This window comes from Eucalyptus grandis, chromosome 5, assembly GCF_016545825.1.
Source record: "Eucalyptus grandis isolate ANBG69807.140 chromosome 5, ASM1654582v1, whole genome shotgun sequence".
In the NCBI taxonomy this organism is placed as follows: Eukaryota; Viridiplantae; Streptophyta; class Magnoliopsida; order Myrtales; family Myrtaceae; genus Eucalyptus; species Eucalyptus grandis.
The window spans coordinates 13,464,866-13,536,954 of NC_052616.1; the positions used below are offsets into that span (position 1 = coordinate 13,464,866).

The following is a 72,089-nucleotide window of genomic DNA, read 5'->3' on the forward strand; positions in this document are numbered from 1 at the left end:
ATATAAAACTGTAAAAGAAACAAAAAAAGAAAAAAATGGAGGGCTTGCTAGTGGGAGTTTCCACCGTTGCCCATCACCGGAGGGATTGGCGACTATCGCCCGCCCTAGGTAAGGGTGGCCAGCCTAGCCTGACAACCCTCCTCGAGCTCAAGCTCGGGCGCCGAGATCTAGAGGATGTCGAAAACCATTACTCCCTGGGGGCGAGGGCTAGGGTTGGTGAGACCCACCCAAATATGGGCGAAGGGGTGACGCCTCGCCCAAATTTGGCGAGCCTCACTAGCCTTGAGCAAGCACTAGCGTCACCTTGGCCCTCGCTTGGGGCTAGCAAGGCCTTACCCTAGCCAGGCAATGGTCGAAAGCCTCAAGTGAGGACCAATGTTGTCTAGATTTGGGCACTTGAGCTCGAGCCTGGCAAGGTCATCCGCCCTTGCTTAGGGTCGAGCGAGAGCCAACCACCCTCTCCCAAGGCCGACAACAATCATTAGCACCTTCGTCGATGGGCAGCGGCAACGCGGAAGTGGACAACATTGTTTTATGGTTATTAATTTGGGGAAACATGGAGGATGACGTCTTTTTAGACAATGATTACTAAGTGGACATCCCGACAAGTCATGTAGATCAGTTTTACTAATAAAATACTGCTACATCAGATTTTCAGCAAATCACGTCGGATATGGCAATTAAGTGTCTATTTAAATAAATAAAAAAAGTGGCATTTAAATGTACATTTTAGAAGTTTTGGCACTTATGTGTCCCCACATGCCAACTTGTGGTATTTTTGGTGTTCTTCTCCCCATGGCTAAGCCTTGTGGCATTTTGGTTTTCTTTCTCCCCATGGTTGCACCTCCTTGTGGCTAGCAGCAGTGCATATCTCCTGATTTAAACTTAGAAGATAGATGAGGCATTCAACTCGGCCACAGCATGGAATTTGGTCAAATGTAGAGGACTTAAAATCAATCGACATCGTCTCATTTGGTTGAATTCACATGTGCCTGTCAGTGAAAAGAATTTGGTGGAACATCTCTGGATCCTGATGGAATATTTGCTGAGTTATTTATGTAATTGTATAAGGCTTAACCCTAAGCCTGTATATACTTCTTTCAATCTCAATAAATTTATAAAAAAAAAAAGTACTCTCTTTACTCTCTTTAACCAACAACAGTGCCTAAGATTGCTCACATGGACTGGCCAGTCCTAGCGAGTTGCAAGCTTTTGTTCTTCCATTGCGCATTTTGAAAGCAAATCTGGAAGAATTTTCTACAGTACATGTGTTGTGACCTAATTTTCGGGTGCACCACTTAAAATTAGGTTAATGGACTGTTAAGTTTTTACACTTAGCTCGGGCTCTCCCAAGCCTATACCAATTCACGACTTAAGGTTTAATTTTTTTTAACATGCAAAAGATGATTATCTAGGAGTCGCGACTAATCAGTTTATGGTAGGTCGATTAGACACCTAAGTAAAATAAATGGAAATTTATTTTACTCCTACGAACCAGAGATTAAGGGTACGGGGACTTGGTTACATTAGAATTTTCTAATGCCCTTTCGGTACCGTTTCTTTTTAATTTTTCAAAATGTTTTTGCAAGCAGCTGATTTATTTTAATCTAAATTACTATCATGCAAATGTAGTGACCACACGAGTGCTCATCCATTATTTAAAAAATTCAAATAAATAAATTGCATCACACAAAGCAAGCAATCATTTTTTTTTTTTTTTGGATTTTCTTAACAATTGGAGTTCTTTTATAAAAATACATTTTAAAACTAAATGACTTAATCCTATTAATATGCAAATTCTAATTAAATGGATCTATTATACAAATTAATTAACATGCACCTCATGACCTAATTAACAAATTCTGATTAAATGCCTCTATTATGTGAACTAGTTAACATGCGCCTAGTATTTTCGCAATTATTTTATTGGAATTCAGAATTTATGAAAACCCTAATTAATCTATCTAAAAGGGATAATTTTCTAATTTATTCTAGGGATTAATTTGACTTAAACCCTATCTTATCTTAGAAAACTATTTTTCATTAAAAAAAAAAAAAAAAAAGAGGATGAGAATATGAAAATGTGCCAATTATATCTAAAACCCTAAAACGGCCATTTAGGTCTAATCCTAACTTTTTTTTTTTAAATCTAAAAATGCAGTCCTAAAAATATTATCTAAAAATGCAATACTAGAAATATAATCCTAAAAATTTGATTAATTAAACCTACGTGTCTATTATATTAAACCCTAATGTCCTATATGCTCATGCAATTTTTTGAATATTTTGATTTTTTTGATTTTTTAGTTTCTTTTTAGTTTTTTTTAAGCTGAATAATTGTTAAATTATGGTGAAATCTAAACAATTAATATAATCATTAAATGAATGATCAAAATAATTGAAAAAAATAACATGTCATCTCAAAGTTAAATTAACAATTATTCTAACCCTAACCATCACAACAACTCAAAATAATTAAAAAACCTAGTCCGAAGTCTTATGGACCAAATTAAATAATTATTATGATTTAACAATTGAGATTCTATCAAAAAGCCCAAAAATTAAAAATAATTAGAAAAATGATCTAATGTCTCTCGGATTAAATTAATAATTATATTAATTTTGGACAAAATCCCTACGGATAATGCATACTAAATTCACAAATATTAACATCAAATATTACAACTTAAATAGATAAACTAAAATGAGATAAAATAGAACAAAATAAATAAAAGAAAAAGCTAAACCACCTGAAGAAAGAGGGGTTTGCTGCAGCGTTGATGGGCGCCGGACGGACGGTGGCCGGCGTCGGGACTCCGGCGGGAGCTGGCGGACGGCGACAGTGAGGGGCTCGAGCTTGGAGCAGCGGCGGAGGCGGAGCTGGACCGCGGGTCGCTGGGTGGCGACGTCGGCAGCGGTGCGGGGCTCGGCTGGCGTCGGGGCGTCGCGGACTGCTGGGCGGCGACGGCGTCGAGCTCCGGCGCAGGGGTGCGTCGAATCGGGCGGCACTCTGGCGCGGTGACAAGCGAGCAGGAGGCAACGGCGTTGGGTCGTCTGGCGGAGGACAGCAGCAGCGGGCTTCGGCGATGAGGCTGCACGTCGCGGGCGAGATCGGCGGAGCGGCGGTGGCGGAGGTGCGCGGAGCTCGGGCGGTCGCGGGTCACCGATGCGGGGCGTCGGGCGAGACCGGCGGAGCGGCGGTGGCGGAGGCGCGGTAGTGCTCGCGGGGATGTGCAAGCGGCGACGGACAGGAGTTGCAGAAAGCTGGAGCGCCGGTCGAAGGACTGTTGAAGAAGAAGACCTACCCTTTTTCCCTTTTTTTTTTTAACTTTCTCTCTCTCTCTATTGACTTTTCCTCTTTGCGGCAATCTTCTTCCTTTTCCTTCTGCAGCATGTCAGAAGGATCAGAGAAAGATTACCTCTTGAAGATGGACGGAAAAGGCTCGTCTCCTTTTTTTCTTTCATTCTTTCTCACGCTTTTTCTTTCTGCACCTGCTCTTTTTTTCTTGCACGAATTTTTCTCTCGATTTTTTTTGAATTTGCCCTCTTTTCTCTGCACCTTTTTGCACGAATTCTTTTCACGATTTCTTTTCAATTCTCTCTCAATATTTCGCACCCCAATTACGAAAAATGAAGCTCTCTTTTATACTAATTCCGAAACCATTTCTTTACCAAAAAAAAAAAAAAAATTCGAACGGTATTTTTGAATTTTCATCTTCTCGTCGCATTAAATCAAAATCGTAAATCAGAGCATGATTTCACAATCAGCTCAATCATGCTCAGATTTCTTTCATTTTGCAAAATTATTGCCTCTTATTCACTTGATTTTTAAATTGTTTCTGCATTTAACGAAATCCGAATGCTATTCAGAATTTCAAACTTCCATACATAATCAATCAAATCAATCTTCCCCATTTTTATTTTTTCTTTTCAAAATGCAATTTTATTTTTCAAAAATTAGGTGTCAACAACATGGCTTCATTAGATCTACTAGTGGCTGCCCTACTTAGCTTGCTTGCATCTTGGAAGCTGCACTTCCCAAAGAGTTGTTGCCAAAGTCCCGTTCTCTATCGAAATGGAGTGTTTAAATCTCTATTGCAGGATGGCAGAGAACACTTGCTGATCTAAGTCAAAAGCTTTTGCAGACCTTGGAAGATCAGATTTTGATTGATAGAGTATTACTTTTTGCCTTTTGCCCAAGTGCTTATGTCCTTGCTGTTTACTTGTGTTGATGGCACATACTAGTGGGCTAGTCCTGCCACCTTAATTGGTTATGCAGTGATAGATATTGACTATTCGAACAGAAAAATCATTTGACAACATTAAGCATCACTAGGTTTGGCAATTTGGTTTGGTTATATCATGTTATACTCAGCTTGCCAGGTTTGCCTGGGCCGCTGTAAAGCTTGTGTGTATGTATTTTATTTGTCTGTTTGAAATTAGTCTTTATTTTCGCTTTTTTACTTCAAACTACGGCCGCATTTGACTCATTTAATCTAAAGCACCGGAAACCTTTCAAAAACACAACTATCAACACAAAAATTCACAGGTAATTGCTCACAAAATTTGGAAATTTAAACGATCTTTAAATTTTAGCTGAAAAGCTGAAATGTAATTTTCTAGCTAAAATATAAAAGAGACAAACGACCACAAATCCTTAACCTTATTGTGTTTGGCCTAATTCCACAGCTTACTACCATAGAGAAGGAAAAAAGGAACCGCTAATTTTATGTGACATAACAAAGTGAATTTTTTTTTAAAATTTTAAAAGTATTATTTTTTAAAATTTTAACTAAATTTAATTTAAAATTATTATTATTTTCATATTTTAACTAAATTTAATTTTAAATTTAATTTAATTAAATTTTATATTATTTTTTTTTACCATGTCGCCCACAAAACGGCGTCGTTTTGCACTTGCTTTGCCGGAAAAATGCCACGTCAGCATTTTGGCCAGATTGGCACTCAAGTGATTTATTTTGCTTCAATTTTGGCACTTAAGTGTACCTTTCGTAAGTTATAGCACTTAAGTGTCATTTTCTGCCAAGTTATAGCACTCTAGGAGTCCGCATGTCGATAAAGCTTACAACAAAAAAACCACAATGCAATGCAAAAGTTCTCCATTGGACTGATTAGCATGGCCTAGCTTGGCCTGTTCCAGCCAACACACATCACTATACTGATGCTTTAACCAGCAGAAAATATAGAAGAGAGCTTACAACCGACAAGACCAATTGCATCAAACAAGCATGGTTAGCGTACTGCATTGTTGGAGTAGAGATTACAATCATTTCAGACTCATGTACCTACAAGTTCAACTACTTGCGCAATCTATTCACTGACATACTTGGATGACTAACCACAAAAGGCCTAACACAATGTACCCACAGAAACACTACCTTCAACGGTGGCAGGCGACCAACCATTTGCACCCAAATAGAGACCACCACTAGACAATGTGATCACAAATAAAAACATCCTAAGCTCCAAACTGCCACTTACAGGTCCCTTGCCGATCTAGGTAAACCCATGCTCTTCAATTGAGGTAACACCAGCATTGGAAATCGGAGGCAGTGAACTACAAAGCCATTAAAATAATCAGGCCTCCGAGCAAAAGCTTCCCTCTCTCGATCCGCTTGCCAAAATTTAGCTTTCACTGACTTCGACCTTTGCAAAAGCCCATGTGCGATGCGCCGGGAGTGCTCATACATAATGGGACCATCAACCCCTCTAGAGAAGCCACAGTAACAGCACTAAAGCACAAAAATGCATACTGTTTACTTGCAGCCCAAGATTGCAAATAGGCTTAAGCCCTAAATCTCCAAAAATGGGCACGGGATCGTCAGGAGGCGCTTTTTGAAGGGAATCTAGGGATGAAGGGAATCTAAAGCTCCTTTGAGAAAATAAGTTAAATTTGGGGAATTTCTTTTTTAAAGATGTTTTCAATTAAAACTCATAGAATATTTTCATTCTTAAAGAAAGGATAAGACAAGATAATGCTCGGTAAAATGACCAGGTCAAATGGTACTGACCATGAAGAGATAATTGGAGAAGAGGAAAAATTTCAACAAGCTATCAGCTATTTACTATCTTCCAAATGCCTACACGTCACCAGAATTGTGAGTAGCAATCATTGGCATCTTCTTAACATACGCTCAAAATCAGGTTCATGGATATCCTGGCGGGAAATATTTCGGTGAAATAGTAAATGAGAATCATTCTCATAAAGGAAAACATGCTCGAAGTCATGGATAAGATAGTTTGGACTCTGTAGCCCAGACATAGAGCAAGATAGGCTCTTGTCACGAGTTGTGACGAGCACGCTCGAACGAGTTTTATTTAATTTATGATGGAGGAAAATGAACACATCCTCTTTGCCTGCATCATCCAAGACAAGAACCTAGCTGAAGCTTTCGAGCGGCCTTCGATGGAAAGCGTCTTTGAGTTTAACCAAGTCTTCTTGTTTGTTCACCCCCTCCATGGTCTGTTGGAGGTTTGTTTGTAAACAACAAACTAAGTGCATTTTCCTTATCCCACGTAGGAAAAATGGGAGGAAGTGGGCCTTATTAATAAGTGTGGGGTTTTCTTTGTGTACTAAAGGAATAATTTGGTGGGGCTAGACCCCACTATACCCACGTGCAGGTGCGTGAATAATTGCGCGATTATCATGCATAGTTTTTACAATGATCCCAAGTGTCCTAATGCTTATGGGACCTTCACACCAAGCTTTGGGTTACTACCTCTATCCAGACTTCTGTCACCTGTATACTAACATATGGAGTAGTTGTTTTAGCTTCAAAATATCTTTTGGTAGCTCATGCACGAGGGTATCTTTGAGATCCAAGGTCTCCAGTTGTTCAAGATCTTTTATGTCCGACGGAAGTTTCCTTATGTTGATACCTTTTAAACTTAGGTACATAAGATTTTTCGATCTGAGAATCTTTTCAGGAAAAGAATTCAAAGAAGCTTGATTTTCTTCTTTCTCGATCAAACATCTTTGAATATGTAGCAACTTAACCCTCTCAACCTTCTCCAACAGTTCTTTCAAGGATTTTGGGTACACTTCTTCGAATAAATGTAGGGAGCGAAGTCGTTTGACTGATGTGTTCTTATCTATTTCACGTATAGGTTTGTGAAAGGACAGCTACCGTACATTCTCAGGCAATCCTTATTTCGGGCGGGTAACAATCATCGTGATCTCTACATCTTTTGAATGGGAAGTAATAAGTTCATGTTGAAGGTTGTGAACGCCGCAAGTTTTGACCCTCCCATAACTTATTTTCTTTCCCCAAATTACATTATGTTTTAATAGCTTTTGCAGAGTTTTCCCCGGATTTTCCCAGACTAAATGTCACGCCCCGAACCCCGAGCGCGCGCACATCCCACTACGGTCGATCAAAAATGTGACATCCCAGGATACGTCGTCGACCCATTCATTTTATTACGCATGCGGAAGCGAAACAAATCCCCTGACAACATTTAACTTGGGATAGAAAAGCAGGCAATCAATCACAATACCAAACACTCATTTACAAACACAAAGGGTTTGAATACAACACTGGACTTTCTACAAAATAGACCAGCTCAACAAAAGGGGAACTATCCTACAACCAACGAGCATGACACATTCTCCAACCCTTATGACTTCACCTCTGCAACTCCTCAAGGCCAACCAAAGCTATCTGGCCACTCCGTCCACCGGGGACCTGAAATTTTAATCCCTGTAGGGATGAGACGATGTCTCGGCAAGTTCAACCCCTAAACCCCTATTAGAAAGAAAATACACCCCGGGTGGCCTAGCCACATCACACATAAGACTTACATCGCCTCAGCCTTCATCTGCAGGTTAGCGCAATTTATATAATTCAACCACGTACAATTATGATAACCAAACAACCATGGCTCAATCACATTATCAAAACAATTCAACCACTTGGATCGTCTCGCCGATCAATTGACTCGGCCCGATTACATGTCATTCCAACAAATCAATCATTGCTCACAATCACGGCCCTACTCGGCAAAATTAGAATCGGTGGCATCACGGCCCCACTCGGCGCGACCTTTATCGGGTGGCATATCACGGCCCCAGGTGGGCGCGACCTCTAATAGGTGGGCGCGACCTCAATAAGTGGCATATAACGGCCCACCTGGCGCGACTCTAATAGGTGGCATATCACGGCCCCGGCCAGGCGCGCGACCTCTAATAGGTGGCATATAACTTTGACCATTGGGCGCGACCTCTAATAGGTGGCATATAACGCCAATCGCCCATCAATTTCCACACTTAGAATTTTATAAAGAATCCATATTTATCACAATCAACACTCAATTCGCCACATCCATTCATCAAATTCAAATTCTAAATGCACAAAGTGATCGGCACGAAATTACGAGCAAATAAGGTCCAATGAAAATTTTCGGAATTTAATAGATAATTAAATTTATTCCGAAAATTAATTAAATAATAATATCCATAGTTTTGAAATCCACACTCAATTTATAATATCTAATCATCAATTTCAAAATCCGAATGTACCGTAGAACCGCACGAAATTACGAAAGAACCTGAGGGTCAAAAATAATTTTTCTGATTTTTTTTATAAATAATAATATTTTAATAATTTCGGATTATAATATAATATAATATTTTCCAGAATTTCGAAGCACTTAAATAATTCAAAACTAAAATCATTTTGTGTCACATCAAGGCTTAACTTTAAATAAACTCTCTTAGCCTTTAATTAAACATAATTTAGATTAAACAAACATCTTAATCTAAATCACAATTAAATAAACTAAATTAATCACCTAAGATTGCTTAACTTAGACTAAGCACACTTAGAGCATCATTAACCGTCTAATCAAGGTTTAGTGAGTTAAACTCACCGGATTAGCGAGCCCAGCAGACCAAAACGACGGGGACGCCGAGGAGAACAACTTTCCTCAAAGCGGGCCGAGCATCCGAGCTCGGGAAGGCGGCCAAAACGGCCCACGAAGGGGCTGCCATACCCATTTTCTTCTTCTCTGCTTGCTGCTGGTTGGGGGCGAAGGAGGGCAGATCCGGGGCTGGTTCGGGCGGAGGAACGGCGGAGGAGCTGCGGCGGTGCCGTGCGGCCAACGGCGGGGTCTCACGGTGGCCGGAGGGAGCTCCGGCAGCTCCTGAAATACGCGAGCAGGGGCAGACGGAGGCGGCGGTCCAGGCGAGGCGCGTGCGGGGCGACGCACGGGCGCGCGGGTGCGGGACGACACGGGTGGCGGCGAGCTCCGGCGACGGGCGGCGGCGTCGAGCTCGGCTGGACCCGGTCAGCTGCTGCAAGAGATCTCAGATCTGCTGGGGAAATGGGCTGAGGCGGAGCGGCGAGCTAGACGGCGAGCGAGCGGACGGCGGCACAAACGGCGGCGACGAGCGGCGGAGGGGCGTGCGACGGCGGTGAACGGCGGAGGCGTGCGGCTTCTCCAACTTGCTGGTTGCTGGGTTTTCAAAGAAGAAGGAGATGAAGAAGATGGAGATGGAGGAGTCGCACGGTAGAGAGGAAGAAGAGAGGGAGGAGAGAGAAGGAGGAGGGGCCCCTTTTTCTTTTCTTTTTCTCTTTCTTTTATCCAACAAAATGGCCCATGACCTAAGATGACATCATACTCCACTATCTCCCACAACCTCTTCCATGGCTCACTTGCAATTTCCACCCGGTCTTTGAGCAACAACAACTTCTTCAATTTCACTCGATTCTCTTCCATTGAATTAAATGAAACCCATAAAATTAATCCAACATCACCACACTTCAATTCACATCTTCACATTCATTAATCAACTTAAGTCTCAAAAGCACGAAAAAGCGGACCTACTAATTTCTCGAGCCAAATTAGCCATTTTCCGATTTAATTCTTTGAAAAACTCGAACTTTGCATGAAAAATCTTCCGAAGATAAATCAATGATCCTAAAATGATTTGTGACACACTGAGACTTCCAATTTCGAATTCGATCTCAATTCCAGTTAATTTCACTTTGCAAGACGATACTCAAGACCGCCCAACCCTAGGGTAGCCTTTAGAAATTTTCATGCATTTGACCGTGTGGTTGATCATCTCAAGCCACAATGTACATCTTTGAAACATTGGCGACTTTCGGTTGTCGAGGAAATCTCAAGGTTTCAAATACGAACACAGGGTACCTAATCAACAGAAAAGTCGGTCCAGTGTCGATCGACAAGAATTGTGCAATCTGATGGAATCACCCACGCTTGATCACATGCCTCTGTCGAGTCGACCTATCTCCGATCTCTAATCGATTTTAATCGTGCCGTAATGACCCTTGCAGTAGATTAGCTCGGTCGAAAGGTCGCTTCCTAGTCAAATTCTCGAGTCACGATGCATTAGAAACTCTTACGAGCCTTCACCCGATAGACTAGTTTTCATATGAGTGGCCGACTCAAGGAAAAGAACTATATGCGTGCCAACGAAATGCCCGTCTCAATTTATTGCAAATAGAATTGGAAAAATCGGGATGTCACACTAGATTATGCTTAGTAAACTCTTATGCCATCTATATTTGCATCATTGTGGAGCACCTTATGGGATTATCTAACGGGAAGATGCTCAAATAAAAAATATAAGCACCGACATCGAGAAGGTGGTCCATGCGCAGAGTAATCGGTTTTCCATTTGGGCTAACTTTGTGCCCTCTGGATAGTAGTTCTTCCTCAAGCTTGTCAGTCAATTTTTTCAATCGAACAGCATCAGAGTCACCTACAACATCATCATCTTTATTATCTTCCAAATGTCTACACATCGCTAGAATTATGAGTGGCAATCCTTGGCATCTTCTTAACATACACTCAAAATCAGGTTCACAGATATCCTGGCCAAAAATATTTCGGTGAAATAGTAAACGAGAATCATTCTCAGAAAGGAAAACATGCTCGAAGTTGTGGATAAGATGGTTTGGACTCTGTAGCCCAGACATGGAGCGAGATAGGCCCTTGTCAAGAGTTGTGACGAGCATGCTCGGACAAGTTTCATTTAATTTATTCTAGAGGAAAATGAACACATCATCTTTGCCTACATCATCCAAGACGAGAAACTAGCTGAAGCTTTCGGGCGGCCTTCGTTGGAAAGTGTCGTCGAGTTTAACTGAGTCTTCTTGTTTGTTCACCCCCTCCATGGTATGTTGGAGGTTTGTTTGTAAAAGACAAACTAAGTGCATTTTCCTTATCCCATATAGAAAAAGTGAGAGGAAATGAGCCAATTAATAAGTGTGGGGTTTTCTTTGTATACTTAAAGGAATGATCAGGTGGGGCTAAACCCCATCATACCCGCGTGCGGGTGCGCGAATAATTGCGCGATTATTTGGCACACTTATCATGCATAGTTTTTGCAATGATCTTAAGTGTCCTAATGCTGATGGGACCTTCACACCAAGCTTTGGGTTACTACATGCATCCGAACTTCTGTCGAACCTGTATACTAACATATGGAGTAGTCTTTTTAGCTTCAAAATATCTTTTGGTAGCTCATGCACGAGGGTATCTTTGAGATCCAGGGTCTTCAGTTGTGCACGATCTTTATGCCCAACGGAATTTTCCTTATGTGGGTATCCCTTAAACTTAGGAGTTTAAAATCAGGTTCACAAATATCCGACAAAATTTTATGCCTTAACTTATGCTCGATGGAATTTTCCTTAGTAGTTTTTTTAGCTTCAAATGATGAGTTTCATTTAATTTATTTTGAGGAAAATGAACACATCCTCTTTGCTTGCATCATCCAAGACGAGAACCCAGCTGAAGCTTTCAGGCGGCCTTCATTGGAAAGCGTCATCGAGTTTAACCGAGTCTTCTTGTTTGTTCACCCCTCCATGGTATGTTGGAGGTTTGTTTGTAAAAGACAAACTAAGTGTATTTTTCTTGTCCCGCATAGGAAAAGTGGGAGGAAGTGGGCAAATTAATAAGTGTGGATTTTTTTTTTTTTGTATTTAAAGGAATGATTGGGTGAGGCTAGACCCCACCATACCTGAGTGTGGATGCACGAATAATTGCGCGATCATTTGGCACGCTTATCATGCATAGTTTTTGCAATGACCTCAAGTGTCCTAATGCTGATGGGACCTGCATCCGGACTTCTGTCAGACCTATATACTAACATATGGAGTAGTTTTTATAGCTTCAAAATATCTTTTGGTAGCTCATATACGAGGGTATCTTTGAGATCCAAGGTCTCCAATTGTGCAAGATCTTTTATGCCCAACAGAATTTTCCTTATGTTGGTATCCCTTAAACTTAGGTACCTAAGGTTTTTTGACCGGAGAATCTTTTCAGGAAAAGTATTCAAAGAAGCTTGATTTTCTTCCCTCTTGGTCAAACATCTTTGAATTTGTAGTACCTTAATTCTCTCAACCTTCTCCAACAGTTCTTTCAAGGATTTTGGGTACACCTCATCGAAGAAATGTAGGGAATGAAGTCGTTTGACCGATGTGTTCTTATTTATTTCACGTATAGGTTTGTGAAAGGACAACTACCATATATTCTCAGGCAATCCTTCTTCCGAGTGGGTAACAATCATCGCGATCTCTACATCTTTTGAATGGGAAGTAATGAGTTGTTGTTGAAGGTTGTGAACGCTGCAAGTTTTGACCCTCCCATAACTTATTTCCTTTCCTCAAATTACATTATGTTTTAATTGCTTTTGCAGAGTTTTCCTTGGATTTTACCAAATCAGATCATGCTTAGTAAACTCTTCTGCCATCCATAGTCGCATCATTGTGGAGCACCTTATGGGCCGATCTAATGGGAAGATGCTCAAGTAAAAAATGTAAGCACTGACATCGAGAAGGTGGTCCATGCACAAAGTAATTGTTTTTCCATTTGGGCTAACTTTGCGCCCTCTGGATAGTAGTTCTTCCTCATGCCTGTCAGTTAATTTTTTTTTCCATCGAACAACTTCAGAGTCACCTGCAACATCATTATCTTTATTATCTTCCAAATGCCTACACGTGACCAGAATTGTGAGTGGCAATACTTGGCATCTTCTTAACATACACTCAAAATCAAGTTCACGGATATCCTGGCCAGAAATATCTTAGTGAAATAGTAAACGAGAATCATTCTCAGAAAGGAAAACATGCTCGAAGTCATGGATAAGATGGTTTGGACTTTATAGCCTAGACATGGAGCAAGATAGGCTCTTGTCACGAGTTGTGATGAGCACACTCAGACGAGTTTCATTTAATTTATTATGGAGGAAAATGAACACATCCTCTTTGCCTACATCATCCAAGACGAGAACCCATTTGAAGCTTTCGGGTGGCCTTCGTTGGATAGCATCTTCAAGTTTAACAGAGTTTTTTTATTTATTCACCCCCTCCATGGTCTGTTGGGTGTTTGTTTGTAAAAGACAAACTAAGTGTATTTTCCTTGTCCCACATAGGAAAAGTGGGAGGAAGTGGGCCAATTAATAAGTGTGAGGTTTTTTTTGCATACTTAAATGAATGATTAGGTGGGGCTAGACCCCACCATACCCGCGTGCGGGTGGGCGAATAATTGCGCGATTTTGGCACGATCATTTGGCGCATTTATCATGCATTGTTTTTGCAATGATCTCCAGTGTTCTAATGCTTATGGGACCTTCACCAAGCTTTGGGTTACTACCTGCATCCGGACTTCTGTCAAACCTATATACTAACATATGGAATAGTTTTTTTAGCTTCAAAATATCTTTTGGTAGCTCATGCACGAGGGTATCTTTAAGATCCAGGGTTTCCAGTTGTGCAAGATCTTTTATGCCCGATAGAATTTTCCTTATGTTGGTATGCCTTAAACTTAGGTGCATAAGATTTTTTGACTGGAGAATCCTTTTAGGAAAAGAATTCAAAGAATCTTGATTTTCTTCCTTCTCGATCAAACATCTTTGAATATGTAGCACCTTAATTCTCTCAACCTTCTCCAACAGTTCTTTCATGGATTTTGGGTACACCTCATCGAAGAAATGTAGGGAGCGAAGTCGTTCGACGGATGTGTTCTTATCTATTTCACGTATAGGTTTGTGAAAGGATAGCTATAGTACATTCTCAAGCAATGCTTCTTCTGGGCGGGTAACAATCATCGCAATCTCTACATCTTTTGAATGGGAAGTAATGAGCTGTTGTTGAAGGTTGTGATCGCTACAAGTTTTGACCCTCCCATAACTTGTTTCCTTTCCCCAAATTACATTATGTTTTAATTGCTTTTGCAGAATTTTCCCTAGATTTTACCAAACCAGATCATGCTTAGTAAACTCTTCTGCCATCTATAGTCGCATCATTGTGGAGCACCTTATGGGCCGATCTAATGGGAAGATGCTCAAGTAAAAAATGTAAGCACGAACATCGAGAAGGTGGTCCATGCACAGAGTAATCGTTTTTTCCATTTGGGCCAACTTTGTGCCCTCTGGATAGTAGTTATTCCTCAAGTCTGTCAATCAATTTTTTCCATTGAATAGCATCACAACCACCTGCAACATCATCATCTTTATTATCTTCCAAATGCCTACATGTCGCCAGAATTGTGAATGGCAATCATTAGCATCTTCTTAACATACACTTAAAATCAGGTTCACGGATATCCTAATGGGAAACATTTTGGTGAAATAGTAAACGAGAATCATTCTCAGAAAGGAAAACATGCTCGAAGTTATGGATAAGATGGTTTGGACTCCGTAGCCCAGACATTGAGCAAGATAGGCTCTTGTCACGAGTTCTGACAAGCATGCTCGGACGAGTTTCATTTAATTTATTCTCAAGGAAAATGAACACATCCTCTTTGCCTGCATCTAGGGGTGTCAGGAACCGAATCAAAACTGAACTGAAACGAAAACCGAACCGAAAAAATCGGTTTTTTTTTTCGGTTCGGTTTTTTGATTCAGTTCTCATTAAAAACTGAAATTTTTGTTATCAATTCGGTTTTTATTGGTTAACTGAACTGAACTGAACCACAAATCGATAAAATAAACCATTAACCAAATGGTTTGGTTATTCTCTCCCATCTCCTCCGAGAGAACAATGATTCAATTCTATTTGACTCCGACTCTTACATCATCCATCGATTGATCGATTCACTTCGAGTGGGTCTAGATTCCATGGCGGATCGGGGCTCACAGGAGGTGGAGAGAGCTCGGATGCTGATGTTGGTGGTGTTCGTGGTGCTGGTGATGGTGGTGGGAGTTGCGAGCGAGATCTAATGGTCCTGAGCAATTTCTGGTAGCCACTACAGCAACACCCGGGAGAGAGAGCGCCTCAAATCTTATCTACACCCTAACCCCAAGTGTCTCCGTACCCTTCTTCTTCTTCAAGTCTTTTCTTTTGAACCAGAGTTAAACAGAACAGCCCAAATGGAAGAGGTCTTCTTCTTTGCTTTCAAAGCTCTGCCTTCGCTTTGCTTTGTGGGTTTAGTGCACCGATTCCTTTTTGGTCTGCATGGATTTGTGAATAATGGAGCTTCTCTCCCCTTTTCTGAAGCCACATGCTCCAGAAGAGAAGAAGCCTAAGGAGAAAGAAGCCCCCAAAAGAAGAAAGAAGAGATCCGTCTTAAAAAAAACCGAATAGAAAAACGAAACCAAAAAACGAAAAAAAAAAATCGAAAACCAAAACCCAAAAAACCGAACCGAACCAAACCAAAATTTCAATTCGGTTCATATTCGGTTCGGGACTCATTCGGTTCGGTTCGGAAATTTTTTCTAATAGTTTGATTCGTTTCAGTTTAAAAAAAAAAAACCCTACCTGCATCATCCAAGACGAGAACCCAGCTGAAGCTTTCGGGTGGTCTTCGTTGGAAAGCATCTTCGAATTTAAACGAGTCTTCTTGTTTGTTCACTCCCTCCGTGAGGTTTGTTTATAAAATACGAACTAAGTGCATTTTCCTTGTCCTACATAGGAAAAATGGGAGGAAGTTGATTAATTAATAAGTGTGGGGTTTTCTTTGTGTACATAAAGGAATGATTGGGTGGGGCTAGACCCAACCATACTTGCATGCGGGTGCGCGAACAATTGCGTGATTATTTGGCGCACTCATCAAGCATAGTTTTTGCAATGATCTCAAGTGTCCTAATGCTAATGGGACCTTCAGACTAAACTTTGGTTTACTACCTCCATCTGGACTTCTATCAGACTTGTATACTAGTTTTTTTAGCTTCAAAATATCTTTTGGTAAGCTCATGCGAGTAAGCTTTGGGTTACTACCTCCATCCGGACTTCTATCAAACTTGTATACTAACATATGGAGTAGTTTTTTTAGCTTCAAAATATCTTTTGGTAAGCTCATGCACGAGGGTATCTTTGAGATCCAGGGTCTCCAGTTTTGCAAGATCTTTTATGCCTGATGGAATTTTCGTTATGTTGGTACCCCTTAAACTTAGGTACCTAAGATTTTTTGACGGGAGAATCTTTTCAAGAAAAGAATTCAAAGAAGCTTGATTTTCTTCCTTCTCGGTCAAACATCTTTAAATATGTAACACCTTAAGCCTCTCAACCTTCTCCAACAATTCTTTCAAGGATTTTGGGTACACCTCTTCGAAGAAATGAAGGGATCGAAGTTGTTTGACCGATGTGTTCTTATCTATTTCACGTATAGGTTTGTGAAATGACAACTATCATACATTCTCAGTCAATCATTTTTCCGTGCGGGTAACAATCATCGCGATCTCTTCATCTTTTGAATGGGAAGTGATGAGTTGATGTTGAAGGTTGTGAACGCCGCAGGTTTTGACCCTTCCATAACTTGTTTCCTTTCCCCAAATTACATTATGTTTTAATAGCTTTTGCAAAGCTTTCCATGGATTTTCCCAGATCGGATCATGCTTAGTAAACTCTTCTGTCATCCATAGTCGCATCATTGTGGAGCACCTTATGGGACGATCTAACAAGAAGATGCTCAAGTAAAAAATATAAGCACGGACATCAAGAAGGTAGTCCATGCGTAGAGTAATCGTTTTTCCATTTGGGCCAACTTTGTGTCCTCTAGATAGTAGTTATTCCTCAAACCTGTCAGTCAATTTTTTCCATCGAACAACATCAGAGCCATTCCTTAAAAAGAGTTCAGTTCAATGGCAAGCATGCCATGTGGATTGGAGTTTTTAAAAAATTGCCGAGTCATATTATAATTTTACTTATAAATGTTACGTAATCAACTTAGTCAGATTTTCTTGCCGTTGGCATTTAAGTGAGCCATCGAATACTTTTAATACTAAAGTGAGCTTCGTTTGTAACTTTTGACACTTTTAATGTACTTATCCTGGTGGCCACCCTTCCAATATGGAAGGGGGAGGTGAGGGGTTCAAATCCCCACATTCTCAGGGGGGATGGGATGGGGACGAGTAAGTTTCAGGAGTGGGTTTCAACTCCCACGCCTTGCAAGAGGCAGGACAAAAGTCTAAGAGTGAGTGTAGAGTAGGCATAGAGTAGGACTGACAAAAAAAAATGTACTTATCCTGAGTCTAGATGATCTTGAGTTCTCACTCAAAGATACTGGCTTCTCTTCATGACAATAATAAAGACTAGCGAGTCAATACTCTTTGTAACAATAATAAAGACAAGTGAGTCAATACTTCCAACACCATTTAAGGTTCTCGAGACGCGACTTCAACTATGGGACAAAAGGATTATCATGATCGATGTCCTGACTTGTAGGAAGCAAGGATGAGCTCCACCACCAAGTGGTGATCGGTTTCAGATCCGGTCCGGTTCCATCTAGGAATTGGGAACTAGACTGGTAGGGCTGATTCCCCCTTTCTAGAATTCGAAATTGAAACAAACAGTCACAAAATCGGGAACCGGATCGAATAGTACCGTCGGTCCAGGTGGTTCCTGGTCCAAGCAGTTCCATCTGCTCATCCCTACCACCTACCTATCATTGGAACTGATTTAGACAGAGTTTATAGATTGTTGATTGATTTGCATCATCAAGTGAAGGAATTAAATAGAAGTGGAGTCGCTGACTCCTAGAATGACAGACAATATACTTTAGACCAATTTAGAGGCGCATCCATAAGAAGGAATCATAAAATTGGCTTTGCCAACAACCACCTAGAAGGTGAAGCTAAGTGCCGATGGGAGGGAGCTCGACCAGCTTTTGGGTTGAACATGCAACTTTTTCGTGGGAAAATTTACTGAGGCTTTTCACACTCAGTTTTTCCCTTGCTCTTTTCTAGCGAAAATGAGGAGCAACTTCGTGTGCGTTCGTATATATCTCAGGGTAACTCTACTATTATATAGAGTACACTGGCCGCTTCAACCAAATGGGTAGATTTGCAAAGAACTTTGCGGCTAACGATAAAGATAAAGCCGTACACTTCAAGAGAGCGCTCAAGTCAGATATCAGTTCTAAGCTTTGTTCTCATGTGCTGACCACCAACAAAAATGTCTTAGAGAGGCTAATAAAGATAAAATGTGGCATCTTAAATTATGATCCGCGGAGCACATAGCAATTAATAGAAATATCAACACTCAATTTACATTCAAGATGCTCAGATAATACATTAAATTCTTAGCAAATTGAGCAGAAATAAGTGCATAAATAATGGCAAGATCAAATAACAGGAGGCAATAGAAATGTGAATGTGAGGGGATATTTCGAATTTAAAAGCAAATTCGGTTTCTCTTTCTCTCTCCAGCGTTTCTGCACTTCGGAACCAGCTCAGGAGTAAGTGACATGGGTTTTTAGACCATTTAGTGGGCTGATAGCTACATGGGCTTAAAAATAGGGTTTGGATGATTGGGCTTAAGCTTATGCTTCTTTTGCCCCACTTGTTTCAATATCGAAATTGCCACTTTCTGTACAAGAAAATAGATTAAGAATTTCCCTCTCCTCGTCCACTTTTCTTGAAAATAACTTTGTTAAAAGCAAATTGAATGAATATAATACTCAAGATGTGTCCACCTTGGGTGCGTCATTGCGCAGACAGCAAATTTGTGTGATATATTATTGTGAAGTCTGCGATTGAATGAGCAAATGACGACGGATGTGTGCTTTGACAAAGACCAAGAAGTATGTAGTTTTGGAAGTGTTCATCAGAAAGAACTTATAGCAATTTGAATTATCTTAAAAATTGCTTAGTCGCCATTTATTTCGTAGAAAATGAGTTATTTAAAAAATATTTTTTAAAAAATAATCATTCATATCTCTTACAAAAATAAATGAATAAAAAATATTTTTTTCATCCATAAAATGACTAGACAAAACATTTTCTATATACTAATTATTTTGTATGATACAAGTGATTTTGGGAAAATATTTTTTAAAATTTTTATTTTTTTCAAAACAAACAGAGCTTAAACATGATCCACCAATTATAATTTATTTATTTATTTTTATCGAAACCAACTATAATTGTTTGCCAGCTACTTTATGTCCTTTTTCTTTCTTTTTGTGCCAAAGCTGTGGATTTGTCATGATATCGGTTTGCTTCAAAAATGTGCTCACACAAAATTATTGACTTAATTTAATTTTTCTATGGATTAAATATGTATATAACAACTTAATAAACCTTTCATCTCTATTATCTACACCATTATATAAAAAATGAGGGCCTCTTACTTTAAGAAATCTTAATCATTTATTTTCTTCCTCCAAATATCCTTAATTATATGTTTTACAAAAGTAAGGCGCTTTTTACATTCAAACAGGTGCAATATTTTAGAGCCATTGATATGGTACTGTGTCGATACAAATTGACTAAATTATTACTATTATTTTTAATGTTGTCATTATTGTTATTGTCCTTATCACAACTACTAGTATCATGTCCATGCGATGTATGGATTCTTGTAACTACAGGTGATAAGCCATTGAGCACGCAGTCCAATAGTAAGGGACTGGACAAACTAGCTTTGTAGATGATTTTTTACCAAATGCAATTTGCATTTCCTCAATGGTTTATAGGTTAAAGGTATTTGCATTTCCCCAAGGCTTATTTGCAAAGCTGAACCAAACACACCCTTGGATGAGGTAAGGACGTTTAATTTTGCGTGTGGGGTTCAATCCCCACACTTTGCAAAGAGGCAAAGTGAAAGTCTAAGACTATCCTTGGTGCCCATAAGTGTAGATCATTAGTTATTTCCGTCGTCACTCCCGTTTTAATTTGTCAAGATAGAAGTAAGTTTAAACCTGCAAAATTGCCTAAGATTCTCACGACTTCTCACGAAAAGTAATATCATAAATGAGAACAGTTTGCAATGGCCGGCTGCCTTGTCCATGGAATTTTCTTTTTAGGGTTTAGATGTATGGATCTCAAGAAGAGGATGAATCAAGATTCTGACGAGTTCTCATGAAATGTTCAATTATAAATGAGATTGGTTTGCAATGGCCAACTGCCTCATCCACGAAATTTTGTTTTAAGGTTTAGATGTAGGGATCTCAAGAAGAGGATGTGCCAAGATTCTCACAAGTTCTCACAAAAATTCAATCATAAATGAGATCGGTTTGCAATGCCAACTACCTCGTCCATGGAATTTTTGTTTTAGATTAGATGTAGGGATCTCGAGAAGAAGTTGAACCAAGATTCTCATGAGTTCTCATGCGAAGTTCAATCATAAATGAGATCAGTTTGCAATGGCCAACTGCCTTTATCCATGGAATTTTTGTTTTGGGGTCTAGATTTAGGGATCTCAAGAAGAGGACAAACCAAGATTCCCAAAAGTTCTCACACAAAGTTCAATCATAAATGAGACCGGTTTTCAATGGCCGGCTCCCTCATCTATGGAATTTTTGTTTTGGGGTTTAAATTTAGTGATCTCAAGAAGAGGACAAACCAGTATTACCACAAGTTCTCATGAAAAGTTCAATCACAAATGAGATCGGTTTGCACTGGCCAGCTGCCTCATCCATGGAATTTTTATTTTTTTTGGGGGGTTTAGATTTAGGGATCTCAAGAAGAGGACAAACCAACATTCTCATGAGTTCTCACGCAAAGTTCAATCATAAATGAGATCGGTTTGCAATGGCCGGTTGTCTCATCCATAGAATTTTTCTTTTGGGATTTAGATTTAGGGATCTCAAGAAGAGGACCAACCAAGATTCTCATGAGTTCTCATGCAAAGTTCAATCATAAATTAGATCAATTTTCAATGGCCGGCTCCCTCATCCATGGAATTTTTTTTCTTTTGGGGTTTGATTTAGGGATCTCTCAAGAAGAGGACAAACCAAGATTCCCACGAGTTCTCAAAGTTCAATAAATAAAAAATGAGATCAGTTTTCAATGGCCGGCATCCTCATCCATGGAATTTTTTTTTTTTTTTTTTTGGGGTTTAGATATAGGGATCTCAAGAAGAGGACAAACCAAGATTCTCACAACTTCTCGCGCAAAGTGCAATCATAACTGAGATCAGTTTGCAATGACTGATCGCCTCATCTATGGAATTTTTGTTTTGGCATTTAGATTTAGGGATCTCAAGAAGAGGACGAACCAAGATTCCCATAGGTTTTCATAGGTTTTGATGCAAAGTTCAATAATAAATGAGATCGGTTTTCAATGGCCGGCTTCCTCATCCATAGAATTTTTGTTTTGGGGTTTAGATTTAGGGATCTCAAGAAGAGGACAAACCAAGATTCCCACGAGTTCTCACACATAGTCCAATCATAAATGAGATCGGTTTGCTATGGCCAGCTCCCTTGTTCATGGAATTTTTCTTTTTTTTGGGGTTTAGATTAGGGATCTCAAGAAGAGGATGAACTAAGATTCTCACAAGTTCTCACATGAAGTTCAATCATAAATGAAATCGATTTGCAATGTCCGGCAATCTCGTCCATGGAATTTTTGTTTTGAGGTTTAGATTTAGATATCTCAAGAAGAGGACAAAGGAAAAAAGAGAGAAAGAAAATAGAGACAGAATAAATGGACCAGATGTGAGAGGGAAACGAAAAAGAATGTCGAAACCTTGTTCGCAGTCTTTGAGAAAGTCAGACGTGAGGCCCGTCGTAGACTGTGCAGGGTCCAGCACGAGGCAATTTTACGCATATTGGGTCCCATGTGGCATTTCTATTTCAAATAAAAAATGAAATGAGTGAGCTTGGGTTCATACACGTGACGACAGTGAGGGAACTTGCGTCAATCCATCAAGTGATAGAGAGCATCATTCCAAACATGATGAAGAAAACTGAGGAAAATAAGTTAAAAGCATGACTTAACACAATTTGATACGCTTGTTATGAGTATGAGAACCGAAATTTTCATAACACTTGAAAAGAAAAAAATTGGCCAACAATTCTAAAGATTTTAGTTGTTAGAAAAATATGCGCAATTTAATATTTTAATTTTTTAATACTTCCCTCATATATAGGCTGGACTTTGCCTTAAATTATGATTTCATATTTATATATTTTAACATTCCATCACATGTAGATTAGACTTTATCCTTAGCCATGTGTTAAGTCTCTGTACTTCATTCTTTGATACCATGAAAAAGTTTATAAAATTATTACTAACTTTTCTAAAAGTTTAAACTATTAAAAAAAAAAGTTACGTTTAATATTCGAATATTCTAACAATACTTAAATTGAACATGCACAATTTATTGGAGCAAACGTGTCAACATGACAAGAATTGCCGATAGCTTCCCTTTATAATTTAGTGATTTTATGCCAATTAAAAGGTGAGCACATAGATCAGCTCGTTGCCTCTCCGGAAAGTATCTCTTCTTTTTAGTCTTAGGTTAATAACACATGTCGTCCCTATGACTGAGCAAACGAAGTGCGTGATTCCAGATCCAATGTGTCAACTATGTCAAGATCATAGCCCAGAAACAACAGAGCATATATTCCTATTATGTTCATGGACACGAGACATCTGGTCTCACCCACAGGTTCAATTCACACCGGCATCATATCACATACAGAGAGCAGATGCTTGGCTAATAGATCTGATTGAAAAACGTGATCTATTACCTGATCTGGAGACTCTTGCGCATATCTTGTGGCAGATCTGGAAAACCAGAAATAACTTTGTTTTCCGCCGAATTCTCCCTGATCCAGCACAGGTGGTTGCGGTGGCTTCTGCGAACGCCCATGTTGCTCGTTGCTGTAATGGAGTACTATCGGGATCTCAACTGCGCACCTCAAATCCAGATCGGGTGTGGTGCCCACTGAAGCCCGGCACTTTGAAGATCAACATCGATGGAGCCTTTCCCACTGCAACAAATGAGGGTTCCGTGGCGTCTGTCTATCGTGACCACTCCGGCTAGCTTGTTGATGAATTCACCAGCAGTATCACAGCCTCTTCGGCTCTGCAGATAGAGATACAAGCACTCACACTCACCCTCAAAAACCTGTTGCTAAAAGGGATGGAAAACGAACAACTTCTTTTGGAATTTGACTACCTGGTACTCGTAGAAGCCGTGCATCACCCTTGCTCTACACCGTAGGAGATCCGAGCGCTGTTCTCAGAGTGTGCGGCGTTGCTCCCCTGTTTCCCTAACCTCTGAATCGTGCATTGTAGGAGAGAGGCCAATCACGTTGCAGACTAGGCCGCTAAAGCCCATAGGCGCCGAAGCCTCCCCAGAACTGGGTTGTTTCCCCTCCCAACCTCTTTTGGACCTTCTTTGTTTTGATACACTGGACAAGGGTTGTACCCTTGGTTAGCATATATAATATTTCTCCGTTTTCGACAAAGAAAAAAAATTCAAAAGAAGAGAATTAGGTGAGAAGTCAATTTGTTGTTCATGATTGTACTCACGCAATACTATCTTTAGATTATTATTATTACTAGATGTAATCTTATGGAGTTGATTGGACGTTTCCCAACATGTTTTGCCAAGAATGCAAGCGACACTCGAAAGATCAAAGAAACTTATTGCAATCCCCTTAAGTGGCATTTCTGCAAATTAAATTGAACTTTTCTTAACAAAGATAATTGTATTCACATTTTTTTTTTTCGATCCAGGAAATTGATAGAAAACCGTCCTTAACTTTTTGACACATGGCCCTCAAATAGATTGTAGCACACAAGATAACTAACTTAACCACCAAATGTCCATGAACACTTCTATATCACTTTCTTCTCTTGCGGTAGATAAAAACAGAAGTTCTGGTCCTAACTCGTTCGTTTCGCGAAAAATAATAATTTCTAGAAAAATAATTTCCGAATTTTTCGGCGTTCGTTTCACGTAAAATGAATTCCTTAGGGAAAACGTTTTCCATAAAAGCAAAATAGTCTTCTAAATTAGGGAAAATGTTTTCCACTTTTTCAAAAGTGGAAAACATTTTCTTCACTTGATCTCTTTTATCTCACATCTCTACAAATCCTCACATTCTCCTCCATTTTCTTCTTCTTCTTCTTTTTATTAGAATTATTTTTTAATTTTCTTTTTCTTTTTTAATTCGAATTATTTTTAATTTTATTTTTCTTTTCTTTTTTTTTTTTTCCTTTTTCTTTTCTTTTATTTGTTTCTCATATTCTTCTTTCTTGACTAGTCATCGACCATCGCTAGGCGAACCTCGAGCTCGTTAATCTCAAGCTTCACGCTCGTCGATCTAGCAAGCCTTGAGCTCAACACTCACGCTCGTCGATTTGGCGAGTCTCGAGGTCGACGCTCACGCTCGCCAATCGGTGAGCGGTGAGCCTCATGCTCGTCGACAAGCTCGTTGCTCACCGCCGTCGCGGGTTGTCGCCATGGCTGGCAACTAGCCAAGAAAGAAGGAGATGGAAAATAAAGAAAAAAGACAAGAAAAATAAAAACGAAAAAAAAAATTTAAAAATTAAAAATAATTAAAAATCGATTTTTAAAAAATATGAAAAATCCATTTTAAAAATAAAATAATAAAAAGAGTATATGGAGGAAAAGATTTTCCTTACTAAACAGCAAAAAATATTTTCCACTTCATTTTCAATTTTCATCCGAATACCGGAAAATATTTACATTTTTTTTGGAAGATGACTTCCTAGAAAATATTTTCCAGAAACACTACATTTTTCGCAAAACGAATGAAGCCTTAGTTGATATGCTATTCGCAGGTAACGAAATCCCCTAAATTTCCTAGAGTAACGAGTAAGCTCTATCTCCAGAACAGCTATGAAACTTCAAGGAAATTATTTTCTGTTTCTTAAGCAGTAGCTATCCACAACTTTTGGTGCCAAAGTCTCAAAAAGGGGCCATCAAAGATCAAGTTAAGGGTCAAAGGTTGGCCCTTATCCATGCGATAGAGACAGATTCATTTTTGACTTCTTTGAATGAGCAAGAATGTATTCACTGCGTTTGAAAGTCTATACAGGGGCTCGCTTGAGGCCCAAATGCTCATTTTATTTTGCTCAGTCAAATGGACAAACTTTCTGGGAGTCATTGATTCAGCACCAGCCCGTCCATTTTCCCTGATGCTGAAACAGGGCTAGAAAAAGGTTAATACAAGCATTAGAGGTAAGACGGAACTCGTTCTTCTGTTTTCCATTAGCAAGGGTACTTGTTGAACGAAATAGACAGATGAACTAATTCCGTCACAAGCACAAACTAAAAAATCGTGAACAATACACTGCTGTAATCTCAAACTTCAGCAACGTATTTAACCCGATTCAATCGGTCTTATGTCCTAACTCATGTTACGTCCACAATCAAATTTCATTTGCCAGGCCAAATTTCGATACTCGTGAAATATAACTCAAACGGAAACACTTAGCTTCCGCACAACATGCGGAAGTGGATATGACGACCTGTGCATCTTTGGCCCCTTCCATTCGAATACCGTGTATGTCAGTTAGATGTTTTAATTTCGATTTGATTCGATGACAGTCTGATCTTAATTCATTGCAATGCAATCCTTCCCTTGTCTTGATCAGGCATAAGAAAAGCAATACAAGATCATTGGTAGTAAACTGATTGTATGGTCTATTATTTGATCAAAAAGCGAAGTACTTCCACCAAATAAGAGACAGTGGCCCAACAATATAGATATGACAAATGGTCATTAAATTAATAATTGCATGTTTTTTAAGACTTGTTAGGAGGGAGTTCCTGTCTTGACTTGGAATAGTCGCTTGACAAAGCCAGTTTTTCCTCCTCATGGAATCCTCATCGATTCCACGTAATAGACGGCTACAGCCACTCCAATCTAATAGAAAAGGCGCCATAATTTCGTGTTTCATAAAGATCTAGGTGATGCCATTCTATTGTTAATGCTATCTATTATAAAGATCTAGTTGATGTCATTTTATTGTTTATTTGGTTAATTGCTTCATACACAATGATAGTCCATTTTTTTTTTAATTCGATAGGTGTTGATTTTCCTCTCAAATTTGGGCCTTCTCATTCACCAGTAGAAGAACAAGACGTATATTTGAGATGATACTGTAAGGTATTGCCACGGGAATTTCAGAGCAGTGTACAGTGAAGTTCGGGAGTAATCTGAGGTCATTTGCTTGTTCGTCGCCTTACTGCATTTAATAATTCTTCTACTTCCTACCTATGGAATGTTGCTTGAATTTCCTTCAGGTAATCTGGTCAAAACATAAATTTGGCTTTTCGTGATACTTAGTGATAGGTTTGCGAATTTCATCTGAACGTTCGTGTACAGAAGAATTGTCCTGGCCTCCGGTGTTGAAGTCTTGATTTTGATGAATTATTGAACATTATGATATTCTTAATTGATTGAAAGTTTCCTCCATCAGTTGAAAGTTTCCTCCATCCATCTTAGTCAAAATCAACTCTTATACCTTGCAATGCAAGTTTTTCAAGAAAAGTTCATGTCGACATAATGGTGTGATCGAGCAGGAATTAGTAGCTGAAATATATTTCAATAAACTACATGGAGAAAATCTGAGGAATGTTCCTGTATTCAGATAAGAACTATAATAAAATAAGACGCGGAAGTTCCTTCGCAACTTCCCATGATTACGCGTTTAGACAGGGTTACAAGTTATTGCAGACCTTTCCGCATGACACAAGAAAGTTGAATAGCTTGCCGTCGGAGGCACAAATATTTAACACAATCAAGAAAAATTAAAAGGGATATCACTAAAATAAACCAAAACTTACACAATGTGCTAAGCAGACATGGATCCCACACAAGGCAGCCATAAATATAAGATTCACTAACGTTAAGCGGTTTATGAATATTTGAGTTAGTGGTGGGCACTGAAAATATATATATAGAAGGAAGGGTTGAAAAGTCATACAGAGAACAAGGAAAAGGAAGAGGAGGACAGGAGCACACATTCGGGAGAAGAAGAGGAGGAGGAGAAGGAGGAGGAGGGGAAAAGAGAGAGCGCGAGGTCATGCAGCGAGGGCCTTGCTAAACTGATTCAACTCCATAACGCCACATCCGGTAAGTGCCCATGCCCATCGTTCATCCAATTAGGGTAGTTTTCGTATTTGGGGCAAAAATTCAGAATTTTGGAAAATTTGATCTGCCTAGTCTGATTTTTGAGTTGTCAACCTATGGAATTACATGGAAATGGAGGTTTGTGGTGTCATGGAGCCATTGGGTTAGTTGAGGACCATTTTAGAGCAACAGTTCTATTGGAGAGAGATTTTTGGGTTTTGTGGGCGAGTTTCACGTTGCGTTTAAATTTGAATAGTTGCTTTTGGCAAGTGATTTGTTTAAATTTGAATAGTTGCTTTTGGCAAGTGATTTGTTGACACATGAGAGTTATTTTATTAGCAATTAAGCTTAGTTTAACCGAGCCATATTTAAGATAGCGTTTTACTTGGTTTTAATGCTATTTCTTGCTGAATGATATGAATGCGAGTTCGTTGAATCGAGTAAGCCTTAGTATTGGTTTGGGGCATATCGAGGTGAGTGGTGCTATCTCCATTTTGAATTTGCAAACTTATATTTTGAAAATGAAAAGTACGAGGTATAATATGTGCAAATTGTGATTTGGCTAAAATGCAAGAGTAATGGATCAAATATTTACAACATTTTATTCATTTAAGAATGGTTTGAGAAACGCGTTATGAAAGTTTAAATATGTGTACCATGATGAGATCTGATTTATGGAATGGATTCTTTGATAATTTAGGAAACGTTTAATGAGAAAGACATTTCGAAATGTTACTGGTTTATAAAATGAATTCCAAAATGGTGTGAGAAATGTATTGTGTGTGTGTGTGTGTGTGTATTGTCTAATGAATGGAGTTAGAAGATTGGGTTTGTGAAACCATTTTTATGAAAGAATTGCGTTGAGTTGAGTATGCTTAATAAAAGGTGATTTGATTCTGTATGTGAAGCCAATATATAATATGAATTATGAATTGGTTTTATGGAAATAATTGATTTGTGAAAGGCTTGGGAAATTAACTGTGATATGGATGGGTAGAAGACTAAGTGCTATACGATAATGTAATTTCATGGGAGCCATCTTTAGAACCTTGTACTCAAAGGCTAAGTGCTAAATGATAACGTAATTTCGTGGGAGCTACTTCTAATGCCTTATACTATTGATATATATTAATCAAGGACAAAGTGCTACACAATAACAAAGCTTCCTATGAGCCATTTCTAGGACCTTGTACTATTTAAGGGCTAAGTGTTACACAATGACGTGGTATAATGAGAGTCACCTTTAGGGGCTTGAGATGTGATGTACTATCAGATTAATCGGTGGAATAGACAATTGATGTGTAATACAAGTTCGATTTGAGATTAGTCGATGGATTGAACTATTTGCATGTGTTTAATAGAGATCAATTAATGGACTCAACCATTGAAGCTTAAATTGTGATAGTGGATTTAAATGAGAATCTCTAACTTGTACAAAGCTGTGTCAAAATGAGACAACTCATATGTGATATCATAAGTTTGGGTTATGAAGTGCTGGTATTGCTTTGTGTATATATATAGTGGGTACTTAATTTGTTTAGAAGATATGTATTACTCAGTAAGCTGTAGTTGCTCACCTCTTTCTTTCCCAATCTCTTCAGGTCCCTCAATTAGTGGCCATTAAAGCCATTGCGAAATCGATGGGAATATTTGGGAGTTGGATTTGTGATTTGAGGCTACATCTTTGAGGCAAAAGGACAGCCTTGTTACTTCCTCATTTTTGTAAGATTTGGGTACGATAGTTTAACATTTCAGAGACTATGAAAAGCCTCAACTTTTGCAACCACAGACTAAAGCCTCTAGGCAACAAATAAACCAAAAACCTCACCTCCACTCACCAGACTAGAGGCATGGCAGAGAGCGTAGTGACTCACCTACTCACAAAGCTTACGCAATTCTTTGAGAACGAGGTGCGGCACTTGACAGGCGGTCAAGAAGAAGCCCTCTCAGTGAGAGGAGAATTGGAGCGTGTGCGGGCCTTCCTCAGGGTCGCAGATACCCTCGAGGAAAGTGACGATGAAGTCAAAGTGTGGGTGAAGCAGTTGAGAAACATAGCCTACGAAATGGAGGACGTGCTCGACGAGTTTTCCCTTATCCTGAGACATGATCATGGAGTAGGATTCACTGGCCTTATCAGCAGGATGTCCTGCTGCATCAGGAACCTAAAAGCTCGATACCGTATCACGTCCGAGATAAAGCACATCAATTCCAGAGTAAAGGACATATGCGATGGGCACCGGAGGCTGCGCCACAAATTCAGTAGGGCTCAACAAGATCAGAGCTCGACCAACACAGATAACACATGGCAGGACCACCGAGGCAATGCCCTTCTCCTAGATAAAACTGACCTAGTGGGCATTGAGCGGCCCAAGAATGAGCTAATCGGGCGGTTACTTAAGGGGGCTCTCAGGCGGGAGGTCATCTCCGTCGTGGGGATGGGAGGGTTGGGCAAAACCACTCTGGTGAAGCAAGTCTATGAAGACCCCGCTGTGAAGAAGCATTTTACAATATATGCTTGGATCACTCTCTCTCGGTCCTCAAAGATCGAAGAGCACCTCAAAGACATGCTTGATCAGATCATGAGGGTAATCAGGAAACCAGTCCCTCCAGGAGCCAACACTATGAATAGCCATTGGCTTAAGATGATCATCAAGGACCTGCTTCAGAGGAGGAGATACTTGATCGTCCTCGATGATGCATGGCACATAAACAAATGGGACGCAATCAAGCATGCCTTACCCAACAACGGTCACGGAAGCCGAGTTATCATCACAACCCGCAATGCTGATCTGGCATCTACCTCCTGCAAGGAGTTCAGTGGGCTGCTAAAAGATATGGAACCACTCGATCCGGCACAGTCGTGGAAGCTTTTCTGTCAGAAGACATTTCAGGAGAACTCTTGTCCTTCCCACCTGGAGGAGATATGTAAGTACATTTTGAGAAAGTGTGAAGGACTGCCGCTGGCAATCGTGGCCATCAGTGGTGTTCTAGCCACGAAAGACAAACAGAGGATCGATGAATGGGATGTGGTACGTCGCAGCCTTCGTGCCGAGATTGACGGCAACGACAGGCTCAAGAACTTAAAGAGGGTGCTTTCCCTCAGTTTCAGCGATTTGCCGTACTACCTGAAGTCCTGTTTCTTACACTTAAGTGTATTTCCTGAGCGTCACCTCATCGAGCGCAGGAGACTGACCCGGCTCTGGGTAGCGGAAGGGTTTGTCGAGAGACAAGAAGGCAAGACACTTGATGAAGTTGCAAAGGAATACTTCAGCGAGCTCCTGAACAGAAGCCTAATCCAAGTGGCCGAAACAACAACCGATGGAAGGGTCAAGTTGTGCCGCATACATGATTTCCAGAGGGAAATAATAACTTCAAAATCGAGAGATCAAACCTTTGCAACGATCACCAAAGAGCAGACTGACATGTGGCCAGAAAAAGTTCGCCGCCTTTCACTGCACAACAGCCTGCAAGCGGCACAGCAAAACAGGTCACTTTCTCATCTGCGCTCTCTATACATGTTCGGTGTAGACAGGGGATTCATTGACCTTGTCCTAGGATGTGACATTAAACTGCTTAATGTCTTAGACATGCAAGCCACACCTTTGTCGAAGTTCCCAGTTCAAGTTGTTGACTGGTACTACCTAAGATATTTAAGCTTCAGGCACACTGAAATTAAAACAATTCCTTCTTCGATAGGGAGGCTTCAGAACCTAGAGACACTGGATCTTAAGTACACAAACGTAACACGATTGCCTGTCGAAATCTTGAAGCTGAGAAAACTTCGGCATCTCTTGGTGTATCGGTATGAGAATATATCCTATTTGTACAACAAGTATGGCTTCAAGGCACTCACGGATATTGGGGCTCTGCAGTCCCTTGAAAAGTTGTGCTACATAGAGGCGAGCGATGAGAGGAATGACATCCTCATGAGAGAGCTTGGGAAGCTGACGCAGTTAAGCAGGGTGGGCATCCTGAAGTTGAGGAAAGAAGACGGAAGGGCTTTGTGCTCATCAATAGCGAAATTAACCAACCTTTGTGCATTATCCGTGGCTTCGGTTGAGGACGATGAGATATTGGATCTGCAACACCTTACATCTCCACCCCAATTGCTACAGAGGATCTACTTGAGAGGGCGTCTCGAGATGCTACCAAACTGGTTAGCCACTCTCAATAGTCTTGTCAAGTTGCACTTACGATGGAGTCGGTTGAAGGATGACCCACTCGTATCACTGCAAAATTTGCCCAACCTGGTGCATCTCGAGTTGCTCCAGGTCTATGAAGGAAAGAACTTATGCTTCAAATCCAAAGGTTTTAGGAAGCTGAGAATTCTGGGTCTCGACAATTTTGACGAACTCAGATCCGTGGAAGTGGAGGAAGGAGCAATGCCCTGCCTCGAGAAGTTGATCATTCAGCGCTGCAAGCTACTAGAGAAGCTGCCATCAGGCATTGAGCATTTGACCAAGCTCAAAGTACTTGAATTCTTCGACATGCCCGATGAGTTGGTCAAGAAATTTGTGCAAGATGAGCAGGACAAGGATTATCAGAAGATCGCACGCATTCCAGAAGTTTATTATGGATATTGGAGAGATGGAGGTTGGGACGTCCAGTCAATAGAGAGATCATCTGAGGGCAACGCCTCTCCTCGCCATGGCACTAGTATGAGAAGCAGTGAGTTCCCTCCATGCTGGAAGTAAAGGATTGAGCCCCTTTTCCTGATCTGAGTACAGTACGTGCATAATGTTTGCCTTGTACATGTGAGTGAGAGTGTGATTGTAAATATAGCAAATGTCTACGATACAAGGCACATGTAAAAAATGTAAATACTAGTGTAAGGTAATTTTCTATGCCTGTAAGTGACATGAATAAAGCAGCTAGTTCACTATATTATCCTCTTGAAATGTGCTTCCCCCTTCCGTGTCATGGATGTTCGCCGCTGTAGAATAACAAGAGGCTGGCAACTAGGTCAATGAAAGATGATCGACCTATGATAGACAACTAAGCTGAAGTACATTTATCAAGACTACAGATTGCTCGGAAGGTAAAGAACAGATAAAGTTTTCAAGAGCATATTGCAGTGGGAAGATCCAGAATTGCTGTTAATGAGAAAGGCTCAAAATACTTGCACTCGTTGCCACCTTAAGATACAAATTACGGCCCTAGCACAATAAGTCTACTTGTTCCTTTATGGATATCAATGTCAAACACAATCTCACTAACAAATGGAGGATATATTAGATGTAATAGCGTTCTAACACCAGCCTAGACTGTATATTCCACCTGCTTGCTCCAGGTCTCTTGTTATCCTACTATCATCTCCATATATATATGGCCTGCATATGTACGGTAAGAGATCCACCTAGCATTTTGATAGATGAGGTTGTAAACAAGCAACCTTATTATACTAACTTGTGCTCATTTTCTCACGGATTGCTTTTCTGTGTGCATAATGCCAGCAAGGTTTCTTGTTTAGACAATTGCAACTCATTAGGAAATCTCTAGCAGTAAATAAACTTTGGCATTCTCTACTTCATCCTGCTAATTATACCATAGAATTGATCATCGACCATGTACCCGGGGAAGTTGAATTCTTGGAATTAACTGGATAAGAAGACTGGCCAGATAATGGTAAGAAGCCATTAGGTAAACAGTCCAATGGTAAGGGAATTGGGCGAGGTGAGGATGTTTAATTTCATGAGTGAGATTCGGCTTTCATGCTTTATAAAGAGGCAGAGTAAAAGTCTATGATTATCATTGGTGCACATAAGTGTAAATTATAAGTTATTTCAATCATTGCTCTTGTTTTAATTTCTTAGGATAAATGTAAGTTTAAACTGTATAAATGAAATCGTCGGTGTAAAAGTCACATGAGCAGAAATTACACAGCTTTCTGATGTTACAAAATTGCCTAGATTCTCACCAATTCTCACTTGAAGTTCAATCATAAATGAGATTGGTTTGCAATGGCCGGTCCATGGAGTTTTTGTTTTGGGGTTTACACTTAGGGTCAAGAAGAGGACGAAAAAAAAGAAAGAAAATATAAAAAATAAATGGACGAGATGTACCTCGTAGAGAATGAGGACAAAAAAACAAATTTTAAACCTTGTTTGCTTTCTTTCATGAAGTCAGACGTGGGGCCCACAACGCGGTCGTACACTGTGCAGGGTTTGGCCCAAGCAACTTTATGTAGATTGGGTCCCCATGACATTTCCATTTTGAATAAATAAATAAAATGAAATGAGTGGGCTTGGGTCCGCACACGTGATAACGGTGAAGGGATTAGCAAAAAAAATTTAGAGAACGTCATTCCAAGCATTCCTGGATAATAGTTGATGAAGAAACTGAGGAAAATAAGTTAGATGCATGACTTAACACAATTCGATACGCTTATTATGAGTATGGCAACCGAAATCTTCATAACACTATGATAGAGAAAACGAAGTGAGTGAGGAAGCTATTTCAATTTAAAAAAACAGAATTTGGTGAGAAGTTAATCCATTGTTCATGAATGTACTCAACCAATACTATCTTTAGATTATTATTATTACTAGTTGTAACCTTACTGAGCTGATTGGATGTTTCCCGACATTTGACATGTTTTGCCAGGAATGCAACCGACACTCGATAGACCAAGGAAACTTATCGCAATCCTCTTGAGTGGCATTTCTTCAAATTAAATTGAACTTTTTTTAATACAATAATTGTATTCACATGTTTTATTTCGATCCACAAAATTGATAGAAAACCCTCGTTAACATTTCGACACGTGGCTCTCGAATAGATTTTAGCACGCAAGATAACTTTCTTCCAAGTTCAGCAAAACATGAACCCTTCGATAACACTTTCTTCTCCTGCGGTAGATCAAAAACATCAGTTCTCTTGTCCTAATTAGTTGATATGCTATTCGCAGATGACGAAATCTTGAATTTCCTGGAGTAACAAGTAAGCTCTATCTCCAGAACAGCTACGAAACTTCAAGGAAATTAGCTTCTGTTTCTTAAATAGTAGTTATCCGCAACTCTTGGTGCTCGTTACAAGGCCAAGTTCTCCAAATGGGGCCATCAAAGATCAGGGTCAACGGTTGGCCCTTATCCATTCAATAGAGACAGATTTACTTTTGACTTCTATGAATGAGCAAGAACGTATCTACCACATTTGAAAATCTCACAGGTGCTCGCTTGATGACCAAATGCTCATTTGATTCTGGTCAGTCAAATGGACAAACTTTCTGGGAGCCTTTGATTCAGCACCAGCACCTCCATTTTCCCTGATGCTGAAACACGGCATTTAAATGCATCGAGGTAAAGCGGAATGCATTATAGCAACATCAATAATATATTGCTGTAGTCCCGAACTTTAGTAATAGATAGACAATCCAGTTCAATCGGTGTTATGTCCTAACTCATGTTACATCCATGATCAATTTCCATTTACCAGGCCAAGTTTTGATACTCATGAAACATAACTCAAACGGAAACACTTTAGCTTCTGCACGACATAAACAATCTACACTGTTTAAGAATAGTTTAACACAGTGCAGAAGTAGATATAACGACCTGTGCATTTTTGGTCCCTCCCATTCGAATACCATGTATGTGTGTGAATGTTTTAATTCTGATTTGATTTGATGACAGTCTGATCTTAATTCATTCCTCTGCAATCCTTCCCTTGTCTTGATAAGGCATAAGAAAAGCAATACAAGATCATCGATGGAAAACTGGTCGTATGGTCTATAATTTGATCGAAAAGCAAAACACTTTCACAAAAATGAGACAGTGGCCTAACAATATGGATAAAACAAATGGTCATTAAATTAATTGCATGTTATTCAAGACTTGTTAGGAGGGAGCTCCTGTCTTGACTTGGAATAGTGGCGTGACAAAGCCAGCTTTTCCTCCTCATGGAATCCTGATCAGTTCCACACAATAGACAGCGACTGCCACTCCGATCTTATTAAAATGACACCATAACGTCGTGTTTTCTAAAGGTTTAGTTGATGTCATTCTATTGTTTAATGCTATCTGTTATAAAGATCCAGTTGATGTCATATTATTGTTTATTTGGTCAATTGCTTCCTATGCAATAATGGTTCATTTATTTTAATTCGATAGGTGTTGCTTTTCCTCTCAAAATTTCGGCCCTCTCCTTCACCAGTAGAAGAGCAAGACGTATATATCCCTACAGATTTCAATCTTGACCATTTCGCATTTGAGATGATACAGCAGGGGAATGCCACGGGAAAATCAGAGCAGTGTACAGTGAAGTTCGTGAATAATCGCGCTCATTTGCTTGTTCATCGCCTCACTGCAGTTGATTAATTCTAATACTTCTTAGCTATGAAATGTTGCTTGAGTTTCCTTCAGGTAACCTGGTCAAAAAATAAATTTGGCTTTTGTGGTACTCAGTGATAAGTCTGCAAATTTCGCTTGAATATTCAGGCACAGATGAATTGTCCTAGCCTCAGGTGTTGAAGTCTGGATTATGATGAACTCTTGATCAACATGATATTCTGAATTGATTGAAACTTTCCTCCGTCAATCTTAGTCAAAATCAACTCTTATACCTCGCAATGCAAGTTTTATAAGAAAAGTTAATGTCGAAATAATGGTGTGATCAAGCAGGAATTGGTAGTTGAAATATATTTCAATAAACTACACGGAGAAAATCTGTGGATTGTGAACTCACAACAAGCACATCTAAATTAGCTATACCTGGATTCAGATAAGAATATACTATAATAAAATAAAACACGAAATTTCCTTTGCAACTTCCCTTGATTATGTGTTAGATATATAATATTCTGACAGCGTTACAAATTGCCCTTACGGTGGAGTCGGCTGAAGGATGACCCCCTCATATCACTCCAAAGTTTGCCCAACCTCATGCATCTCGAGCTGCTCCAGGTCTATGAAGGAAAGACCTTATGCTTCAAAGCCAAATGTTTTAGGAGCTGAGAATTCTGGGTCTCCGACAATTTTGACGAATTCAGATCAGTTGAAGCGGAGGAAGGAGCAACCGCCTGCCTTGAAAAGTTAATTATTCAGTGCTGCAAGCTACTGGAGAAGCTGCCATCAGGCATTGAGTATTTGACCAAGCTCAAAGTGCTTGAATTCTCCGACATGCCTGATGAGTTGGTTAAGAAACTTGTGTGAGACGAGCAGTGCGAGGATTATCAGAAGGGCTCGCACACATTCCAGAAGTTTATTATGGATATTGGAGAGATGGAGGTTGGGACGTGAGGCGAGGATTATCGAAGGGGTCGCACACATTCCAGAAGTTTATTATGGATATTGGAGAGATGGAGGTTGGGACGTCCAACTGATAGAGAGATCGTCCGGTGGCAATGCCTCCCCTCGCCACTCGCCAAGGCACTAGCATGAGGAGCTGTGAGTTCCCTCCATGCTGGAAGTAATGGACTGATTCCTTTTCCTGATCTGAGAAGTGCATAAAGTTTGCAATATATATATGAGTGGGAGTATTACTTTAAATATAGCAAATGTTGACGATATGAAGCACATACAAAAAAGGGAAAATTACCGAAAAAATCCTAAACATATTACAATTGTGTAAATTCAGTCTTAAACTTTTTCTTTTTTTACCAATTGAACCCTAAACCTTTTATAATTATTCATGATTAGTCCATCCAGCAAAAATCAGCCGGCCAACGTTGGCGACCTCTTTTAAATAATATTTTATTTTTTGAAATATTATATTAATTTTTTTATCTTTTTTTTTTCTCCTTCTCCCTCTTCCTTCTTCCTTCCTCCTCCCTCCTTTGGCTTCGCAACTGGCCAGGCTAGCCTATCACCGGATTGAGGCGATCTGGCAGGCTCGCCTTGCCAGTTGGCAAGCTCATGCCCAGCAACGGCGGGGTGAACCCCCGCCAAATATGGCAAGGAGGGCCTTGTCAGACGCAACAGCAAGCCCCCCTCGCTGGATCTAGCGAGGGCTCGCCTCTCAAGGCGATTGCGAGGCCTCGCTAGATCTGGCAATGGCTTGCCCCGCCGTTGCTGGGGGCAAGCTTGCGACTAGTGAGGCGAGCCCGCCAAATTCCTCACCAAATCGATAGGGGTTCGCCTCACCGTTGCTAGGCGCGAGCTCACTGACTACCAAGGCTCATGAGATCCGACAGGGCTCGCCTCGCCAAACCCGACAATGGTGAGGCCCCCCTTGCTGGATCTGGCAAGGGCTTGCCCAATGACGGCGAGGGGAGCTAGCCCAACCACCTCAGTCCGACAACTAGCCAGCCCTCCCCTCTAGCCAGTCGCTGGAGCCAAAGGAAGAAGGAGGGAGGAGGAGAGCAAAGGAGGAAGGAGGGTAAGGGAGAGAAAAAAAGAAGATAAAAGATAAAAAAAAATTAATAAAATATTTCAAAAAATAAAATATTATTATAAAAATGGTCACCGACGCCGGCTGGCCAACTTTAACCGGATGGATTGATCGGGAATAATTGTAAAAGATTTATGACTCAATTGGTCAAAAAATAAGTTTAAGACTGAATTGGCACAATTGCAATAGGTTTAAGATATTTTCGATAATTTTCCCTGTACAAAAAATGTAAATACTAAGGTAATTTTCTGTGCTTGTAAATGACATGATTAAAGTAGTCCTCTTGAAATGCGCTTCTTCCTTGGGCATCAAAGATGCTTGTCAATGTAGAATAATAAGAGGCTCGCAACTAGGCCGATGAAAGATGGTCAACCCAAGATAAACAAATGAAGTTCATTTAACAAGACAACATATTGTTTTGAGGGGAAAGAACAGACGACAAATTCATAACCATTTTGCAGTGGGAAGATCCCGAACTGCTGTTTACGAGAAAAGCTCAGAATACTACTATTCGTTCTACTTGTTCCTTTATGTATATCAGTGTTAAACACAATCTCAGTGACAGATGGAAGAGATTTCTGAAGTATTAGCGTTCTCTCACCTGCCTAAAATGAATATTACCCACTGCTTGCTCCAGGTCTCTTGTTATCCTACTGTCATCTCCATATCAATTCGGCCTACATAAGTTCGGTAAACGATCCCCCTAGTATTTTGACAGATGAGGTTGTAAACCAGCAACCTTGTTTTACTTATCTATGTGCATTCCCTAATAGATTGCTTTTCTGAGGGCATACTGCCAGCAAGGTTCCTTGTTTTGATAGTTGCGACTCATTGGGGGATCTCTGGCAATCAAAAACTCTAGCATTCTCATGTAAGTCTCCCTGCAACGGATACCTGCCGATCACTTCATCTTGCCAATCATACCATTAAATCGATCATCGGCCACATCGAAGAAGTTGAATCCTCAGAATTGACAGGATATGATGAATGGCCAGATGGTAAGCTCACTAGCTTATGGCATGTCATCTAACAGGCATAGGGAAATTTTGCCTTGGTCATTGACAATTCCTCGCTCGATTATCCCCTATGTTATGCAGGAACGGAAGTATCTGCTTGCGCAATTATTGTCATATATCTGGGCATGCAAAGTCCCTCCTAACTATTTGAAGTTAGCAAAGTATTTTCTATAGGGTTAATACCACAAGAAATCTCAATCTGTACACCTGCAACAAATTACCCAAAATAATTTTTTGGCCACAAAAATCTAAATCTAAAACTAGTACAACTATAACAAATTTACTCTTCATTAATTTTCGTTAAATTTTACTATCAAATTGTTTAGTCGGATGACACGTGACAGTTAATATGTATACCAATTTAGAGTTTTATCTTCCATTTGTGACAAGTATACTAATTTGTGATTTTTCATAATATTAATTTAATGTACGGAAAATAATAAAGGATAAATTTATCATAAATGTACTAATTTGAGGTTTTTAGTAGTCAAAAATTAGTTTGAGGTAAATTTGTTACAAGCCTACCAATTCATGTTTTTCATGATATTAACCTTTATCTACATCCTTTCCTCTAAAATCGACGCTCACTCCTCCTGGGATCATAACGTCAGCTTTGGACATCCGTAGACGATGCTGTAAAGGCAGTGCTTCACCCAAATGACGTGGAAGGTCTCGATGTCCGTCGTTCTCCTTGTCCTAGAACTTAGATGACAGACACCAATCCCGCAATATCCTAAGGCAACCCACCCAACGACCTGCCTGATGCTGCACAAGAAAGACAAAACGATATGCATATCAGATGTAAGGACCACAAACAAAATTGGGTGAATTACATTTTGGCAATTATAATATTAGCAAATCAATCAATCTATTTTATTGTAAATTAAGATGGTTTCAATGGAGCACGCGATGGCAGGAGTTGATCAGATGGACGGTTTGACAAACTACAAAAGAGCCAAACGAAGCTTCTACGGGTTGGTTCGGTCATGACAATAAATAACTATGACCATATAAAGAATTAGAGCATTGCCCATTAATTATTTCTTTTAAGTTGACATACACTCTTCAAAAAGTCATATATGTGATAATTATTAATTTTATAAAAGTTGTTATTGGCCTATCTATGGAGATGTTAAAATATATGGCCCCTCCATTTATACAAATTTGAAATAATAGATTAATTTTTGAAATATTGGGCATTTCAAATGAGTTTATCAACAGTTTCCTTTTAGATAAATCACAAAAGTCCTAAAAGAACATTCCTTTTCAGAAAACAGTGAAGGAAATGCAAAAGGGTTTGCAGAAACCTACGATCCTAGAGAGAAAAAAAGTTCTTTTTAAAAAATACTGGTACGCGGATAACGAAACGAAAAATGAAACTGAAATTTTTTTATTGGTTTCTTCCAAGAGTAAAAAAAAAAAAAAGAGATAAGTACACTAATTCTGCAAACTTACCATAAGAGTGCAGTTAAATCCTAAAACTTTTAAAATGTGTAATTAAGTCCTAAAATTTTTAAAAAGGCAATCAAGTCTTAAAATTTGTTATGAAAGTACAATCGAGTCTTAAAAATATCAAATAATGCTATTGACAAAAAGACTTGATTTTATCAATTTGATAAATTTTAAAACTTAATTGCATTTTTTGAAAGTTTTAGGACTCAATTACACTTTCGTAACAAGTTTTAGAACTTAATTCAATTTTTGAAAATTATAGGATTAAATTGCACTTTCTTGACAAGTTTTAGAAGTTCCAATATACTTTATAATATACCAGATTATTCCATGAATGAAATATACAGAGATCAATTTGTTCTCTTGTGGTTCGATTAAAATGGTGAGAGAACAAGAAAGCATTACCATATAAAGTGAGTGGCAAGAAAGAACATAAGAAATTTGCCACATTAGAAAAAAAGTGAATGCCGTAATAGAACAATACAATTATAATAATTTATTCTCACGATCAAATTCCTGAACAGATTACTTAACTAGAGAACTTCTACAGGAAAAATATATCAGAATAGCAAGCATACTTTCCAAAGGAAAAATTGTTCAAAAAATCACGAACCTACTATACGGCAGTAAATTCAACTTTAAACTTTTCACTTTTACTAATTTGGTCCTAAATTTTTTATCGTTAATAGAGTCTTTCCAATCAATTTTGGCAGAAATTGTTGACATTAGCGCCAATCATCCTAAATAATTGAAAAGCTTTGATGAAAAGAATTTAAAGGACAATATCATAAGTTTCGATGAAATATTACTGAACTTAGAGAAGTTTGTGGCGATAGAGTACATTTATCCCAAGGTATCATTTAGGAGATTTTAAGATACTTAAAAATTTAGGTGAAATCTGTTAAAAAAACACATAATTTAGAATTTTCATGGGTTTTTCGAAAAGTAATTTACGTACGCACAGTGAGAACAATATAATTTCTGCTTGGAGTGACGTGTACGTCCCAGGCAAATGCAACTAGGAGGAAACCATCTTGTATTTGTTAAATTGATCATCCAAATCCCTTGGTGTTTGAAATGGTCAAGTCTAGATGTTGCCATCATTGATCAAGCTCATTTCAAGGATCACCAAGAATCTAATTTTAATAGAGACAGATTCATTTACTTTTTGGAATCTTGGAAGAATTCACCCTTTGAAATTGTCGTTTGGTGTTTGAATATGAAGGGCCCTGCTTTTCCTCAAAAGTATGTCCACCAAGCGTTAGATAAAATGCCAACTGGGCCGAAAAAGAAGATACAAAGCGGAAGACGTTGTAAATTCACACAAAGGTATGAGTGACCCGGAACATGCGCCTTGGTTTCAGGTATGGCGTGTTCATTCAGTGGATTGGTGCTGGTAAAAGCAGCTTTCTCATCCTCACGGGATCCAAGTTAACTCCACCTAACTCGTGCTCTTATCAGTGTAGACACTTTGAATATCTATTGGCGTGACCCTGTTTTAAAAGTCTCATGTCGTTAGTGACTGATGATCGAACATGATAATTTGCTTATTTTTTAGTAGCTCAATTGTAATTAATTTCCTTTTCCATTTTTGATTTGTTGTTGTCCTACTCAGACAAGGTCTAGTTCTCTTGAATGTACGAGGGGTCCTTTGCCATTTTTTATTTGTTGTCCCATTCAGACTTGGTCTAGTTCTGTCGACTGTACAAGCGTCAAGAGTGACAGGAAATAGGAGGAAAAGAGGAATTTTACTGTGTATTCATTGATTTGTATACAAGCACATTAATTACATTTATAGTGCAGGAATGGAAAGGAATAAAAGGAAACAATATACAAAGAATTTTAAATTTCCTATTTACCAAAACTTCCTATTCACTAAATCAATCAATCTACAGACAGAATCAATCACGATCTCCAACACTCCCCCTCAAGCTGATGGCCTATATATGTCGAGGACACCCAGCTTGCTCAGTAGATAACTATGTTGTCTCTGACATAATGGCTTAGTGAAGATGTCTGCAGGTTGATCCATTGTTCCAATACCCTTTGTTACAAGGATTCCTTCTTTGATCTTATCCTGTGTGAAGTGGCAATCAACTTCTATATGTTTCGTTCTTTCGTGAAAAACAGGATTTGCTGCCAATTTGAGTGCAGCATCGTTGTCACAAAATAATTCAGTTGGTCCACTAACCTGTAAACCGAGATCTAAGAGTAATCCTCGAATCCAAACCACTTCACAAGTAGTCTTGGCCATGGCTCGATATTCTGATTCAGCCGATGATAAGGAGACAGTTGATTGCTTCTTTGTCTTCCATGAGATTAGTGACTTTCCCAATTTGATGCAGAAACCAGTAATTGATCTTCTAGTCATTGGACAAGTAGCATAATCTGTATCACAGAACGCTGTCATCTTCATGTTGCAGTCACGAGATAAGAAAATTCCAAGTCCTGGACATCCCTTCAAGTATTTCACAACTTTTAAGGCTGCGTCCATATGAGATTGTTTTGGACTATGCATGAATTGACTCGAGTATGCACCTTTGCATAACATATATCAGGCCTTGTCATAGTAAGATATATTAATTTACCAACAAGTCGTTGATATGCGACGGATCTTTGAGCACTTGGATCCTCAACGGATGAAGAAGAGCTCGAGATCATATTCATGAGTAGTCAACTTGGCATTTTGCTCAGCTGGTATGATAGCTGGTTTGCATCCGGATAATCCAGCTTCAGAAACGATTTCGAGGATGAACTTTCTCTGACTGAGATTGATACCTTTGTCAGATCGAGCAATTTCAATCCCAAGAAAATATTTGGGCGGTCCCAAATCCTTGATATGGAAAGTAGAGTGCAGATATTCTTTAAATCTTGCAACATGAGATTCATTGTTTCCCATAACAAGTATATCATCAACATATATCAACAAATAGATTGATGAATTACCTTCACTCCATGTAAACAATGCATAATCATGCCTAGAGTGCCGAAATCCCGCATTAGTCAATGCAAAAGAGTGAACTTAGCATACCACTTTGTCTAGATGCTGTTTCAACCCGTACGGGGATTTGCGTAGACGACATACTCGAGACTCCCCCTGTCTGCGTAATCCCTGTGGAAGCTCCATATAGATTTCTTCATCTAGATCGCCGTGAAGGAAGGCATTGTTAACATCCATCTGATGTAAAGACCAATTTCTGATGGCTGCAATGGATAAGAAGGAACGAACGGTGACTTCTTTGGCAACAGGTGAGAAGGTTTCATGATAATCGAAGCCTTCTCTTTGAGTAAAGCCTTTAGCCACTAGCCGAGCTTTATATCTTTCAACTGAACCATCTGCCCGAAACTTGATTTTATAGACCCATTTACATCCAATGGGTTTCCGGTGCTGGGGAAGAGGAACAATGTCCCAAGTATGATTCTCGATCGGGCGGTAAGTTACGATTCCATGGCTTGCTGCCATCTTGGATCATGAGATGCTTCATGGAAAGAAGAAGGTTCGTTTTCTTCCGAGAGACGGCTAACGCAACACATATGTTCTGGTGACAGTCGATTGAAAGACACATATGAAGAGACAGGATACTTCGTACCTGGAGAACATGATGCAGAACAAATGTAATCCTTAGTCCACGTGGGTGGACGAGTTTGTCGTCCGGAACGGCGAGGTTGCTCAGTTGCTATTGTTTCAGTTGCTGAGAAAGGCTCAAAATTAGTTTCTGAGGGAGCCGAGACAAAAGAAGGATCCTCAGGTAATTGCGAAGGTAAGTCGTCTTCGGAAATGATAGCATTCCTTGGAACAGAAATTGTGGGTTCTGGAGCAACGAACAGATATTGATGAGCCATAGATAAATCTTCCTCACATAAAAAAGGCCTATGACTTGAAGCTGATGATGTAGAAGATGAAGATATCATATCTTTAAAAGGAAAAATATCCTCATGAAAGATGACATCTCTGCTGATGAAGAAATGTCCCGTAGAAATCTCCATAACTCGATAACCTTTTTGAAGAGATGGATATCCCATGAATATGCATGTTGTGGCCGAGGGCCCATCTTATCCAAAGGACCGACATTTGCCACATAACACAGACAACCAAATACTCGAAGATGATCATTTCGAGACTGTTTATTATATAGCAGTTCAAAAGGAGTTTTCCCATCCGAATGCGAGTTGGCATGCGATTAATCAAATAGGCAGCAGTGACCACACAATCTCCCCAAAAACCTTCAGGAATAGAGGCTTGATATTTTAATGCACGTGCTACTTCTAAGAGATGCCTGTGCTTACGCTCTACAATTCCATTTTGTTGTGGTGTGTAGGTGCAAGAACTCTCATGAAGTATCCCTTGAGAAGATAGAAATTTGGTACAATCAAAGGTGAAAAATTCACGTCCATTATCTGTACGAATTCTTTGCAGAGATTGATTGAATTGATTTTTAACCAAGGAAACAAAGTTTGACAGATGAGTAAATGTTTGACTCTTGGATTGCATTAGATATACCCAAGTGGCCCTGGTATAATCATCGACAATCGTGAGAAAAAAAACGAGATCCATCACGATGAGAAGTATGATAAGGTCCCCAGATATCTATATGAAGTAAAGAAAATTTTCGATCTGCTCGAGATGTACTTTTCGGAAAGGACGTTCGAGATTGTTTAGCCAAGGGACATATTGGGCATTTAGTATGAGGAAAACATGCACTATGACCCACTCTTTGATGCAAAAGAATATTTTTATTTCGACTGATAGCATTACAAGAAATGCCTTTATTTAATAATTCTACATCTCTAGGGGAATCAATCCAGTAGTATAATCCTTGTGCAACTCTACCCAAGCCCATCAGTGTGCCAGTCGAACGGTCCTGAAAGAGACAATTGTCGGAGCTGAATATTGCATGACAAGAACTATCTATGCAAATTTTTGAGACAGAAAGTAGGTTGAATTCAAAATCAGGAATGTATAAGACATTTCGAGGACAAAATGGGGACCAAGGTGAGTGCCAGTCTTGGTAACTTGAGTGACATTTCCATTTGGAAGACGACAACGATATGGGAAATTCTGATTGTCTATCAACATGGGAAAAAAATTGCTCACTACAAATTATGTGGTCACTAGCCCCGTATCAATTATCCATGCATTCATAGAAAAGAATTCTCCTCATGAAATAAAGTACCCGAGAATCCTGCACTTTTGTCGCCCATCTTCAATTGATTCAAAACTTGCATGATATTCGATACCGATCTTGATGGTAATTGTCCTGTTGTACCCCATCTATCCTTTGTGTTGAGACTGATAAGCGACGGTTCCTTTTCTTTTCTATTTTTGTCAGTAGGCTTTCCATGCAATTTCCAGCACGTATCAACAGTATGATGTGGGCTTTTGCAATATTCACAATATCTATTTTTGAATTTAATATTTTGCCCACTAACCTTTCTTGATGATGTGGCGCCACGTGGATCGTAGGATCCTTTAAAAGGAGATGACGTGGCACCATAATAGCCTTCGGATCCATTCGGGCTGACGGAAGATCCGTGGCCGTTCATTCCATCTCGCGATCCGAGCCGTCCATCAGCCTGCCCGAATCGAAGCCGTTGGATCTACCGTGCAGATCTGAGCCGTCTATTCAAAAAAAAGGGGGGTTAGGGTTTCCTTCGGGTGTCTTCTTCGCTGCAGCCGCATTACCCATTTTTGGGTATCCCGAGCGTCTTGTTGTCTTTGCTTCCTCCGACCACCGCCTCTCGTGAGCCCATGCCGGACGGAAAACTGCAAGGCTCATCCCTCTCCCCTCGAGCGTGTTCGGCCGCGGCGAGGTGCTGACTTTCTTCTTGGACGGCGAGCTGATAGATGCGTCCGAGTGGCGGCGATGGTTCCATGGCGAGAATCTGAGATCGGAAGGCCGAGTAAGAGTCGTTAAGGATGAGTAAGAATCGTGTGCTCTTTTCCCTTTCCCGCATGTCTCTGTACTGCCTTATTGTGGCCTCGGGTCCCTGGAGACGCTCCTCGGCCGACTCCAACTCGTTCCACAGAGAGGAGAGACGGTTGAAGCAAGCGGTAACCGAGAGGTTCCCTTGCTTCAATTCCGTCAGGCTTTGCATTATGCTGAAGAGCCGTGCTCGGTCGAGCCGGCCGTACATCTCCTTGATGCTGTCCCAGATCTGCTTGGAGTCTTCGGTGGGTGGCAGTCCGGCGGCAACGTCGGGAGCGAGCGTGTTGCCGATCCAGTGCGAACAACTGGTTGCACTTTCGCCGAGACGCTGGAGGCGTTCGTCGGTTGGGAACGGGACAGCTCCGTCGAGAAAGCCGTCCTTGTCCTTCGTCACCAGAGCCCGCCGGAGATCACGAGCCCACGACGAGTAAGTTCCTGGTCCAGTAAGTTGGTTGCCGATCGGGCGTAGTTCGGGGCCATCCGCCGCGATGTGTAAAGTGGGTCGCTGGTTCAAGCCGCCGCCGATGACCGGAAAAAGGGGCGGCATGTATCCGGGTTGAAATGTCGGGTAGGGATTCGTCCCTTGACCCGGCATGGATCCGGATTCCTGACCCAGCGGCGTGGATTCGGGTTGAGATCCCGGGTAGGGATTCGTCCCTTGACCCAGGACTTGACCGGGACAGCTCCGTATCCATGGCCCAAGTTCGTCTGGCTCGTTGCTTCAGTGGGTATTGGGGCCACATCTGTCCTGGCCCAGAAGCCCACTGATACCAATTAATTGGTGGGAAATTCGCGGGCCATTGTGTTGGGCCGGGGATCTGGCCCATCGTAGGAGCCAATCTTCCCGAAAGAGTTTCTTCTGAAGATCTTTCTTCTTCAAAGGGGATAACCGGATTTGAGGTGGGTGTTCCCTCTGTTGAAGAGCCCTCAATATTCTTTGTCATGGTACTAAAAAAAGGTTGAATTCCTAACCGGTTTGCTGGTCTGTTTTGCAGGTGAGAATCGTGCAACAACAGCCCAGAAGATGAAGCGGTGGCAATTCAAAAAATGCGGAAGCTAACCAGGAGTATCTGCTCTGATACCATGACAGGAAATAGAAGGGAAAAGAGGAATTTTACTGTGTATTCATTGATTTGTATACAAGCACATTAATTACATTTATAGTGCAGGAATGGAAAGGAATAAAAGGAAACAATATACAAAGAATTTTAAATTTCCTATTTACCAAAACTTCCTATTCACTAAATCAATCAATCTACAGACAGAATCAATCACGATCTCCAACAAAGAGCTTTCTTGGAGACTAACGCCAATGTATTTATTAGGAAGCTTGTTAGCTTATACAATGATGATCCAATCTCGTAAAGCACACAAAAATTAAAAGAGAAGTTTTAAATTTCAACTATGCGACCTCAATCACTTATTTTAAATCCTTTTAGATGAATTTCGCCCTGATTTCCTAGAAAGAAACGGTTTATTGGACTTTTCGATAATGACATCAAGCAAAGACGTTTGGTTTCCTAGCAATCAAACAAAAGATGTAACCAATTGATTTTTTTATGTTATGGCCAAAAAAAAAAATGATCTTGTACTTTCCAGCAAAATGCTAATGGCAGTGGAAACTGTAGAACGACAAAAATTTTGGAGAGACTTGTAAATAAAAGTGGTATCCTGAATCATGGAGGCGTATAGTGGTAGAGGAACTGGCTTGTTGCCTAGACGGCACGGATTTGTGAGATGGGGTTCCTTGTACAAGCTTGGAGGTTGCCCGGTCTGCAGATTGTGCAGATCAGGTTTTCTCCAGGTTCAGGGGGAGGATCATTCAGCTTGAGGTCCGGAGAAGGTGATTGCTGTGAAGTCTTGACCATCAAATTTTAACATAAGACCTGATCTTAAGTTGTTTCATCAACTTAAACCTAACTTCATCCAAACTTATACCTAGAAATGCAAGCTTTTTTAGCCTACAATGCATCGGTATGCCGACCTCCAGTAGTGATAGCATGTAAAATAGTTTAAATAAACTTGACTAGAAAAAATTATTGCAAACTCACAGCCATCCAATTCGATCGTCATTCATGGAAATGAAAAACCCTATTTAGTAGGAGAAGATGGAATGTAGTATGTTCAAAAAATGAGTCAAATGCAGTTGACACCTTAATACTTACCATTTTTAAACATTTTGTAGGAGATATTACATCTACTAAAGAAAGGAATGGAGAAATGCTTCATAATATGAAATGCATAACTATGACATGTTTGTGAATGGTCCAAAGATACTTTACAAGTAAAATCATGCAAAGAGAAAGCGGTAATGCTATCATTTGGAAAGAAAAATCTTACAGCAACTTTTGAATACGATGGAATATATTCCTTTGGTAATTTTATCTCTTCCGGTGCCACATGAAATCGAAGTATTTCTTCTTTCCCTAGATTTAGAGGTATCTTCCATGAGAACATAGTTCAGAATTTTTTATGGGTTTTTGTCTAAAAGTGATTACGCACATAGCGGGAAAAGAGATATAGTATATGATTTGAGTAACGTGTACGTCTCAGGCAACCAGGTAACCGGGAGGAAGTTTGCTTGCATTTGTTAAGGATGATCATCCAAATCCCTTGAAGCTGGGAATGGTCAAGTCTAGATGTTGCCATTGCCGATCAAGCTCATTTTCAAAAGTCACCGTGAATCTAATTTTAATAGACACACTCTTTTTAAGTCTTGAATCTTGGAGGAATTCATTCTTTGAGATTCTAGCAGGGTTTTAAATGGGAGGGCCCTTCTTTTTCCTTGCAAATATGTCCACCAAGTGTCGGATAAAATGCCAATTGGGAGACCAAAAAGAAGGTACAAAATGGAAGACATTGTAAATTCAAAGGTATGAGTGACTCAGCACATGCGCCTTGGAATTGTTTTCTTGTTTCGGGTATGGTGCGTTGAATCAGTGAATTAGTGCTGGTAAAAGTAGCTTTTTCATCATCATGGGATCCAAATCAACTCCACCGAATAGATGGCGATGCATTCGTCAATACTCCAATGTTTCTTAAAGCTGTATTGGTGTGACCCAGTTTTTAAAGTTTTATGTTGCTAGTGATGACGAGGCAGCAGTGTGACAATTTGCTTATATTTTAGTAGCTAAGTCGTATAATTAATGTCCTTTTCCATTTTTTGATACGTTGTTGTCCCACTCAGGCTTGGTCCAGTTCTCTCGACTGTACAAGAACAAGAGCTTTCTTGGAGACCAAAACCCAAGTATTTGTTAGGAAGTTTGATGGAGAATCCTGTTATTAGCTTATTCAATGACGATCGAATCTCATAAAGCACTGATAAATTAAATGGAAAACTGTTAAATTTCAAGTATGTGACCTCAGTTACTTATTTATAGCCATTTTAGATGAATTTCCCCCCAATTTCCCATCAAGCAACGGTTTAATGGATGTCTTCAAGTAAAGACGACTGAATTCCTGTCAATCAACCAAAAGAAGTAAACACTTGATCATGTAATTTCCAGCGAAATGCTAATGGCGGTGGAAACTGTTGAACGGAAGAAATTGTGCAGAGATTTGTAGGTAAACGTTGTGTCCCGAATTGTGGAGGCGTACAGTGGTTGAGGAACTGGCTTGTTGCCAAGACGGGGCGCATTTGTGGAGATGGGGTGACTTGTACAAGTTTGGAGGTTGTTCGGTTCATAGATTGTGCTGATCGGGTTACCTCCTGTTTCAGGGGAGGATCATTCAACTTGAGGTCCTGAAAAGATGATTGCTGCGAAGTCTTCACCATCAATTTTTTACATATGACCTGATCTTAAATTGTTTCATCAGCTCAAACCTAACATCATGCCAAACTTATACCTAATGCAAGCTTGAGAAAGTCTTCACTGCATCGGTATGCTGAGCTGAAACAGCGATAGCCCACAAGATAGATTCAATTAACTTGACTACAAAAAATTCTTACGAACTCACAGCTAGCCTTCATGGAAATGCTTAAATAGAATACTCCAGCAACATTGGTATGACATTTTCTTCAAAACCTGCAGTGGGCTGCCTAGTCAGTGATTTTTATAAGAACCAGGTCAATTGTTTCCAAAACCCAAAAGTGGAAGTGCAAATCAAGTTACTTGATGTACTGGCGCCGGTCAACAAGTCAGAAGTAAAAAAAAAAAAAAAGGAGAAAATGGGTTGAAAAGTCAACAAAAGCAGACCACGACCGAGAAAAAAGGGAAAGAAAGGAAAAGGAAAAAAAGGAAAGAAAGAAGAAAGGGAAAAGAGAAAGGATTTTGCACGTACGTATTACAGGGACCTTGCCAAGCCGATTTGATTGTGTATCGCAACTTCTGGTAAGTGCTCATGCTCCTCATTATTCCAATTAGGATAGTTTTTAGAATTGGAGTTTTGAGATTTCATGAGAATGGTGGATCATGTCATTGTAGAGCCAAGCGGTTTGATGGAGTTTGATTTTAAGCAACAATATAGTGGAGCAAAATTTTAGGATTTCAAGGCCGAGTTTCACATTGTGTTTAGATTTGAATAATCACTTCGAGTGAGCGATTTGTTAGCATGTAGGAGTCTTTTTGTCATTGTTTAGGTGTCGTTAAGCCATCTTGTAGTTGAGGTAGTGTTTTTCTTAGTTTCAACATTGATTCTCGCTTAAATTGATAGGATTACAAGATTGTCGGCTCGTTTAGCTATGCGTTGTTTGGTTTGGGCATTTCTAAGTGAGTGTTGCTCTCTCTTCTTTGAATTTATTAATTCATGTGTTGAAATTCATAGAGATTCGATATATTATTAAAAGCATGATTTGTTACATAAAATGTGGATTGGGCATTTACTCCAACTTGATACTTGTAAAAGGTTTGCTGAATGTTTTTTGAAAGTTGCTGCGAAAGGTTATATGTGTATATATGTTGATTCGTGAACCTGATTTATGAAAGGTTATATAATGATTTGTGGACTAGTTTACGAAATGAAGTTTAAAAAGTTTGGAAAACGTATTTTGTTATATGAAATGGTTTTTGGATTTCATTTTGTGGATTGTGGAAGATGTTGTGAATTGGTGTTGATACTCAATATTAATGTGAGCCTAATAAGAGACTTGTGGATATATGCATACTAGTTTGAGATATCCATGTGGGCTAACCACCAGCAATATAGGCGGAGACCTTGCCAATAGGAGAAAGTTGGTCTTATTGCCACTAGGCATTATGCCAGGCCATGGTTGATATTTGAGCTGGAGATTGGCCAACGGAATGGACCATTGGTGTATGATGTTATATGAGTTTTGTTAATGGAATTGACCATTGGCATGTGATATTGATGAGATTGATCAATGGGCTCAACTTTTAATATTTGTTTTGATATTATTGTGAATGGATATTTCTACTATAAATATAGGTATTTGAAGCATATATAACTTATTATCTTATTATAAGTTTGTTATAGTTTTCTAGAAGACATACGCACTACTTACTGGATTGTGGTTACTCATACCATTCATCTTTCTTTTTTTAGGTCCCTCGATTGGTGGTCATTAGAGTAAGAGCATTATCACGAGGGGAATTTTGGGAGTTTGTTTTGGGTAATTAGAGGCTGCATCCTTTAGGTGGAAGAACGGCCATGTCATTACCCCTATTCTTATAAGATTCGGGGTGTTACATGACAAGTTCCACGTTACTTCATTAGAAAGATTGAAACATTGAGAAATTCTCACCATAAGAGGTATTTCTCCAAAAATCGAATAAATTAAATAGCCCACGGTGGGAATGAATAACAATTACTGGTTCGGAAAAGGACTAAATATTAAAGTTTGCTTAAGTCTATAGCAGATGTGGACCATCAGGAAAGATACACAAAAAAACATCAGCATGGACATCATATGCTTCACCGTTTCCACATTGGACTCCCCAACTTTTGGAGCCACTATGTAAAGGATACTGGCAGAATTATAATCCTCAACTTCTGTACATGCACCATTAGAGCATGACAGAAGCTGCTGTAAACTTCGTTATTGACAAGCTCACAAATTCTCTGGAGAATGAAGTGCAACTCTTCAGAGATGCTGAGGAAGTTGTTAGCTCAGTGAGAGGACAGTTTGAATGCATAAGGGCGTGCCTGAGGGTCGCAGATTCCCTGGAAGAGAGCGATGACGAAGTCAAAGTATGGGTAAAGCAGCTAAGGGAGATTGCATATGACACTGAAGATGCTCTCGACAAGTTCAAACTTCTCTCGGCACATGATCATGGGGTTGGGTTTGCTGGTCTTCTCTCTAAGATATCTTGCTGTGTAAAGAACAGGAAAGCTCGATATCGAACCATTTGGAGATACAGAACATCAACTCCAGAATCAAAAGCGTATGTGATGGGCACCAGAGGCTACGCTACAAGTTTAGTAAAGCTGAAAATGGCCCAGGCTTCAATTACTCTGACGACACATGGCAAGAACACCAAGATAATGCCTTTTTTAGACAAAACTGAGCTTGTGGGCATTGAAGAGCCGAAGAAGCAGCTGATTGGGTGGCTGGTTGAGGGAACTTCTAAGCGTCAAGTTATCTCTGTCGTTGGGATGGGAGGATTGGGCAAAACCACACTGGTAAATCAAGTTTATGAAGATCCAGAGGTGAAGAAACATTTCACAATATGTACTAGGATCACTTTATCTGGCTCGCCAAATATAGGAGAGCTCCTCCACGACATGCTTCGGCAAATTATGAGAGTGATCAGAAAACCGATTCCTTCTGGTGCGGAGACCACAAATATATACTGGCTGAAGATGATAATCAAGGACTTGCTACAGAGAATGAGGTATTTGGTTGTTCTAGACGACACATGGAGGATTGACGAATGGGATGCTGTCAAACACGCACTGCCCAACAACACGTGCGGCAGCCGAATAATCATCACAACCCGGAATGCTGATCTAGCATACACCTCCTGCCGAGAATTCAAGGGGAAGGTCTACAAGATGGAGCCTCTGCCAGTAGAACACTCATGGAAGCTTTTCTGCAAGAAGACATTTCAGGTGAATTCTTGCCCTTCCCATCTAAAGGAGTCCTGTGAGTTTATTTTAAGGAAGTGTGAAGGACTGCCGCTTGCTATAGTGGCTATCAGTGGTGTTTTGGCTACAAAAGACAGGCACAGGACAGATGAATGGGAATTGGTTTGTCGCAGTCTTCGTAGTGAGATTGACTGCAACGACAAACTTAAAAACTTGAAGAGAGTTCTTTCCCTTAGCTTTAATGATCTGCCATACTACTTGAAAGCCTGCTTCTTGCACTTAAGTTTATTTCCGGAGGGTCACCCCATCAAGCGTAGGAGACTGATTCGGTTATGGGTTGCAGAAGGATTTGTTGAAAAGAAAGAAGGAAAGACCCTTGAACAAGTTGCTAAGGACTACTTCATGGAGCTGTTGAACAGAAGCCTGATTGAGGTGGCTTCTAAACGAAGTGATGGAAGGGTCAAGACTTGCCGCATCCATGATTTTCTGCGGGACATTATCACTTCAAGGTCAACTGATCAGGGCTTTGCAGAAATAGCAAAAGGAGAAAATCGTGAATGGCCAGACAAAGTCCGTCGACTGTCAATTCAGAACACCCTGCAAACTCTGCCACGGAACTGGTCCTTATCTCAACTTCGCTCTTTATATATATTTGGGGTAGATAAATCATTAATGAATTCAGTTTTAGCTAGTGATATGAAACTGCTCACTGTTTTGGATATGCAAACAGCTCCTTTGACAAGGTTCCCCGCTCAAGTTGCTGATTGGTGTTATCTGAGATATCTAAGTTTCAGGTTCACTGAGGTGAGTACAATTCCAAGTTCTATTGGGAAGCTTCAAAACTTGGAGACTCTAGACCTTAAACACACAAATGTCACTGAATTGCCTGTTGAGATCTTGAAACTCCAACGGCTTCGTCATCTCCTTGTTTATCGCTACAAGAATGTGTCCTATTCATCCTCCAAATTCGGCTTTAAGGCCCTTAGGGGAATAGGGGCTTTGCAATCCCTTCAAAAGCTCTGTTATTTAGAGGCAAATGATGAGAATAGCAGCAGTGTGATAAGAGAACTTGGATTGTTGACACAACTGGATAGGTTGGCCATTCTGAAACTTAGAAAAGAAGACGGAAGGGATTTGTGCTTGTCAATCTCCAAACTAACCCGGCTTCGAGCAATATCTATAGCTTCTCTTGATGATGACGAAATTATTGATCTGCAACACCTCTCTAGTCCACCTTCATTCCTTCAGAGAATCTACTTGAGAGGACGCCTAGGGGCTTTACCACACTGGCTACCCTCTCTCAGTAGCCTGATGAAATTGCACCTGAGGGCAGTCGCCTAAAGGATGATCCTCTAGTGTCTCTCCAAAATCTGCCCAATCTTGTGCATCTTGAGTTGCTTCAGGTTTACGAGGGAAGCTTGTTGTGCTTTAAAGCAAAAACCTTTAAGAAGCTGAGGACTCTGGGTCTTGATTATTTTGACGAACTCAGGTGCGTAAAAGTGGAGAAGGGAGCAATGCCTTTTCTTGAGAAGCTTATCATTCAGCGTTGCAAGTTACTAAAGAAGCTTCCATCAGGTATTGAACACCTGACAAGGCTGAAAGTGCTGGAGATTTTCGATATGCCAGATGAGCTCGTCAAGAAGCTTGTGCAAGGTGGACAAGATGATGACTTTCAGAAAGTTGCACGTGTTCCAGAAATATATTATGGCTACTGGAGAGATGAGGGTTGGGACGTCCAGTTAATCGAGAGATCCGTGCAGAAAGATGTTGCTTCCACCCAAGGCACTAGTATGAGGAGCGACGAGTTCCCACCATGTTGGAAGTGAATGTACCATATTAGTGAATAACTGTGAGTCTACGGAGTGTTTGTGACTGATGACTTGTAAATGTGAATGTGTAGTAAGGTTGCTGTGGCTGCGAGTCTTGTCTGTAAATGACATTTAGGAGCAGTCAAAACTATGTTAATACTATTTGGAGGTAGCTATTAGGTGATATTAGATAAAGCAATAAGGGTTTGAATTGTGTCTCTTAATGCTGTATGAATGGGGCTCGTACGTGATGTTTTAGTAAGCCATTCAGTAAATATGTAGTCTTCTGTAATTGCTCTCGCTCTCCCTCTGTTGTGTGATCCCTGAAACCTAAACCATGTACTGGAACTAGTTACTTGTTCTCGTTTTACGATGTCCCTTTTTCATTAGGAAATTTCATCGGAGTAGGATAATTAGAATTACAATAAGAGGGGTTCGACCCTGTCACGATCTCGTAAGGCTCACTATATGTATCCAAAGATTGGCTTAGGCAGAACGGTCAAGATTCAACCTGTTATGAGTTCTTATTGAAAAGCGATTTCACCACCGGAAGATTTAATGCTTCTGCTATATAATGCTTACTCCAGGTTTGAGATGTCTCTGATGCTGGCCTTCAGCTCCTGCAGCTTCGGCTTTCCTGTAGTAAGCTACCGGGTATGAGCGGTTTTCTTGTAGAACTGAACTTTCTGGCAAATGTCAAGTCTCATGTTTTCCTTTGATTGCATAAAAGGGAGATCTGGTCAATTTTTGTATGATAAACCTGGTTAAATTATTTATATCTGCTTGCTCTTGATACTTGTGAATCCTATAGGGTGAATTATGAATTTGAATGTCCAATATTCGACGCTTGTCGATGTAGTGTCTTAAATTAATTTTGCCACTTTGAAAGTGCCAAGTCTCAAATGCTGGCTCAAAAGTTAGCCCGTCCCATAATGAATAATTTATCTTGAAAGCATTGATTTTGCGTATCACCAACATAATAAGCATATGGAAAATTGTAAACTTCTCTCATTCAGTTGCTTAACAAGTATTTAGGGGGCTTCTTATAGCAGAACCCTAACTAGTAAATGCGTGTTTCATAACCGCAAATGCTGAAAATTAATATTTTCAGTCCACTTAAGGCATATGTCACAATTCAATTAAAGCGTTGAAAATAGAAAACTCAAATGCCTAACGAGATTTTTATTTGATAGCCTTAATTAGTATTGACTTAAAAATACTCAATCAAGCCGATATTTTACTCACTGACCAAAAAAAAAAAAAAAGTCGATATTTTACTTATTATGGGAATTAAGGGAGGGGTTAATTAATTCATTCCATCGGAAAAATAATTGATGGCCAGTACAATCTTCCCAAATATATTGCTAAAACCTACTAATAATAATCACCGTATTATGTTTTGTGAAAAATTAATAATATTCAACTATTAATTTTTAGTTGTCACCAAAAAAACATTTTGTTGTCATTTTCAACACTTAATATTATCCACACTGAAATCAGTACTTATGTTTCCACTTTTTTGATAATCTTATTTAGCATTGGTTTAAAAGATTCAATTAAGTCCAAAATTCATGTAACATGGTAAGTAGGGGTGGGGTAACTTGATTCATTCAACATAAAAAAAAAATAATAATAAATAAAATAAATAAATAAATAAATAAAAAAAAATTTGATTGATGACAAGTAGAAGGTTTCCAATTACATCGTTTGGCCTTCCAATCATGATTGTTGATGGGAGAAAAATAAAGAGTTGACCCTGACTGGTTCGATTCCCATATATTTTACAAAGAGATTAATATGTTAGGAGGCTTTAACCACCATGCCGCAGATTATCACATGAAATGTTTTCCTTATAATAATAATCATACGACTTAAAATTAGGTTTGAGTTCCGAGTCAATCAGGGACTCAACCGGTTCAATTCCAAGCCAATTCTTAAGGGAATCAATTCGATTCTCGATTCCCAAATTCATGAAATGAGTTCGATAGGATAGGTTCCGATTCCTTAGTTTAGAAACTGCCCATCCTGAAACTTATCATCTCATAGATCTCAGTGAAGGAGTTTTTACTGCTCTCTCATTTCAAACTGTCCCCGCTCGATGCACGAATGACGACTTAAACTTATCCGGAAGGCTGTAATCAGTTTAATATCGTCACGGTATCTATTGATGCCCCTTTATTTTTAAGTTAATGTCACCAGCGATTGACATGAAATGGTTTCACAAATTGTTAAAGGGACCCTTACGTATATTATAAACAAAATACTCATTTTTGCAAGATAGTATATTGAGTGAAGTACAGTGATTTACAACGTTAGAAGAACGTTAAGATATGTTAAATCACATCAGTAATTTCCCAAGGCATATCAATAACAGTTCACGTCATTTGTGGAGCAATTGCTTGGACACATGCCCTAGACGTACCGGGAGCCCTTGTCGTACTTAGACTGGGCCTATTTCTCACTTGGCTGGGGAGGGCAAGAAATCTACTTTATCAGATACTAGAGCCTAGATCACTTCAAGGTAGACATTTAAAAATCTATATGATCTCAGTTGCTTGTCTAGTTATGGTAGGTGAACGTGAACTAGTCTCCACTTGCTCAGAAATTGCACAGATATTGCTAGGTTAATACCAATAACATCTTTTTGCCTGAGCTTCTGAGGAGGTGAGAGTTCAAAAGTCTTGTCCGCTATAAAGTTCTGTGTGAAGTTAAGTTGATTCATTACCACAAACCCTCGACCGACTCTCTTATTCAACGAAGCATGCTTTAGAAAGCTATTAAAACAATGGTATAGTGAAACAGATTAGGTGACTGCAAATGCTTGGTAACTTTTGCCAAACACCATTATTTGAAATTAATAGCTGGCTGATGGCGATAGCCATTCGAGAAAATGTCGCTGTCATTAGCATTAATATGAAAATATATTCAGTACTTGCCGTGAACTTGCCTAGTAAACAAGAATTTTGATTAGAACTACATCAGAAGTATCCAACAAGTTTCCGGGAAGTTTCTGCAGATATAAGACAAGAGGGGATTGGAAAATACTTATGTTTCCCCATCAGTTCCTTTGAAAAGTTAAACAACAATTCAATAAAAAAATTCAGAGTTAGGTATGTTAATACACGAACCAAGCAAATTAAAGGGGCATGCAATCATACTAAAATATTTCAATGCTTGTCACTTTCAACTTAGCCAAGACAAAAAGTACAAGGATTTTTAATTTGTTAAAGCGCGTGTGCATCATAAACAAACAGCCATACACTAATAGAATGATTAGGGCCTAATTCCCTAAAAAAAGCCCCAATTTTAGATTTAATCTCAATTCTGTCCCGAACTTATTTTTGCCAGAAAAGATCCCAACTTTAGATTTAGTTTCAATATTGGCCCAAATTTTTTTCATCTAAAAAGCACTAAATTTTAAGTCAAATCTCAAATATGTCCTAAATTTTTATTGTCCAAAAAAAATTGCAAACATTTAACTCAAATTTCAAATTTGTCTCGAACTTTTCTTTGTCTAAAAGATATTATTAACTTTCAATACAATCTCAAATTTACCCTTGTTAACCCTCAATCCAAAAATCATCATTGGTTATTTAACATAGCATTTCCCCATTGGTAGCATATCCACATCGGCAAGGTGACGTGAAAAATCATCTTCAAACGAAACCATCTTTTGATATGAAAATAAGGAAATTAGGGATGACTAAAGACAATTTTTGGACGGAGGGCTTAAGGGAGAAGATCTGGAATTAGAGTTAATGTTTGTGATTTTTAATACAAAAAGAAATTTAGGACAGATTTGAGATTAAACCTTAAATTGAGATTTTTTAGACAAAAATTGAGAATTCTATAAGGTAACAGGCGGAATGACTGGAAATCAGAAGTTGAACATTTCCATACCAAACCTCCAGGCTTTGGAATTTTAGTGGCATCAGAGTAGATTTGCCTCAATGGCATTGGTTCAGATTTTTTAAGATGCATCCAAAGGTTTACGCTAAATCTGTCTAAGAGAATTTAGTTTAATATTTTTCACGGGTTTCTTTATAATTAATTACGCACGACATCACGAAAGCAACTAATTTTTGCTTCGAGTAAGCGTGTACGCCCCCGGCAACCATGCAACTAGGATGAAATTAGCTTGCATTTGTTAACTACGACCATCCAGATCCGCTGGCGCTCGGAATGGTCAAGTCTAGACGTGGCCATCACCGATCAATCTTATTTTGGAAGATCTCAGAGATTTTTAATTTCTTATTGTAACGATCCAGTCCAACAAGGTTGGAGAGTTATCGCCAGGACAAATGACTTAAATAAGGAGCGGCTCTTGACAATCGTTTAAGATGGCGAAATGGGTCACCACCAAAACGGTGGTGAAGTCTTGAATACTCCAATTTTTCTTAAAAATCCATGGGTGGACCCTGTTTCTAAAGTTTCACCTCACTAGTGATTGATGATTGAGTGTGACAATTTGCTCATTTTAGTTCAGTTGTAATCAACGTCCTTTTCCATTCTCTGATTTGTTGTTGTACCTCGGACTTGGTCTAGTTACCTCGACTGTACAAGGGCAAGAGCTTTCTTGGGACCAACGCCGGAGTTTCTACTAGGAAGTTGGATAGGCAATTCTCTCATTAGTTTATTCAATGATGATGCAAATCTTGTAAGGCACAGAAATATTTAAAAAGGGAACTATGAAGTTTCTAAGCATGTGACCTCACCTACTTATTTAGAACCATTTAAGATGAATTTCGCCCCAGTTTCCTAGGAAGAAACGGTCCATTGGACTTTTCGATGATGTCATCAAGTAAAGACGTTTGGTTTCCTCTCATTCAACTGAGAAAATGTAACCGGTTGATCTTGTCCGTTTTGGCCCAAAAAGAAAAAGTTGATCTTGTACTTTCCAGCAAAATGCTAATGGCAATGGAAACTGTTGAACGGAAGAAATGGGTACAGACTTGTAGGTAATAGTGGCACCCCGAAATATGGAGGCGTGTAGGGGTTGAAGAACTGGGTCGTTGCCGAGATAGGATAGATTTATGGAGATGGACTGCTTGTACAAGCTTGGAGGTTGTTCAGTCCACAGATTGTGCTGACCGGGTAATTTCCAGGATCACGGGGAGGATCATTCAGCTTGAGGTCCTGAGAAGTTGATAGGTGGTAGGTGAACTAATTTCCACTTTCTCAGGTATAATGGACATTAAAAATATCTCAGCAATACTCCACCTGATGTTCTTACGCCTGCATGACAACAGCAACTCCAACAAGAAGTTGCACAGAAATTGCTAGGTGAATACCGATGACTTCTTTTCCTCTGAGCTTCTTAGGAGGCGACAGTTCAAAAGTCTTGTCTCACTATAAAGTTCTGTATGAGGGCTGATTTTTTTCTTTGACGATAAGCAAGCTTTAGAAAAGCTTTAGTATTCTGAAACAAAATAGTTGCCTGCAAATGTTCAGTCACTTTCACCAGAAACAATTACCTGAAATTGATAGCCGGCTGATGCCAATAGCCATTCAGTAAATGTCTCTCTTATCAACAATAATATGCAAATATATGCAGCACTTGCAGAGAACTTGGCTAGTAAACAAGAAGTTTGATTAGAGACAGTGGCCTAACAATTTGGATGTAACAAGTGGTTGTTATAATAGTTGCATATTCTTCAAAACTTGTTGGGAGGGGGTTCACGTCCAGACTTGGAATAGTGGCTTGTCAAAGCCAGCGTTTCCTCCGCATGGAATCCCTAATCAACTCTATATAATAGACTGTGACAACCACTCTATTCTCATATAAAAGGCGCCATAATTACGTATTTTATAAAGATTTTGTTGATGTCATTCTATATTTTAATGCCATCTGTCCTTAATGACTGATATGCGACTCTTCACTTTATTTTGCTTGATCGCTTCAGCCGTAATGATAGTCCTTTTTTAGTTCAATAAGTGTCGCTTTCCTCTCAAATTTGGTCCACTTCTCCGACGACCATGGAACATATATATCGCTATTTAATATGAACAAGTTGTGTATATGCAATCTTGACCATTTCGTATTTGATGATTCAGTAGGGTAATGCCATAAAAAAATAAGAGCAGTGTACGGTGGAATTCACGAAAGATCTGAGCTCAGTTGCTCATTCGTCCCCTTACTGTAGTTGATGATCTCTTCTACTTGCTAGCAATGAATTGTTGCTTGAATTTTCTTCATGTAGCCTGGTCAAAAAATAAATTTGGTTTTTGTGATACTCAGTGATTAGCCGTCGAATTTCACTTAACAGTTAATGGACAGATGGATTATCCTTGGCCATCATGATATTCTGAATGGATTGAAAGTTTGCTCCATCAATATCAGTCAAAAGTCAGCTCTTTTACCTTGCAATGCAAATTTTCAGTAAAATTTAAGAGCAGGGACTGGTATCTCAAATATATTTTGATAAGCTACCCAGAGAAAATGACATGATTGTGGACTAACAACGAGGACATCTAAAGTAGCCGTTCCTGGATGCAGAAAAGAATCTACTCCAACAAAATAAAACATGAAAGTTCCTTCAAAACTTCCTGTGATTTCACATTAGATATATAATATTCAGACAGCATTATACAAGATATTTCTGCTGACGAATTAAGAAATTTCGGTTATCTTTTTCGGATAACGTAAGACTACTAAAGAATAAAGTACTAAACATACTTGAAGACTTTTCTACATGAAACAAGACAATTGAACTGCTTGCTGTCAAAGACAAAAATATTTAACAGGATCATGCAAAATTCAGAGGCATACCATGAATCTAAACCAAAACTTGTGCAATGTGCTTAGCAGACAAGGATTCCACGGAAAGCAGCTATAAATATAAGACTCAATTTCAGACACTATGAAGAGCCTTAACTTTTGGAACCCGAGTCTAAAACCACCTTTCTAACCATAGTCTAAAACCTCTAGGACCAAAAGCCTCACCAGACTAGAGGCATGGCAGAGAGCCCAGTGACTTTCCTACTCAACAAGCTCACACAATTCTTTGAGAATGAGGTGAGGTACCGGACAGATGCTCGAGAAGAAGCTCTCTCAGTGAAAGTAGAATTCGAGCGTGTCCGGGGCTCCCTCAGGGTTGCAGATTTCCTCGAGGAAACTGACGACGAAGTCAAAGCGTGGGTGAAGCAGTTGAGAAACACAGCCTATGATATGGCGGACGCACTCGATGAGTTCTCACTGGTCCTGAGACATGATCATGGAGTCGGGTTCACTGGCCTCATCAGCAGGATGTCCTGCTGTGTCAAGAACCTGAAGGCTCGATACCGTGTCACGTCCGAGATAGGGCGCATCAACTCCAGAGTAAAGGGTATTTGTGATGGGTACCAAAGGCTGTTGCACAAATTCAGCAGGGTTCAACAAGATCTGAGCTTGACTGTCACGAATGACACATGGCAGGACCACCGAGGCAATGCCGTTCTCCTAGACAAAACTGACCTAGTGGGAATTGAGCAACCAAAAAGCGAGCTGGTTGGGCAGTTACTTGACTGGGGTCCCAGGCGTGAGGTCATCTCCATCGTGGGAATGGGAGGGTTGGGTAAAACCACTCTGGTGAGGCAAGTCTTCGAAGACCCTGCTGTGAAGAAGCATTTCACGGTGCATGCTTGGATCACTCTCTGTCGGTCCTCGAAGATTGAAGAGGTCCTCCAAGACATGCTTGATCAGATTATAAGGGTGATCAGGAAACCGGTCCCTCATGGAGCCAACACTATGACTAGCCACTGGCTGAAGATGATCATCAAGGACTTGCTTCAGGGGAGGAGGTACCTGATTGTCCTCGATGACATATGGCACATAAACGAATGGGATGCGGTCAAGCATGCCTTTCCTACCAATGGTCACGGAAGCCGGGTGATCATCACTACCCGGAATGCAGATCTGGCGTCTACCTCCTGCAAGGAGTTCAATGGGCAGGAAAAAAAGATGGAGCCGCTCAATCCCGAACAGTCGTGGGAGCTTTTCTGTAGGAAGACATTTCAGGGGAACTCATGCCCTTCCCACCTGGAGGAGATATGTAAGTACATTTTGAGAAAGTGTGAAGGACTTCCACTGGCAATCGTGGCCATCAGCGGTGTTCTGGCCTCAAAGGACAGATGGAGGATCTATGAATGGGAATTGGTTCGTCGCAGTCTTCATATTGAGATCGACTGCAACGACAAACTTAAAAACTTGAAGAGAGTTCTTTCCCTTAGCTTTAATGATCTGCCATACTACCTAAAATCCTGCTTCTTGCACTTGAGTTTATTTCCTGAGGGTTGCCTCATTAATCGTAGGAGACTGATACGGTTATGGGTCGCAGAAGGTTTTGTGGAAAAGAAAGAAGGAAAGACCCTGGAAGAAGTTGCTAAGGACTACTTCGTGGAGCTGTTGAACAGAAGCCTGATAGAGGTGGCTTCTAAACGAAGTGATGGAAGGGTCAAGTATTGCCGCATCCATGATTTTCTGCGGGACATTATCACTTCAAAGTCAATTGATCAGGGCTTTGCAGAAATATCCAAAGAAGAAAATCATGAATGGCCAGATAAAGTCCGTCACCTGTCAATACAGAACACCCTGCAAGCTCTGCAAAAGAACTTGTCCTGGTCTCGACTTCGTTCTTTATATACATTTGGGATAGAGAGATCATTTATGAATGAGGTTCTAGCTAGTGATATGAAACTACTCAATGTTTTGGATTTGCAAGCGGCTCCATTAACAAGGTTCCCTGCTCAAGTTGCTGATTGGTGTTATCTAAAGTATCTAAGTTTCAGGTTCACTGAGGTGAGTACAATACCAAGTTCTATCGGGAAGCTTCAAAACTTAGAGACTCTAGACCTTAAACACACTAAAGTCACTGAGCTGCCTTTCGAGATCTTGAAACTTCGACGACTTCGTCATCTCCTTGTTTATCGTTACAAGAATATATCCTATTCATCCTTCGAATTCGGCTTTAGGGTTTTTAGGGGAATAGGGGCTTTGCAATCCCTTCAGAAGCTGTGCTACATAGAGGCAGATGACGAGAGTAGGAACAGTGTGATTAGGGAACTTGGAATGTTGACACAACTGGATAGGTTAGCCATTTTGAAACTTAGAAAAGAAGATGGAAGGGATTTGTGCTTGTCAATCTCCAAACTAACCAGGCTTCGAGCAATATCTGTAGCTTCTGTTGATGATGATGAGATTATTGATCTGCAGCACCTCTCTAGTCCACCTCCATTCCTTCAGAGAATCTACTTGAGAGGACGCTTGGGGGCTTTACCACACTGGCTACCCTCTCTCATTAGCCTGACGAAATTGCACCTGAGGCACAGTCGCTTAAAGGATGACCCTCTCATTTCTCTCAAAAATCTGCCAAATCTTATGCATCTCGAGTTGCTTCAGGTTTACGAAGGAAGCTCATTGTGCTTTGAAGCAAAAGCCTTCAAGAAGCTAAGGACTCTGGGTCTTGATCATTTTGACGAACTCAGATGCATAGATGTGGAGAAGGGAGCAATGCCTTATCTTGAGAAGTTTATCATTCAGCGTTGCAAGTTATTGGAGAAGCTTCCATCAGGCATTGAACACCTGACAAAGCTGAAAGTGCTGGAAATTTTCGATATGCCGGATGAGCTCATCAAGAAGCTTGTGCAAGGTGGACAAGATGATGAGTATCAGAAAGTTGCGCATGTTCCACATGTATATTTTGGCTACTGGAGAGATGGCGGTTGGGATGTCCAGTTAATGGAGAGATCACTCCAGAGAGATAAGATTAGTGCGTGTTCAAGGCACGAGCACGAGGACCATGAGAACCCACAGTTGTAAATTTATTGCAAGGTAGCTGTAACTTCGAGCCTGTCTCTAGATGCCATTTAGGAGCCATCAAAATATGTTTGTATTGTTCGGAGTTAGCTGTTTGGTAATATTAGATACGTTTTAGTTGTGCCTCTCGATGCTCTATAAATAAAGCTCGTATGTAAGGTTTTTGTGAGCCATTCAATAAAAATGTAGTCTTTTAATTGCTCTCGTTCTCCCTCTGTTGTGTGATCTCTAAAACCTACAAGAATTGATACGGGAATTCTGATTATTGTGCAAGGGTTGCCTCTTGCTTTTGTGGCCATCAGTGGTATTTTGGCTTCAAAAGACACAAGAAAAAAGGATGAATGGGATCTGGTACGTCACAGTCTTTGTACTGAAATCAACTGCAACAACAAATTCAGAACCTTGAAGAGTCCTTTCACTTAGTCTTGATGACCTGCCATACTACTTTAAGTCCTGTTTATCACAGTTGAGTGTGTTTCCCAAGGTTTGCCTCATTAACTGTTGGAGATTAATTCAGTTATGGATTGCAGAAGGATTTGTAGACAAGAAAAAGGCATGACAGTGGAAGAAGTAGCCCAGGACTACTTAAACGAGCTCCTGAATGGAAGCCTGCTAGAGGTCCCCATTAAAACAAGCGATGGAAGGATAAGTATCGCCGTATCCATGATTTTTGGCTGTATATTATCACTTCAAATTTGAGCAACCATGGCTTCACAGAAACAGCCATAATAGAACATCAAAAATGGTCAGATAAAATTCATCATCCATCCATACAGACCAGCTTGGAAGCCATGCAACAGAAAAAGGTCATTGTCTCAACTACAATCTTCATACATGTTTGGGGAAGAGAGATCTTCCATGGATGCTGTTCTAGGTAGTGAATGAGACTGCTCACTGTTCTGGACTTGGGAACAGCTTCTTTGACAGGGTTCCCAGCTCAAGCTGCTGAGTGGTTCTACCTAAGATATCTAATTTCAGGAAAAGCAAGGAGAGAACTGTTCAAAATTCCATAGTGAAGCTTCAAAACCTTGATACCTTGGACCTCAAACAGACATTTGTCACAAAATTGCTTGTTGAGATCTTGAAGCTCCAACAACTTCGTCATTTACTCATACATGGTTATGGAGACAGAAGTTACTCAGGGTCCAAGTATGGTTTCGAGTCCCCAAAAGAAATAGGGGCTCTGCAGTCCCTGCAAAAGCTCTGCTTCATAGAAGCAGGTGACGAGAGAAACAGCAGCTTAATAAGAGAGCTTGGAAAGTTGAAAGAATTGAATAGGCTAGGCATTTTGAAGTTGACTAAAGAATATGGAAGGGAATTATGCTCGTCGATTGAAAAATTAATCAAGCTTGAAGCAATATCTCTAACTTCAGTCAACGAAAATGAGATTATTGATCTACAACCCCTCACTTCTCTCCCTCCATTTCTCCAGAGAATCTACTTGACAGGACGTCTGGAGGCATCACCACGTTGCATATCATCTCTTGATAGCCTACCGGTAATGCACCTGTCGTGGGGTCAGCCAAAGGATAATCCACTGTGGTCTCTAGAGAATTTGCCTAATCTTGTGCATCTCAAGTTGCTTCAGGCTTATTAAGGAACCAGGTTGCATTTTAAAGCAAAAGCCTTCGTGAAGCTACAGATTCTGGGCCTTGGTCCTTTTGACAAATTCAAATGCGTGGAAGTGGAGAAGGGATCAATGCCTTGTTTTGCGGAGTTGATTATTGAGGATTGAAAGGTACTGGAGAAACCTCCATCTGGTATTGGGCACCTGGAAAAGCTGAAAGTGCTGAAGTGCATTGACATGCCCAATGAGTTCGTGAAGAAACTAATGGGAGATGGACAAGACCATGATTGTCCACAACTGGCACATTTTCCAAGAGTATATTATGGTTAGCCAAAAAATAGAAGATGAGAAGTCGTGTTCACTAAGGCATCAGTACAAGGAACGATAAATGTAAGAATCCTAAGGTTACCACTATATAATATTGTCTGCTTTGGAAGTTCGGTTCTCATGGCTTGATTTAAAACGCGTTACATAAAGTAGAAAATTTAAGCCTTATAAACTAGTCCAAGACTCTTCTCCTAAGCAATGTAGGACAAGAGACAAATGCTTAGCTTCTTGAGTTGCCTCCATTGCCATCCTACCATCCCTCAAGGTTGCCACATGTAATACTGTCAACTTTGGACCTTCGACCCTCACAGTTTTAAAACACGTTATACAGAGTAGAGAACCAAAACCTTATAAACTAGTTCAAGACTCTCCCTAAGCGATGTGAAACAAAAGACATGTGCTTAGCTTCGTAGGTCACCCATCGGTGCAACCTCCCCTGCCATCCCCGCCACTCTTAGGGTCTCCACATTGAATTTCCTCCATGCTTGAAAGGAGCCGCTGAGCCTAGAATCCAGTATAATAGTTCTCACTAGGTATGAGGATTGAATGATTGTAACTCTAGAAAGTAGTTACTTTGTGATAAAAGTTAAAACGCATTTTGTAAGGTTGCTATGGGTCTGTAAATGACATTCCGCAGCTGATTTGCATTATTCTGCAACATGCCTTTTCCTCAGAGAAGAGAAGGGTCAAGGGAGATGGTGTATATTCAGCCTTGAACTTCTTGGAGTATATGCATATTTCTATCAATTAATCGAAAAACGATATCAAAATTCAAAGTACAACACTAATCTAATGAGCTACTGAACTAACTATGCTTATTTGTCGATCAATTGTCTCCTATGCGCTGCGAAGAAATTCATTCATGGGAACATTCATTTTGTCTGTTATGTGTAACTTGACTTTAAAACTTTAAAAATCCGTTTCGATCAACCGTACTTTGGAATTAATTTTTGTCAAGAACCACGACTTCATAACACCATCGTTTCACGGAACTCTACAACTTAACAACTCCTAAATAAGACCTTGCAATTCGAAATTCGTATAATTTCGAATTTATGACTTAACCTCGAAATTACTCCAAATTAGACAAACAATGAGTTCAGTCACAAGCACTACTAAATGAAGTTAATCCCGCTTGACGAGGTACCGGGGCGTGTACGCGCAAGCTTTCTCTCCCCTCTTTTGACTTCGTTTCCTCTTATTCTTGTCATTCACGAAGTTTGTGGAAAGAAAAGATCTTCTTAATTTATATGGGCTAAGGCTAACAAAATAACTTGTTAAGCTTGGGCTTTGGGAAACATGGGCTGGGTTTTTCTTGTCGGGCTCATCTATTACCCTTTTATAGGAAAATTACATAAGCTCACCAGCCACAGTTAGGAGCATAAGAACAAAAGCAGGAATCTTGAAGCGACCAAAACCTAATAAGCATCTACTTCAGCTGTTTCAAGGTATAATCCTCTCAGCGTGAAAATTGTCCTCCTTGATTATGATTATGCTCCACTTAAGTGTGCCAAAACTCCCCATCTACTGCACCATTATGCCAAAACAGTAAGCAAGGACCCTTGCTTGCTCAGTTTTTCGGGCTACCTTCAGAAATGCCGATGCAATCAAAATTTACGAAACACCGGGATGTATAAGGGCTCTTATGAAACATGATCGCTGACATAAACATGAACTCTTTATTTAAATGCTCTTCCCAATTCAACGACCTCAGATACCCTCATCTGCCTATGAATGCCGTCTAGCCGTGTAAACCCAATATTTCTTTGGGACATCCCGATTGCTACTTTAACGGTCAAGCTGGCCGTATCGCTGCTATTTGTTAACATTTGTAAGCTAGCCGCAGGATAAGCAAGGTTGGAGACAAGCCGGTTGAATGACATCAAAGGAAGTTCTTGAGAAATAGTACAAGTTAGTGCAGGAGAAAGGAAGGCAAGAGACCAAGTCGATAGCGAGGACCCCCATAGGGATTTTAAAGCACTCATATAATCAACTGGTATTTCAAGAACAGCAGGCTGAAAATAAATGCAAGCACAAGTACCTTTAATTCCCAAAAATAATGGCACTGCCATATGAGTAAGGTGTTAAATTTGACTATCTAGCAAAGAATCATATGACAGAAGAGTTAAAAGGACGTGGGCACTGCATCTAGCATATTATTCTTAAGCTATTCAAAAAACTTCCCCTTACGCATAGGCTAAACTTTGGCCAGGCTTAAAGCGTTGAAAAATGTAACTAGGGACGCAAATACGGGTTTATAAAAAAAAAATTAAACTTAGAACTACCTATTCCGATACCATATGAAATTTCATAAGATCATTACTAACTATTCTAAAAGTAAGTTATTAGATGAAGTCGTGATTTAATATTTAAATTTACTAAAATAGGCCATAGTTTGTGTGGACGATTATAGAAACATATTACTTTTGTACTGACATGCAGTGGGACTCTTTACCTTTCCCGTAAATTTTTTCAATAATATGTTGCTTACTGGCATCTCGAGAATTCAGGAGAGAGGCCCTAAAGACCAGACTAGAGAGCCAAGGAAATTGAAGTGGCAATGTCTCAGCACAAGTATCATCTTAATTTATTTTACAGAGAATAAGCCATATTTTCTTCCAACCAACCTTTTGATTAATGGGTTACTATCATGTATATTACCTAAACATATATAGTTAATTTTGCATATGAGTGATGCCCACAAACCAACAATCAGAAATATGTTGGAAAGAAGTTTATTAAAATAACTTATTAATCATTCAAAATAGAAATAGTCCGGTCCGGTCATATTTACATATAGTCGGACAAGTCCTAGCTCAACACCATATCAGTCGTGGAGTTTCTGGTCAAATCATTAATGAACTTGCTTTTCTGGGCATCATAAAGTGTAAAGATCAACCATTTTTCTTCAGCAGATGTAAAGATTGGGTACTTATTTAATGTTATACCTAACATGTTGCCCAGCTTAATTTTTGCACATCATTTAATCAATTATTAAGATGGTTTCCATGGAGCACACGCAATAACAGGGGAAGATAAGATGGACGGTTGACAAACTATGAAAGTGCCGAACGAAGCTTCTATGGGTTCATGCATGACTACGACCATATCCAGAATTATGGGGTTGCCCATTAATTATTTCTTTTAAGTTGACAAACATTCGTATAGTCATTTGTTATATTTTGTTTGTCTGACAGGGGAAATTTTCATCTAATATAGTGAGATAAATTACAAATATTATACAGTATAAATTATTTGATCGGTTTGCCTAGAGTTAAACAAGGAAGCATAAATGGCATAGAAGATCATTAGCCAATTTATACTAAAATAAATGCAAAGCTTCAGAGATCAATCCATCGTCCCGCGGCTGGACCAAAACTATAACAGAGCACCAAAGCATCACCATATGAGGTAAGTGGCAAGAAAGAAGAATGGAATAGACCTGCCACTTTAGAAGAAGTTGATCAGTAATAGAATACAACAAATATAGTAATGTGTTCTTAATAGAATGGAAATAAATTGGGGAAGAGACCAGAAGATAAGAAACTAGAAACACCAGATGATATCAAGGTACCAACAAGAGAACCAGACTTCAAGTTAGGAACCAAATCAGATTATTTGAAGCAAAAATTAGTCAACAGATTATGGAAACTCACCGTAGATGAAGATAAATGAATAAAAAACCAATGAGGAATCAGAAAGAGAAAGTAAGACAGAGAAATTGGAGAGAGTAATTTATTAAGTAAGATTGCAGATTATGTTACTTGGAGATCATCATAAATCCCAATAGAAGTAAGAACCTTTGCAAAAGATGTTTTGCTTTAAGATATAAAAAACTAAATGTGTGAACGAATATTTGCCAAGAAAATTACTAAATCAATCATAAACTTATTATACAAATGCCAATTTAATTATAAATTTTCAATTTTGCTAATTTAAACGTGAACTTTTGTGTGAAATTCCAATATAGTTCTTCTGGCCAAATTTTTGCTGGAAATCACTAAAGTAGAGATCTTGTCATTAATAGCTGTCCTATAAGGCACATTGTCACATTAATGATTTCAAGCAAAAATTACTCAAAATGACTCAATTGAAATTTCACACAAAGGCTTAGAGCTAAATTAGCAAAATTGAAATGTTTGAAACTAAATTAGTATCCGTGCAATGTGTTATAGACTAATTGGACAATTTCCTCAATATTTGCTAGTGGGCAATGGATTTTATCAATATTCAATTTTGACATGAAAAATATATTAGAGGAGTCAAATTTTTTACCACATTTCTTCACCAGAGAACTGTTAGGGGGCGAATATGTATTAGGATGGTAGAAACACTCTCCGAAGGAAACCAAAATTGATTTAGGTGAATCCTCACAGCCAGGATTGTCATAGGAAGCTAGAGTCCATATATGTTGGAGCCTGAGTCAGTACAACCCTAACTCAAAGATACTCTCTTTAATAAATTTGGGAATAGTGTCTAAGTGGATTGAGACGGGATGTTGAAAGTTGAGCATATAGAAAATTTATATTTAAACCGTTCTTTCTTTGAATCTACTAAAAAAGAGAAGGCATGACGCAAAATGCTTAGATATTACATGTGATGACCCAGACCCAAGGTGGTACGGAGGGATGGTAGGGGAGGCTGCGCCTTGGCAGTACGCGGGAGGGGCTAAGCGCATGTCTTCTATCCCACATCGCTTAGGAGGAAGTCCCGGGCTAGCTAATAAGGTTTTGGGTTCTCTAACTATATGCATTTTCTTGAAATAGCATGAGCTGCCCTAAGAATAACAAAACTGTAAGAACTTAGTATCCGAAGCGGACAACATGCGTATAGTGATGGACCCAAGGTCTTACAAGTGGTATTAGAGCCAATTGCCGCAACGTATGGGGCCACAGTGAGGTGCTATGCCATAAAGGGTGGAGAATGTGACAATCTAAAGCCAAGGCAGTACGGAGATACGGTAGGGAAGGCTGCGTCCCAACAATACGCAAGTGAGCTAAGCGCATATCTCCTATCCTACATCGCTTAGGGAGGGAGTCCTAAGCTAGCTTATAAGATTCTAAATTCTCTAACTATACATATACGTTTTCTTGGGATAGTATGAGTTACCCTAAGAAAAACAAAATTGTGAGAACTTAGTGTCATGTGGACGGTGACAAACCCAAGGTCTTACATTATATTACTCCACAGACCTTCAAGCAAAGTTTGTCTCTCTTCAAAAAGAATCTTTCCTCTTCATTCCTAAAAAATAGGGTACAAGCTAGCATGGGTGTGTCCTTTCCAATAATCATGTGATCCTTACTACAATAACCCGGTCTAATGAGGGTAATGACTGATCGGGTGGGGCGCGACCTCGACAAGAAATGGCTTCTGACATAATTCTAGGATGGCAAAGGGATAAAAAAAAAAAGGAAGTAAATTGCACGCCGAACAAAGAAGAGATTATATGTCAAATTGGAATTAACTCATCAGAGACTCCAATATTGCATGCTCAGATTAGAGTACTACCAAGGTGGGTAATATCTTGAAAAAGTGCCTCCTTGTGCGCCAAATGACAAAATCTTGAAACTTAGTATGAGTTGAGGGTTGTCACACTTACTATGTGAGTATATTTTGCCTCGTCTC

At 39.7% G+C, this 72,089-nt stretch overlaps 3 protein-coding genes and 1 long non-coding RNA gene across 4 annotated transcripts; 3 read left to right on the top strand and 1 right to left on the bottom strand.

Annotated features, from left to right (window-relative positions):
- Positions 1-21,763: 21,763 nt before the first annotated feature.
- LOC108960186 lies at positions 21,764-23,598 on the bottom strand. The gene is made up of 3 exons (XR_001987997.2): positions 23,334-23,598; positions 22,903-23,240; positions 21,764-21,997 (listed from the first exon to the last, which is right to left on the bottom strand). It is a non-coding gene; the product is annotated as an uncharacterized LOC108960186 (long non-coding RNA).
- A 3,510-nt stretch (positions 23,599-27,108) lies between these two features.
- On the top strand, positions 27,109-32,151 carry LOC104444268 (disease resistance protein RPM1). The gene is made up of 2 exons (XM_010057918.3): positions 27,109-27,267; positions 28,866-32,151. The coding sequence occupies exon 2, from the start codon at positions 29,115-29,117 to the stop codon at positions 31,956-31,958; it is 2,844 nt and encodes a 947-aa protein (XP_010056220.2). The 5' UTR covers positions 27,109-27,267; positions 28,866-29,114; the 3' UTR covers positions 31,959-32,151.
- A 19,698-nt stretch (positions 32,152-51,849) lies between these two features.
- LOC104444270 (disease resistance protein RPM1) lies at positions 51,850-55,069 on the top strand. Its single transcript, XM_010057919.3, has one exon. It carries the CDS (start codon positions 51,956-51,958, stop codon positions 54,308-54,310), a length of 2,355 nt encoding a protein of 784 aa, XP_010056221.2. The 5' UTR covers positions 51,850-51,955; the 3' UTR covers positions 54,311-55,069.
- A 6,663-nt stretch (positions 55,070-61,732) lies between these two features.
- LOC104446255 (disease resistance protein RPM1) lies at positions 61,733-64,682 on the top strand. The gene has a single exon (XM_039313346.1). The coding sequence runs from the start codon at positions 61,733-61,735 to the stop codon at positions 64,571-64,573; it is 2,841 nt and encodes a 946-aa protein (XP_039169280.1). The 3' UTR covers positions 64,574-64,682.
- The last annotated feature ends 7,407 nt before the right edge of the window (positions 64,683-72,089 follow it).

Excerpts from the sequence above, each read along its gene's own strand:
- LOC104444268 (XM_010057918.3), top strand. The coding sequence starts at position 29,115 with ATGGCAGAGAGCGTAGTGACTCACCTACTCACAAAGCTTACGCAATTC.
- LOC104444270 (XM_010057919.3), top strand. The coding sequence starts at position 51,956 with ATGACAGAAGCTGCTGTAAACTTCGTTATTGACAAGCTCACAAATTCT.
- LOC104446255 (XM_039313346.1), top strand. The coding sequence starts at position 61,733 with ATGGCAGAGAGCCCAGTGACTTTCCTACTCAACAAGCTCACACAATTC.